Source organism: Pelophylax lessonae (genome assembly GCF_965119305.1).
Source record: "Pelophylax lessonae genome assembly, chromosome: 1".
Lineage (NCBI taxonomy): Eukaryota > Metazoa > Chordata > Amphibia > Anura > Ranidae > Pelophylax > Pelophylax lessonae.
In genome coordinates, this window is record NC_138768.1 from 628,456,240 (window position 1) to 628,528,328 (window position 72,089).

The window sequence follows — 72,089 nt, forward strand, 5'->3', positions numbered from 1 at the left end:
CACAAAGTTTAGGAGTGTGTCTATTGGAATGTTTGACCATTCTTCCAGAAGCGCATTTATGAGGTCAAGCACTGATGTGGACGAAAAGTCCTGGCTCGCAGTCTCCGCTCATATTCATCCCAAAGGTGTTCTATCAGGTTGAGATCAGGACTCTGTGCAGTTCAGTCAAGTTCCTCCACCTCAAACTCGCTCATCCATGTCTTTATGTACCTTGCTTTGTGCACTAGTGTGCAGTCATTTTGGAAAAGCAAGGGGCCATCCAGAAACTGTTTCAACAAAGTTGGGAGCAAGAAATAGTCCAAAATGTCATGAAATGCTGACGCCTTAACAGTTAACTTCATTGGAATTAAGGGGCCAGGCCCAACCCCTGAAAAGCACCCCACACCATAATCCCCCCTCTACCAATTGATTTGGTGGAGGGAGGAAAACTTAAAGCCTTTAAGTTTAATAAAAAACTTTACGGATTTACGCTATGAAAACCTTCCTTCCTTTTACTCTATTCCTTCCTTACCTCTATATTTGATTGGAACCCACATGTGAGAATCCACTGAGAGGGGATCTTATTTAGAGCCAGCACCTTGTAGTTACCGAATCCCCGTCCACATCGGGGTGATTTGACATGCGATTTGACATGTCAAATTGCTGCCTATTACCGACAACAGCACCGTCTGAATCAGAGCCGCACCGATATAGGCACCAATATATGATATCTGATATATGATATCACATTATCACTAGTATAGTAGATAATTATAACAGAGAATAGGACTGGATAGCGTCGCTCTACCTTTCCCGTTTCACATATCAATATAAGCCTTGCAGACCTACCTCGGCATGAGTCCCGGAGGTCCATACCTGCGGGTGAGTGCGCACCCTGGTGGGAGCTTTCACATTTGGACCTGCAGAGGCTTTTCACAAGCATGGAGCACTTTTAGTTTTAATATTTGATTAACTTTTTATCCACTATTTTAATGAACTTTTTTTGCACTACTTTAACTGGCAACATACTTACTTCTGTATTTTATGGGCTGGATTTAGCTTTTTAATTTCTATATACCGATGTGTTTTGTATACGTTACATAAATTGATGTACATGCTGATACATGTACAATTGATTGATACGGCACACCAGCACTTTGTTGTATATAATAGAAATTTAATAGGAAGCGCAACAAACACCAGTAGAGCGAAATCAGCGATAAAAAGTAAAAGTTACATACCTTATGCTCTGGCTTCCTGTAGATTCGCCAAGGAAATAGTGAAGTCACATCACCTACAGTACACAAAGTGTCTGGAAGCTGCAGAGAGAAGATTAAAAAAAAAGACCTTTGATTTGCCATGCGTGGATAGGTCACATGTTTACTTGCATATATATAGACATCATCGAGTCTGTCTGGAACTACATGAAGAGACAGAAGGATTTGAGGCAGCTTACATCCACAGAAGATCTGTGGTTAGTTCTCCCAAGATGTTTGGAACAACCTACCTGCCGAGCTCCTTCACAAACTGGGTTAAACTGTACGTAGAAGAAGTTATGCTGCTTTGAAGCCAAAGGGTGGCCACACTAAATATTGATTTTGTTTTTTTTTTTCTGTTCGCTCACTTTTCATTTCGTAAATTAATAAAAATAAACAATTAAACTATTTTAGTTAAATTTTTTATTAAAAGCGTTCTAACTTTACAGCATTTCTTCACACCTGCCAGAAACTTTTGCACAGTATTGTATATGTACTGTATATATAGAAAGAATCTGTGTGAATTGTCAACAGGAAGATGAGAGACACCAGACACAACAATGCAGATGAGCTGAAAGCCACTATTAAAGAAACCTGGGCTTCCATAACACCTCAGCAGTGCCGCAGGCTGATTTCCTCCATGCCACGCCACCTTAATGCAGTAATTCATGCAAAAGGAACCCCAACCATGTATTGAGTGCATACAATACTGTACATGGACATACATTTCAGTAAGCCAACATTTCTGTATTAAAAAAAGGTTTCCGTGTGATTAGGCTTGCTGGGGACCTACATTGAACGCCTTCTACCTGAGACCTACCATGCTTGAACTATATCACTCTTTGCGTAATGCATCTACATAAAATATACGAGTTTCACTTTTTGTATTGAATTAATGAAATAAATTAACTTTTTGATGATATTCTAATTTTATGGGATGCACCTGTGTATATACATACTGTGTGTATATATATATATATATATACATATATCACATATCATAGAAATTGGCCAGACTATAATGTTTCCCCAATGTTTTTTAGACCTTATGGCACGCTATGGCTTTGGTAAGGAGATTCATTAATTAAAGCATGCATGGCCAGTGTTGCTGCTTTTGCAGACTAATGCCCCATACACACGTGCAGATTATCTGCAGACTTTTGTCTTCAGATTTACCTTTTCTATGTAGTGCAAGGGCCTGCCGGATTGCATACAAATTGAAAGTGTTTAGGTTTGACCTCATATTATATGGTTTTGGTAAGTCTGCAGACAAAAGTCTGCAGATAATCTGCACGTGTGTATGGGGCATAAGTGTGACATTCCAGCTCCTGCAAGGATTGTCTGACCATTTAACAAAAGTAGACAGAAAACCATCTGATATATTCAGAATGACATGTAAGAGAACCACCAGCCCTCTTGGCAATCACATTCCTATTATGTCATGCTCAAATAAATTCTGACAGCTGTGAATTGTGTCCACTCCTATTTGGTTAGCCCATTATTTTGCCCTTCCCTTTACCTTAGGTATTTAAAGTTTTTTTTGCATCTTGTTTAAAACATGGCTGTGCAGCATTAAAATAAGATGCAAACCCCAACTGGATAGGTTTGCACATGGATGATGAAACAGTGGATTATGCAATGATCAATGAGTGTTGAACAGCCTTTTGTAGTTTTCTTTTGAAGCCCATGTGACAGAATGACAATGCAGAAAGACAATTAGGAGACAGGGACAGAGCACTGTCACCCTGTAACAAGAAGTGCCCGATAAGGACCTTCATGACAGGATCACTAGGTTTTATTTTGATGAAAGCTGCAGATTAAAATGTTGAAAATTACTTTTAAATTACTTTTTATATGTTTAGACTTATTTGAGAGTTTAGTGATTGGGTTTATATACAATATATTTAATTTATTTTAAATGTGAATACTTTCAGCATCTTTTAGATCACTCAAGGGCCTTAGAAACTCTAATAATAAAATAGATATAAAACTTAAAATCACTACTGGCTGACTAACTAATTAATATCAATGGATTAGGGTGGTGGAGTATTGGACTCCCAGCTTGGTGGAAGTTCCAAACGAATCAGATAATTGCTAACACGTGGCAGCTTTCTAATGCCCAGTGTAACTCGACAGGGTCACTATTATCTCGACTGAAAGCATTTAAGAGTGTCAGACAACCTGACTGAACAAGCTTTTAACTACAGCTTACCAAGAATCAAACCCAAGTATTAACCACTTTTCCAGATTCCTTCTGCACAATGCATATAAGCTCTGATGAAGGGGTCTTGTGTATGACCCCTAATATGCTCTGGTTGTCAAATTTTAATAGTCTATTGTATTGTGACTACATCCCTCCAGTCCCTACAGCGTGGCACTCTCATCCTTTTACTTCACTAAATATTATGACTGAACATATACTATTATGGCTGAAAATATACTTAATACCCATATGTCATATTACCATATAACAAAAATGAGTCTGTTGAAAATACTTCAGATTTATAGATTTATAGAAAAAAAAATTATGCCTCTTGGAATGACCTTAGAAAAGAGTTTTAAGCTCAGTGTAGTAGTCTGATTAGTATATAGGATATATTGTAAGAATTACTTTATTCTGTGCAGCAAAGCATATGACATGACTTGTATAATGAGACAGAAAAACATTAATGAACATCACCAGGGAAACAGAATTTACAATGACAGGATGTGCCACCGTTTCAACATTTTTTTAAATCCATTACTGTGTGTAGCACTGTAAAATATGCTCAGAGAAAAGAAAATCCACCTTTGCTGCTCTCCTGTCACTGCTACTTTACATATTATATGTGCGGCCCTGATAGCAACTGAACTAAAGCAGCAAGTAAATTACCATTAACGACTGGCCTATCAAATTGTAGGTTATATCATATATGAATATTAAAATCAAAATGTCCATTCAACGTTATAGTGAATTTATGCTTTTAAATTGCATGATTAGGATTATGAGATCATTTTTTCTGCTGTTTAAAGAACCACTCCAGTCAAAATTGTATAATGTTGTTATTATCTGTAATGATAGTATCCAGAATATGGATTTCTTATATTATTTCAAATGCCTTTGTTTATATTCTTCCACATTTAGTACCATATACTTGTGTTAAAAAGTCCTGTTCTCTTTGCATTGCTCTCTTTGTGTGAAATTATTGGTGATATTGCCAGTTCCCCTTAAATTCCTATTTCAAACTGATCACGATAGGCATCAGAGCACATATATCCCAACGTGGTCAGTTTTCTGGCTGTGCTGACATGCTCCCCTGCACAGCCATTTACGGGGAAGATCAGTGTGTCAGTGGGAGCAGCATGGTGCAGCAGCAATAACACACTTAGTCCAGGTGCAAATAATAAAACTTGTATAAGAGTAAAAGCAAACCAGTTCACAACAAGCCCAGTGGAAGGAAGCCCAGCCAGGAATACTCACGGATGCCAACGGTGTGTAGCGGAGCAGGTTTCAGCTGAACTAACAGTGTCTGTCTGGAGGGGTGGAATGTGGCCTAGCCTGTCCAACAGTGGCGGCCGGTGTGTTGGGGGCACAGGGGCGCCGCCCCCCCTATCCATGCGTCCGGTCCCCTAATCTACATGCATGGAGCTCAATGGGGCTTTTTTTTTCCATCACCTGATTAGAGCCAGAGGCTCTAATAGGGTGATGCAAAGGGTGGTCCCGGGGCGCAGTGCAGTGCACCCCGACCCCACCCATTGTGATCCTCCTCCTGGCCAATCAGGAAGCGCGTCCGATACGCGATTCCTGATTGTCCGAAAGGCAAACCCCATGCCATTGGCTGGGGAGGAGGTGGAGCCGGGAGGACTGAGGAGAAGCCACCACGCCGGGGAACTGAAGAAGCCGTGAGCCGCCGCTGGACACCAAGAGCTCACCCAGAGGCTGGCCACTGTCATCCCCCATGTCGGTAAGAAGAGCAGGGCGAGGAAGGAGACAGACACAGATGTGAGGTAAGTGCACTGGTCTCGCACGGGGGGGACACGCTTACGCTGGTCACTCTGCATTGAAAGGGGGCATGCTGGCATCTCTGCATTGAAAGGGGGCATGATGGCATCTCTGCATTGAAAGGGGGCATGCTGGCATCTCTGCATTGAAAGGGGGCATGATGGCATCTCTGCATTGAAAGGGGCATGCTGGCATCTCTGCATTGAAAGGGGGCATGGTGGCATCTCTGCATTGAAAGGGGGCATGCTGGCATCTCTGCATTGAAAGGGGGCATGATGGCATCTCTGCATTGAAAGGGGACATGCTGGCATCTCTGCATTGAAAGGGGGCATGCTGGCACCTCTGCATTGAAAGGGGGCATGATGGCATCTCTGCATTGAAAGGGGGCATGCTGGCATCTATGCATTGAAAGGGGGCACGCTGGCATCTCCGCATTGAAAGGGGGCACGCTCCTCCTCTTTATCATCCTCCTCCCATTCCCTTAGGTATTCTAGTGTTCTTATTCTCTCCTCTCTCTGAACCCAATCTCCTATAGTTGGTACTTCTTCTTTCTGCCAAAATAACGGGATTAATCCTTCATCAAGTGGGGTACCAGTGTAGCTCTGTATTGTCTTACGGACTTTTTTGTACCATGGAATAAACAGTACCAGGGTTCTTCCGGAATCTCCATTTCCGTGATTTTTTAATTTGTACTAGAATTTCTTTCCAGAACTTTTTAATTTTTTGGGGAATTCCACCATAAATGGGCCATTGTACCTATTTCTTTACATCCTCTCCAACAGTTTTTTGATTTCTCTTTTTGATAATTATGGGGGTGATATACCATCTTGCGATACATTTATAATTCATTTCAGCTGTGTTCGCGTCTACTGTGGAACTGTGTATTAATTTTAAACTTTTTTCTAAATGAAAATCCTTATTCTGTGTTCCCAATTCCCTTTCCCATTTTTCGATGAATGGCGGTATCGCCGATCCTGTCATATCGATCAATATTTATATATAGTTGAAACATTATTCTTGTATTTCTCAGAAGAGCAGATCCGCTCGAAAGGGAGCAAGTCGTCCTCTCTTCTTAATGGTTTTGACAATGAAGCCACAAAGTGCTTCAGCTGGCGGTAGCGCCATTCATCGATTCTAAAAATGTTTTTCTTTAATTCCTCTATTGTGCATATTTGCCCTTTTTCCATAATATCTCTCAAACGTGTGTCGTCATTACCTATCCATTTTCCCCCCATCTTTTCTTGGCCTGGTGGAAAAAAATTTGTGTCTTTTAAAGGGATTAATGGTTAATTGTATTGCCATTTATTTCTTTTATGTATTAAATCCCAAATTCAAAGTGCTTGATTTGTGATCATGTGCGTATTTGAATTCAACTTCCTATATTGTGCTGGTATCCATATGATTTTTCCTAAGTGAGTGCTACTCATAGTGGATTCTATTTTTATCCAACTCTTTTCGCTTTTTATTTTCCCCCATTCCATTACTCGTGAAAGTAGTGTTGCCTCGTAAAATTTTCTAAAATCTGGTACCGCTAAGCCCCCATGATTTTTGCTCTTTATTAGTACTGTATGTTGTATTCTATGTTTACTTTTTCTCCATATAAATTTAGATATCAAAGATTTTAAGATTTTGAAGTATACCTGGGGTTCGGGATAGGTAACATTTGAAATTTATAGGTTATTTTTGGTAGAATTGCCATTTTTATTATATTTATTCTCCCTGTCCATGATAACGGTCTGTATGATATCCTATTCAATTCTCTCTTAATTTCATTTAATAACGGGATATAGTTTTCTTTATATAATCTTTCGCATTTTACTGTCAAGATGATTCCTAGGTATTTTAGCCCTGGGTTTTTCCATGTAAAGGGGAATTCCAATTTTAATTTATCTTCTTCTTGTTTTTTTATGTTGATATTTAATATCTCTGATTTAGCAGGATTTATTTTTAGGTAAGATCGATCTCTATATTTTTTTCAAGCTTTCTATCACATTTGGGAGAGTTGTTCTAGGTCTAGAGATGTATAGCAGTACATTGTCCGCAAATGCGGCGATCTTGTGCTCCACATCCCCCACCTCTACTCCTCTTACATCTGGGTTTTCCCTGATTGTGGCTAGGAGAGGTTCCAATGAAAGGACGAACAGCAGCAGGGACAGTGGGCATCCTTGCCTTGTTCCATTGGACATCCCAAATGGCTCAGAGTGGACCCCATTTACTCTCACCCTAGCAGTGGGGTGGCTATACAATGTTTTTATCCATGCCATCATCTTCTCTCCAATTCCCAACTCCTCCAAGGTTTTTATCATGAAGTCCCAACTGACTCTTTCGAATGCTTTCTCAGCATCTATCGACAGTATTAAGCCATGTGATCCACTCTTAGCCATTTGCTGCATTAGCAGTATTGTTCTTACCCCGTTATCTCTGCACTGTCTCCCGGGTATAAAACCTACTTGGTCCTTGTGTACCCATTCCGTCATCAAATTTTTCATCCTGGTCGCTAACACTTTTGCAAAGAGTTTTGTATTAATATTTAAGAGTGAAATGGGTCTATAGCTTGAGCATACGGTCGCATCTTTTCCTTCTTTCAAGATTACTGTAATTGATGCTAAGAGGGCCTCTCTACTCAAGCCATATTCTTGCCCTATGCCATTAAAATAATCTTTTAACTTGGGTAAGAGCAGGTCTTTGTATCTTTTATAATAATTCACCGTAAACCCATCCGGTCCGGGACTCTTCCCTGAAGATGTAGTTTTGAGAGCTATACCTATTTCTTCCTCTGAGATTTGGGCTTCTAATTGATCTAATTTATCCTATTGTATTTTGGGTAATTTCGCCTCTCTCAAGTATTGTTTGATTTTTCCCGTTTTATCTAAGTCCCTCTCTCCTGCTGTTTTTTTGATATTATAGAGTTTCCCATAGTATTCCTGAAAGACTTTTGTTATATCGGTCGTTGAATATACCATTTCCCCTTTTGAATCTTTCATTTTCTCTATATAATTTATTGCTTTCTTTTTTTTTTCCAAATCTTCGCAAGTTTCTTCCCGATTTTATTATTCCGCTGATAGTTCTCTTTGGTGGTTCTCCTGATCCCCTGTCTAATTTCCTGTACTAATAGTTCTTTTAATTCTTCTCTTTTTATTACTATTTGATGTTGGGTTTCGAACTATCTGTTTATTTTTATGTTTTTGTTCTAACTCGTAGATCTCTTTTATCAATTTTTCTTTATATTCTACTCTCTCTTTTTTTCTCCTTGCCCGTTTAGAGATTAAGATCCCCCTCATGTAGGCTTTTTGTGCCTCCCAAAGTATATTTTTCGATGTTTCTTCATTTTCATTAGTGTGATAGTATAATTCTAGTTCTTTTCTAACTTCTTCTCCCCATTTTTTCTCTCTCACTAATTCCTCATTTAGCCTCCAGACATTTGTTTTAGTTTGTCCCCCTACTATTTTCAACATTATTTTAACTAGTGCATGGTCCGACCATGTCTTAATCCCTATTTTGGCCTCGGTTAATGATTCAATCCCCCTGTGGTCTATCAGAATATAATCAATCCTCGAGTATGTCTTGTGTACAGGGGAGTATAACGTGTAGTCTCCCTCTTTCAGGTGTAATCGTGTGTTGCTCTACCCCTCTGTAAAGCCGATGTACTATCCATCTCTGGGTCTAGGCAAAAATTGAGGTCTCCCGCCAATATCACCCACCCTTTTCTAAATTCTATTAATTTATCTAGGATTTTCCCAAGAAATTTCATGGGATTGTCATTTGGGCAATATACATTTGCCAGAGTTACCTCACTTATAAATAATTTCCCTTTCAGAAAAAGGAACCTTCCCTCATAATCTACCAACCTCTCTTCCAAAACAAAGTGGGCCCCTCTGGCAATCCCAATAGCCACCCCTTTTGATTTATTTGTTGTGGAATCAGCATAGTACCAAATGGGGTGTTCTTTTGAATATAGCCTAATATTAGAAGAATGTAGAATATGGGTTTCCTGTAGGAAAACTAAGTCAGCTCCCATGTTTTTAATTTCTTTCAACATTTTCTGTCTTTTCTCCGGGGCGATTAAACCTCTAATGTTATACGTTACATAATTAACTTCTGTCATTTACAGAATTTAGAGGGGATATTCCATTCTTCCCCGGAGAAAGGAAGAAAAATCAGCCTTATCCAACAAAAAAATTGAGTGTATACACTAGATTGTAGTTCCTCTTTCCCTCCCTAAAGTATGTGTCCTAAGTCTTCATGTAGGGTAACCATTTCCTTTTTAATAGACTGTTCTAGGTCTAGGTTTAGGAAGACTATATTTCTTTGTGCCTTTTGTAGGCTCTTCATTTCCTCTTTCAGTGTCTTCAGTTCTTTCCCTTGGAGATCTGTTTTTTCCTCTACTTCCTCTACTTGTTTTATAAAGTATGTGTCCTAAGTCTTCATGTAGGGTAACCATTTCCTTTTTATTAGACTGTTCTAGGTTTAAAAACATTTCCTTCATTTCGTCTTTTGTAGATAATTGATCTTTAACACTTTGCGCTGCCTCTATTCCTATATCCGGGTTTTTATCCATCTGTACACTGTCCGTTTGTATGCTATCTTTGGACTGATCATGGCACTTTTCTTCGCTTTTTTCTGTTATTTTACGGGTCTTTTTATTGCCTTCATTATTTTGTTTTGGTATTGCTGGGGATTGTCCTCCACTTCCCTCTGCTGTTACATCAGTGGTCATATATTTTTTAATTGATGCTGGGCTTGAGCTAAGTTTTGGTTGCTTTACACTTCCATCTTTTGCTGGTTTATTCTTCATTTTCAGTCTCCTTGGCCCCTTTTTAGGATTTGTGTGTAATAAAGATGTCGAAAAACTCTGGATATATTAGTGAGGACTTATTTATTTATTTGTTTGTTTATCTCCCAAGTCTCCCTTTTTTTTTTCTCCTCTATGGGGTTTGTTCTAAATCTAAATGGAGATGTTATTAAAGCTCGTCTCAAAGGTAATGGTAGTCTCTGGGTGTTTTCTGGGTATTTCAGGGATTGCCTTTTCTGTGGTCTGTTTAAATTCAGTCTGTATACTCACCCTTGTCTTAGACACAGTCCCGCATCAAGTTTCACATTTGCTCTATTGTAACCACCTAAAACTTTTACTCTTTTAAAAAAAGGGGGGGGGATAAATCCCCTCTCACCTCTCCCGGACGATTTCGGATTGTCAGAGAACTTCACCCCAGGTTCGCATCCACTTTGCGGCTTCCTCTCTATCTCCTTCCGCCACCAGGGGCCGTAGCCGGTGCCTTTCCCAGGACTCAGGTGGAGCCGTCCATCCAGTGGCTTCTATGCGCCGGGTGCCGGGCTCACACAGCCTCCCAGCGTCCCTTCGGCGCCTCCTCCCAGACTTCCTCCTCACTCCACAACGGACCGTTCCCAGCCTCTCTGCATCAGATCCTGGTTGGTGCTGAGGGATGGGTGAGCAACAAGGGTAAAAGTCTGCTGGATGGGGTGAAACCAGCGGGGCTCAGCGTGCGGGAGAGGGTGGGTGGGTGTTTGCTGCAGTCAGCATGTTGGATAGACGCTCTTAGGGATTCAGCCTTCTCTCCTGGCCGACGCCATTAGCAGGCCCCTCCCCGGATGTATCTTCTCTGAGCATTTTGATAATAGATGAACTCAGGTGAGTTTGGATCCCAGTCCGAACCCACTTGAGCTATCCCACAAGGAAGCTGTCAATGCACATTGCCAATCATAAGCGCCCAAGGCATTTCACTCCTTGCAGCTGTATTTATATATATATATATATATATATATATATATATATATATATATACAGCTGCAAGAAAAAGTATGTGAACCCTTTGGAATGATATGGATTTCTGCACAAATTGGTCATAAAATGTGATCTGATCATCATCTAAGTCACAATAATAGACAATCACAGTCTGCTTAAACTAATAACACACAAATAATGAAATGTTTCCATGTTTTTATTGAACACACCATGTAAACATTCACAGTGCAGGTGGAAAAAGTATGTGAACCCTTGTATTTACTAACTGGTTGAATCTCCTTTGGCAGCAATAACTTCAACCAAACGTTTCCTGTAGTTGCAGATCAGACGTGCACAACGGTCAGGAGTAATTCTTGACCATTACTCTTTACAGAACTGCAATATTCTTGGGATGTCTTGTGTGAATCGCTTTCTTGAGGTCATGCCACAGCATCTCAATTGGGTTGAGGTCAGGACTCTGACTGGGCCACTTCAGAATGCGTATTTTCTTCTGTTTAAGCCATTCTGTTGTTGATTTACCTCTGTGCTTTGGGTCATTGTCCTGTTGCAGCACCCATCTTCTGTTGAGCTTCAGCTGGTAGACAGATGGCCTTAAGTTCTCCTGCAAAATGTCTTGATACACTTGGTAATTCATTTTTCCTTCGATGATAGCAATCCGTCCAGGCCCTGACACAGCAAAGCAGCCCCAAACCATGAAATCCATTCTTGTTTAGTGTTTTACGTATTGTAGATTTGCTAACAGGGATGTTAGCATTTGCCAGTGACTTTTGTAAGTCTTTAGCTGACACTCTAGGATTCTTCTTCACCTCATTGAGGAGTCTGCGCTTTGCTCTTGCAGTCATCTTTACAGGACGGCCACTCCTAGGGAGAGTAGCAGCAGTGCTGAACTTTCTCCATTCATAGACATTTTGTCTTACCATGGACTGATGAACAGCAAGGCTTTTGGAGATACTTGTATAACCCTTTCCAGCTTTATGCAAGTCAACAATTCCTAATCGTAGGTCTTCTGAGAGCTCTTTTGTGCGAGGCATCATTCACATCAGGCAATGCTTTTTGTAAAAAGCAAACCCAGAACTGGTGTAGGAAAAGAATTAGCCGCACATCCAGGGATTCCAATAGGTTTCAAATACCTTTATTTCCAAAAAGTTGCAAGTGATGACACCAAAGACACCAGCATGAAGTCTTGTAGACGCGTTTCACACATACATCTTGTGCTTAATCATTATGATTAAGCACAAGATGTATGTGTGAAACGCGTCTACAAGACTTCATGCTGGTGTCTTTGGTGTCATCACTTGCAACTTTTTGGAAATAAAGGTATTTGAAACCTATTGGAATCCCTGGATGTGCGGCTAATTCTTTTCCTACAAGTGTTCCCACGGAGGCGGGCCGGGGCCAGCACTCTACTGGATATCCTATCTCCTGGCAATCACCACACACTATACACCTGGAGCAGCGTCTTTTCTTTCTTCAAACCCAGAACTGGTGTGTGTTTTTTTAAAGGGCAGGGCAGCTGTAACCAACTGGCTGACATCTCACTCCAATTAGCTCCTGGAGATCTCATTAGTCTAGGGGTTCACACTTTTTCCACCTGCACTGTGAATGTTTACATGGTGTGTTCAATAAAAACATGGCAACATTTCATTCTTTGTGTGTCATTAGTTTAAGCAGACTGTGATTGTCTATTGTTGTGACTTAGATGATGATCAGATCACATTTTATGACCAATTTGTGCAAAAATCCATATCATTCCAAAGGTTTCACATACTTTTTCTTGCAGCTGTATGCCCCTTGTGTAAATGCAGCTGGGGGTGGGGAATGCCTTGGTTGCTTATGATTGGAGATGTACAATGACAGCTTCTTAGCTTGATCTCCAAACTTAATTTCTCCTTATTTGTCCCGCCATTTTCCAAGCCTGTACATGTGGGGAGCAGGCACCATTTCTAAAAATGAGAGGTAAGTTTCCACCTCACTCGGCATTATACAATTGTGAAAATTACTGGAGACCTCTGATAAAAGTTATGGGGCCTTGTCACCTCTGCTCCCCTGAACTGTTCTGTTGCTTTCCAGGCTAGAATACTAGGTATCCGTCTCCCTTACTCAGCATTATCCACTGCTGGACTTCCTTGTTACAGGCACAATAGAGGAGCCTTTCTATACTGCAATAACAGGAAACAGCTCTTCCTTTTTGTTTCTGTAACTTCATTACCTTCTCTAGTGCAACATACCACTTTGGCAAAGAATTACTGCAATGTTTGAATGCCATAATCTCCCTGGGAGTCTTTTAAAGCTCGGTTTGGCCTGCAAGGTCAAAATAAGAGCTGCATTGTTATTCTTTTCCTACTGCAAGGAACATTTTTCTTATTCTTTTTTTTTTAAATTCTTTATTTAGAGGTATGCTATGAAAAATTAAGAACAACAACACTACAAACAAGCACTGATAGTAAAAGAAATGCAGTCTACGTAGTACAGGGAACAACCTTGTGTAAAACATACTATCACGAAGCAGTAACAGAAAATGTAACCTGGGTTCATATGTTGTCTTTTCGACCAATTTTATGCATTCATATGTAGTATTGCCGTAACCAATAGTGTGTGGAGGGCGGTCCAGGGCCACCCACCCGAGTGGGGGGGGGGACAGAAATCCCTGCCGGCATCTATCACATGGCCGGCAAGGGGGCCCACCCAAACTCCACCCCGAAGCGGGGACTTATTCTTTTTTGAAGCTAGAGTGTGTCTGCACTGAATCCTTGACCAATTTAAACCATTTAATCCTCAAAACAAAAATTGTCTGTTCTGTGTTCCCTAACTAGCAGGATACCAGATGGACTCAATTCTTCCACATCTCAACTTGCTTTGTGTGTTCAGTTTACCCTTATTTGTACCCCATTCTGAGGAATTACACATGGTTCAGAATTTAACAGAAGACAGGCAAACCAGCTGTTAGCTTGGCTAAGTGCCAGACCAACAAAATTACCACTTTGCCAGGAAGTGACCTACAAAGACTATCTTTGAAAAATCCAAGCTCCTCCTTTAATGATGCCACTGAAAAAGTACATTAAATTGACCCAGGAGATTAGGGATTTGAGCCCTTGGATCAATGATCTGGAAAACAAAATGCATGGCGCAATCTCTGTCATTGATTTTTATGAACCAGATATTGTTATAAATTAACTTTACCTGAATATCATAATAGAAGCGGAAACCTCAGTATACACAGTTTACCATTAAAGATCTAAACTCCACTGTCACTGCCCTATTGCAGAAATGTATCCCAGAGATCCCAGTAGAGAGATTGGACCACATCCTTACGACACTGTGCCTTAAAAAATGGTGGACCCCCACAAGATTTAATAGGGAAAACCCACCTACTATAAGCCCAAATAGACCAAGCAGCATGGTCAAAAAAGGACTCAATTTTCTACTTTCATAAATATCAAATTTAAAGTGGAAGGCAAGTCAAAACCTAACTAAGCATAAGGCTGTACTTCTCCTGTGGATCACATCAGTGCAGTTCATTCGGCTGACATCACAGAGCCAGTCCAGGCTGGGTAAAGGTTGTGACCATGTGGTCAGGATCCACCCAGAAGCCTGGATCGGCACCTGGCTCAGCCTCTCAGCAAGCCCTGACAGTCACCAGCTCTCTGCTCAATGAGCACATAGAAACGAGCATTCAGTGGTCTTTGATCGCTCAGTTCTCAGTCTTAGAGCTGGCGGGGGACAGATGCAGCATTAGATCGATGCGGCATCCGCCTAAGTAAGCTTTAAAATTAGTTAAAATAAAATAAAAAAACTTCTCTTTTAAATCTACTCCCATCAACATTCTAAGCCTATTCTACCGGTAAAAGGAAAGATGCCTATATTTACATATTCTGAAGTCACTCCGTTCTGACCACATGATCTCCCCAGTGTCGGCTTCAGTGTAGAGGAGAAATCAACAACAATGGCTGCACAGCTGATCCTTCTCTATACTGAAACCGGCGCTGGGACCCAGTCATGTGACTGGACAGGAGCAACCTCAGAATAGGTAAGTATAGGCATCTTTCCTTTTACAGGGTCGATAGAATAGGCTTAAAATGGGGCAGGGCTTTTTTTCAGCTGGAACTTGGTGGTTCGACCACCTTTGGCTCAAGCTCTCTGCTCCTTGCTCACCACTATCACTTGTAAACACAGAAGTCTGGCTTCTGTGATTACAATTGACAGCTTGTCTCCCAATGGCTTCCACAGATGTGATCTCCCGAGCTGCTCCTACGGGATGTGCAGGATAGGGACAACGTAGATTTAGGTGCCTGGGGTGCAGTGCAGATGCCAACATCCTCCCTGGATGATCTCCCTGCAAGTGAGAGAGGCGGAGCCACCTACAGTGAGCAGGTAGGTACTAGAGCCAGCTGGGTGCTTCAGCTTAATACAGCAACAAAAGTAAGACATGTGGAAGATGGTAGAACGTTTAAGGTGGGGGGATAAAATGGGTCCAGGGGTAGTGGATGGGGAGAGGGGGGTGCATGCAGAGGTCAGAACTAAAGAGGAGTGAAAGTGAGATGTGGATGGGGATGCAGGGGTAAGCAGCTGTGGAAGAAGGCTGAACTCTATGTACCTAGCGCACCCCTGAACTCTGCACGTAGTGCAGTCCTGAACACTGCACTCTGTACGTAATACACTCCAGGTATTTAATGCCCCTTTAAGACCGTCCCACTGAAATTTTACCACATTCACTTTCAAGGTGTATGTTTGGGGGGGGGGAGGGGTTTGGGGGAGAGGGGTTTGTGGGTCATGGTTAAGTTCCTGCACCTATTTTCTGAGAAAAAAGCCCTGGAATGGGATGGGAGTAGATTTCGGCTTAGTTACGTTTTGGCTTGGCTTAGTTAGGTTTGAAAACAAAGCTAAGTGAATAGGGACATTTAATATTATAAAGTAGGTGTTATCCCAATCACCAGATTTGGCTGCAAAAAGTGGAAATATGCTTTAAATTATTATTTTTATATTACAATCACTGGTACTCCCTTTGGCTCACCAGAAGAGCCACAAGAGGTCCTTAAAAATACCTTTAATTCACCTCTTTCCCTTAAACTGATTTTCACTATCTATTACTAGCTAAACCGTTTAACCCAAATTTCTGACCATGCTCATATTTCCAAATGAGCGAAAGATCTTCTGAGGAAAAGCGGCAACTATCACTTCATAAACATAGCTGAATGAGCAAATCAGCATTTAGGGTGTCACTCAGTTGTATATGGTTCTATTCAGATTGGCACAGCTCCATTCTTCACTTACTAATACATATTTTCGAGGCTGCAATGCAGTAGGAGATGTGTTGCGCATCTGGAGAACCTGTCATATTCTGAGCAGATTTTGGGCAAAAGTGTTTAAGCTTCTTCAAAACGTATTCAGTAGCCCCTTCCCAATACAGTAGATGCTTTGCTAGAGCATATTTATCTCAAACCTCCCTTTTTCATTAGGCCCTAATTTAGGTTAACCTTTAATGTTTTTTTTTAGTCTGGACCTTTTGCATGCTCACTCGCTGTATCCTGGGTTCACAAATGTTTCAGGACTGTTAATGCCATGTACATGAAGGAGGCCCTTTGTTAATCACCACTACCACCTTGATAACTGATTATCAAGTGTATAACTGAACATTTGCATTAAAAAAAATATTAAAAGGTAGAATTCCAATTAGGTGTCTCCTCTGGCGTGGTAATTTTAGTTAGGTTGCCCTCCACAAAAAACTTAACAATAAGTATGTCTCTTGTCTTAAAGGTTGGTAACCTCAGAAAGTAAATTTCTAAATGATAGTTTGTGTCTATAAGTTTTAATCCTACCTATATTTGTGCATTCGTAAACAAGCCAAAGAATTTCAAGCACCCCCCTTCATCAGGACCGAGAACAAAATGTACGGAAAAATTATAAAGCATTTGCTTATAGAAGCAAGAGAAGAGTTTTATTTTATTTTTTATGTCATAATATGAGAAAGGGGGCTAATATAAGCCCCCCTTTCTTATGGGATGGTGGAAGGGTGAGAGTAAGGTAGTTAGCATTAGTGAGGCCATTTTAATATGGGTTATACTGGTAAGCCATGTCAGGGGTTAGTGAACTTTTGACCTTGAGGCTTGTTTTCCTGGCTTTCCTGCTCAGGTTTTCCCGCCTCAGGTGTAGCTGGGCAAAACTAGTTGCAGTAACTAGGCAGTTTTTAGTTAGAGTAGTGGTTCCAGCGAATGAGCCCCTATCCACGCCCACACTCTCCCTCCTATGGGAGGAAGGTTACCTCAGAAGGGGGGCTATTTAATGGTCCGCCCGAGCCCTCACAGCTCAATCTCTTCAAAAATCCTCACCTGTTTTTCTTCTTCTTTTTGCGTGTGGTGGTCTTCGGGAGCATCTGGGCAGTTATGAGTCTCCTTAGGCAGCTTATCGAGAGGGCAGGAGAGGATGGAGGCGATGCCTGGATTCGTAGGTGCCTTGAGTTGCCGCGGGACCCGGGTTCCGGAGGTCCGGCTGCATCTACATCAGCAGCGGCGGCGGCGGAGGAAGTGATGCTGCCACCCGGGAGGTCAGAGGCTTCAGGCATAGGTCACGCTGCCGCGTCATGTCCGCCGGGAGACTCGTTCGGTCACCGGACCTCTGACGTCGGCCGTGACTCCGGAAGAGGAAGAAGTTCCGGGGCGGTCGGCCCCACGAAGAGGCGGAGAACACCGAGGAGAAGATTTTCCCCTTCAGCTGGACGGCGCTCGGCGGACGGAAGATTCGGAAGAGCGGAGGAGGATGGACCGGACGAGAATGCGGGCGTCAGGAGTCGGAGCTCGTCGGCGGGCTTCATGCCGCCCCCCTTGTCGGCATCGGGACCCCAGACTGGCGGATGGGCGCCGGCTGTTCAGCAGAGCGCAGCTTCTCCCCAGGTCGGAGGATGTCTTCCCAGCACGGTGATGCAGGAGCATCATGCAGCGGGACCAGAGCAGGAGGATCCCAGCCCCCTTGGCCATCAGCCCACGCAGGGTGGTGAGTCTATTGTACTGTCTGATTCTGTCATTTTTGAGCTGTTTAAAAAATGTGTACAAACTGTACAGGTTCAGAAGCCTGTTGAGGTTACTCCAGCCGTTTGTGATGTCTGGCTGCCACCTAGTGGCGCCTCTAGGGACAACAGTGTATTTTCGGTGGCTCAGACCCAGAACCTGCCCGAAAGTTTTCTGAAGGAATCAATGCCGTGTGAGGTCTCCCCTTTGGGTTTCCACCTACCTGATGCCTTAAAGGAAAAGATCTGGCAGGGTGTATACGTTGATCTTTTATCATTGCTACCCTCCTCTAGGGAGTTCATGACAAAAGTGGATAGGAAGGAAGAGGAGGACAGAAAGAGATTTGTGCCTAAAACCATATTTAATTGGTTGCAGGCATTCTGCATTTACTCCTCTGTCCTTTGTGAGAAGTTCCCTGCTAAAAGCGTTGGATTATTTCACCATATAGAAATAATCCTAGAGGCTTATAAAAGCTTTGGAGGAGTAGCGTGGTTTAACTACGACATGGCTTTCAGGCAGAAAATGGCAGTGCACCCTAGTCTTAAATGGGGTACTAAAGATGTGGGTTTGTGGCTTGATTTATTTGTGCCACAAAGGCCGCCCTTTCAGCCTAGGGTGCCTTCCGTCCCTCCCCAGCAGGTGGCAGGTACCCCAGCCTATAAGCGGGGGATATGTTTCAGTTTTAACGACTCGCAGTGTCGATGGCCGGGTACGTGTAAATACCGGCACGAGTGTGCATTTTGCGCTGGGGCACATCCAGTCGCAAAGTGCTTTAGGAGAATGGCCGGGGCCCAGCAAGGAAGTTTTCCTAAAGGCCCCAACGCCGGTGAAAGTGTCAGAACTGCTCCCGTGGTTACGGGTGTACCCAGACCGGTGGAAGGCGGAGCTACTAACTGACGGTTTCAAGTTTGGCTTTCGCCTTCCGCGTTTTTCTGGGTTAGGTTGTACAATTGTTCAGAATTTAAAGTCGGTTACTAACATGTCTGACGTTGTTCAGGAAAAGATAAATAAAGAAATCTCTGAAGGTCGGTTTGTGGGTCCTTTCTCTTACCCCCCCTTTAGGGATTTCAGAATTTCTCCCATTGGGATTGTCCAAAAGAAGGAGCCGAATTCCTTTAGACTAATACATCACCTCTCTTATCCCAGGGGTGCTTCCTTGAATGAGGAGATTGATGCTGATGTTGCGTCTGTTTCTTATGCAACATTTGAGGACGCGCTGGTGATTATTAAAACTTTAGGTAAAGGTGCATTGCTTGCAAAAGCGGACATTAAGTCAGCTTTTCGGCTGTTGCCCCTGCATCCATCCTGCTTTAATTCTTTTGGTATATTTTTTGAAGACAAATTTTATTTTGACAGGTGCCTGCCCATGGGCTGTTCCCTGTCATGCTACTACTTCGAGTGCTTTTCAACTTTTTTGGAATGGGTGCTACAACAGGTGACGGGGTCATCCAAGGTGATGCATTATCTGGATGATTTCCTGTTTATGGGGACGGTTGGTACATCCGACTGTGCATTTATTCTTAGAACCTTTTGCATGCTCTGCAAGTCGTTTGGGGTTCCTTTAGCGTCTGAAAAAACTGTTTGGCCATGCACATGTTTAGAATTTTTAGGAATCACCATCGATACGGTCCAGATGGAGTTCAGATTGCCGGCTGACAAGATACGAAAATTAAGAGGTATGTTAATTTTAGTCATCAGGAAAAAGAAAGTTTGCCTTAAAGAGATGCAGTCCTTATTGGGGTTGTTGGCCTTTGCCTCACGGGTAATCCCTGTGGGCAAGGCCTTCTCTAGAAGGTTGTATCTCGCTATTTCTGGTCTGAAGTCCCCCTCGGCCCATGTCAGAGTGTCACATGAGATGAGGGCGGACTTAATGGTTTGGCTTCAGTTTTTGCTACATTTCAATGGTAAAGCAGTTTGGCAATCAGATTTTGTCCTGGACAAGGATTTCCTTCTTTGCACTGACGCTGCGGGTTCAGTTGGTTTCGCTGCCATCTGGCGTACGCACTGGTGCGCGGAGCGTTGGTGCGAACGGTGGAAGCGTTTAAAACTTGTTAAAAATGTGGTATTACTGGAACTGTTTCCTATCGTGGTGGCCCTGGAGCTATGGGGGGAATTTTTTAGTAATCATCGGATTTTGGTAAGGACAGATAATAAGGGCGTTTTATACGCAATTAATTGTCTGACCTCGAGATCTCCGCCGGTCATTGCGTTGCTGAGGCATCTGGTTTTTAAATGCTTAACCTTTAATATCTGGATTAAGGCATCGTATGTCCCAGGTAAGGACAATGATCTGGCGGACTCTCTGTCTCGATTTCAGGTGCAAAAGTTTTTTCAGCTGCTCCCAGACGCGGACCTCGTGGGTACCCCATGCCCGGCTCACCTCTGGGACCTGGTCTAGAGTTGGTGTCGGAGTGTGTAGAGAAGTCCTTGGCGCATAGTTCTTGGTCGGGTTACCAATCAGCCTTTACTATGTGGCTAGATTTCCTGGATGCGGTGAACAGCCCTCATGCTGCTTTTTCTGAGGAGCTGGTTCTTCTTTTCCTAAATTCATTATTTAGAAAAAAGTATTCCTGGGCTCATATTGGAAAAATTTTAGCAGGAGTGTCGTTTTTTGTTAGGTTGCAGGGCCTCCCGGCCTGCTCCTCGTTCTTTTCGGTACGCCAGGCGATGAAGGGTTACAAGAAATCCAATTCATTTGCGGATCAGAGACGTCCTATCACCTTAGACATTTTAATCAAACTTTGCGATGTTTTGTCCGGGGTATGTTATTCAACCCACGAAGTCTCGTTATTCAAGGCGGCGTTTTCATTACTATTTTTTGCCGCCTTGCGAATATCTGAACTTGTACCGGTACCCGCTGTTCGAGGTTCTGGTTTAAGATTAGAGGACGTTCATTGCTATATTGACAGGTTGAGCATATTTTTGCGCAAATCAAAAACAGATCAAGCAGGCGTCGGGCATTGGTGTCATTTAAATAGGTTTCAAGGTTCCCCTGTGTGCCCAGTTTTCCTAGTCTCTCAATTTTTGAATATTAGACCTCCTCATACCGGTATGTTTCTAGTTCATGGGGATGGTAAAGTCCTTACTAAGTTTCAGTTCAATGCTGTGCTGCAAAAATGTTTGAATGTGCTTGGATGGGGTACATTAAAAATTTCCTCCCACTCTTTTAGAATTGGGGCAGCAACTGAGGCCTCCAGGTCGGGTTTAGAGGTTGGTCAGATTAAGGGATTGGGGAGATGGAAGTCTGACTGCTATACTTCTTATGTTCGCCATAATCTTGTTTTTGATCCTTCCAGGTAATCGGCTACGAGTTTGGATAGTGGGGCACTCCTTCGTGCACTGGGCTCACCTGCGAGCAAAGAGGAGGATTTACTCAGATCATCTTGGCCTGGATGGAAACAGATTTCAGTTATTTTGGTTTAGTAAGAGGGGTATGCGGTGGGCGGAGTTGTTGGCTACTTTAGATGGGTTACTTGTCAACCGCCCCCCCCCTGACATTTTGATAGTACATCTGGGTGGTAACGATGTGGGTAGTGTGAAGACTCTTAGTCTAATTTTTCAGATCCGGGATGACCTACTCCGGGTGCAGCAGACCTTGCCTGGTACGGTCATAGTTTTTTCAGAAATAATTCAAAGATTGGTGTGGTCTGCTGGTTACCTTAAGGTTTTAGGTAGAGTCAGAAAGAGGGTCAATAAAGCTTTGGAAAAATTTTTGCTTCAGGGAGATATTTTGTCATATAGGCACTCGGACTTGGAGGGTGGCATCCGGGGTCTTTACAGGGACGATGGGGTCCACCTTTCAAACATTGGGTTGGACATTTTCAACGCCAACCTTGGTACTATGATAGAACTGGCCGCGCTTCGGGGGTGTGGTGACAGGCGATGATGATCGCCTGTCTGGTGGATAATTGCTAAAATTAATGATAATTTTATTCTTGTACAACCCGAGTTGTTCATGACTGGGTTGGTTGTATTTGAATATGTTAAAGAAAATATTGTTGGTTGAGTATTTAAAGTTTGTACCAGCTAATAAAATAAGCCGCGGCCTTTTCCATCCAACGAAGTGTCCGAGTGCCTTAATTATTTATTTATTTATTTATTTATATATTTAAAAAAAAAAAAAAAAATTATTATTAAAAGGTAGTCATGTTTACAAACAAACTCCTTCCTGCCGTCCCATATGAGAAAGGGGGCTAATATAAGCCCCCCTTTCTTATGGGATGGTGGAAGGGTGAGAGTAAGGTAGTTAGCATTAGTGAGGCCATTTTAATATGGGTTATACTGGTAAGCCATGTCAGGGGTTAGTGAACTTTTGACCTTGAGGCTTGTTTTCCTGGCTTTCCTGCTCAGGTTTTCCCGCCTCAGGTGTAGCTGGGCAAAACTAGTTGCAGTAACTAGGCAGTTTTTAGTTAGAGTAGTGGTTCCAGCGAATGAGCCCCTATCCACGCCCACACTCTCCCTCCTATGGGAGGAAGGTTACCTCAGAAGGGGGGCTATTTAATGGTCCGCCCGAGCCCTCACAGCTCAATCTCTTCAAAAATCCTCACCTGTTTTTCCCCTCCCTCCCTCCCTTTAGGTTTGTCGCGGCTTACAATATTAGTCTGGTTGGGTCACCTCTGTATCAGAGGGGGACGTTTTTTGTTGTGTAAGTTATGTTTTTCTGAAATGGTGTTTTGGATAATTGCTAAAATTAATGATAATTTTATTCTTGTACAACCCGAGTTGTTCATGACTGGGTTGGTTGTATTTGAATATGTTAAAGAAAATATTGTTGGTTGAGTATTTAAAGTTTGTACCAGCTAATAAAATAAGCCGCGGCCTTTTCCATCCAACGAAGTGTCCGAGTGCCTTAATTATTTATTTATTTATTTATTTATATATTTAAAAAAAAAAAAAAAATTATTATTAAAAGGTAGTCATGTTTACAAACAAACTCCTTCCTGCCGTCCCATAGATTGTTCCGACTGGAACGATCTTCCAGGTCTGCAATTTTGGCCTGGAGGTTGGTTAAGGTATCCTGGTGGGCAGCATGGGAGTCCACGTGAGAGTTAAATGAGGTTGAGAAGTTGCACATCTGGCTTTCCACTTGGTGTACTCTATCTCCGATTTCATGGATTTCAGTCCTGCATTGCTGGATGCATGAAAGCATGTCAGCATGCAATGATGCCCTTAAAGAAAGTAGCATCTCTTTCACGGTAATGTCAGATAAGGCTTGGCCAGTGGTGGGAAAGAGAGCTATGGGGTTTCTGGATTGGCATAGGAGAGTTGCAGGAGGACGGAGGGTTAATTTCAATAGAGAAGTCTGAGGCCTCCTGTATGTTATGATCCATCCGAGGCCTGGATTTTACAGGGCTCCGTGATGTGGGAGAAGGAGGGCTGGAGTGATGAGGAGAATGGGGAGAATCACCAGCAAGGGGTATATGAGAGGCAGTGAGAGAGTCTTGTGGCGCTGAGGCAGGAGGAGTACTCACGCTGGCTGCAGGGCATGTTTTCCGGCCGCCATCTTTGCTGGCTGAGCGCTGCATTGTCGGGAAGAAGACCGACAGTTTTTGGACTAGCTGTGGGTCAGCGCGTCTTTTCCGCATACCTGGAGGAGCAGCGGGGAGTGTAGATGTCGGGCGGCTCGGCAGGTAGGGTCTGGTGGGGTTAGGAAGAGTGATGTGGTCCCAGGTTCCCTGGTGCAGAGCGGAGCTTAGAATCTATGCGCCATGCTGTTCGGCGGTCGCCACACCCCCTTTTATGTCATAATAAAGTGGGGGGGCTTGAAAGCCCCAAAATAGCTTTGATTTTTAATAAATACCAGAAAAAAAATAAGTAAATCTCACAAAACAGTAATTTTGCACCATTTTGAGTTTTTAAACAAAGGAGGAAGGACGATTCAAGATGACTATGTTTAAAACATACTAACTTTACAAATATACAGTATATTGACTTATTTTAAGCTGTAAGGTCCAACTATCTGGTGAGTTTTCAACCCAAGGTTATGGTGGCAGTTTGATTCATAGTGATCGTAAATCAAAAAATCATTTTGACACTTTCCTTCTAGTATTTCTTTTTTTTAAAAGGTTATACTATTTAGACTCTGAAGTGCCCCTAGGTCCCGCTTAGGACTTTAGGACCCTGTTATATCTCTTGTTACACCTTCAGCCGTTTGAAGGAATTTGGGGGCCCCAAGCAAAATGGACATGGAGGCCCCCCGACCCCCCGCACACACGCAAAGCCTACAGGAACCACAGCATAGCCATACAGTTTAAGTATCTATCTATCTATCTATCTATCTATCTATCTATCTATCTATCTATCTATCTATCTATCTATCTATCTATCTATCTATCTATCTACATATATGATAGATAGATAGATAGATAGATAGATAGATAGATAGATAGATAGATAGATAGATAGATAGATAGATAGATAGATAGATAGATAGATAGATAGATATAGACATAATAAAGAAAGGAGAGAGAGAGAGAGAGAGAGGAGACATAGGAAGACTAAGATTAGAAGGGAGATAGAAAAAAAAAAGAAAGAAAGACGTTTTCAGACCTGTCGGCACTCGGCAGATGTAGAAGCAGAGGGTCCTAGCAGCTACTCACCCTGATGCTATCTGCTCCTCACTCATCCACACTGGCTGCAGGAATTTTAATTGCATTTAGAGCCCTGCTATCTGTATACAGTAGGAGCTGTCAGTCTGCACTGTCCATGGGCTGGTCCATACTCTGCATAAAGTCTAGCTGGTAGGCCAGGGATCTCTCTTGTGTCTGCAGATCTTATCAGACTTTTTACAAACCTGTTGAGGCAGATAGGGGCCCCCTTGAGGGAGACCCCGATAACAGTGTCATTGCACTTTACTGCATTGACGATCAAAGGGGCGCTCACAGCCTTACACAGTGTCGTTGCATTTATTCTTAACCAGTCGTTGTCTTGGGGCCCCAGGCCAGCTCGGGGCCCCAAGCAATTGCTTGGTTTGCCTGCCTTGTAGCAACGGGCCTGCCTTCACCCAAATATCCCAATATTTACTCACTACAATATACCTGGCAGGAAATTAAATTAAATTAAATTTTTTGTTCAATAAATACACATTTATTTGTTGTATTACTGCCCCGCATGTTTGTAGACCTTATCGCAAAGCTGTTTTGGTCCCTTCCCATCACATCTACATGCTGTTCATAGCCCCTGTAATGGTTGATTAACATGACACCATGTTATTTCTGCAGTTTCTACTTATCATTATACAAAGAAAAGAAAGAAGCTAGAATTTGAAGTGATTGAAATATTGCGGCAATCACTTAGCAAAATATTAATTACCTTCAGTTGTCATTCAAAACACACACTGAGACAAGCATCAGACACTCACAGGTGCACAGCTGTGCTTGAAAAGACCAACCAGACAAAGTTTGCTCTGCTTATTTTCCCTTTTCATAAGCATGCTGTTTAAATACACTTTCTTACATGAATCAGCAACAGAATGGCATTGACGCGTGGCCCCTGTTGGGGCATGCGTGTCAGCTTGACTTGTTTACTGACATGGAGGGAATGGTAAATAAGGCTACTGGTTGGTGTCTGGTACCCAGCGTATAAGACATCAGCATGAAATATGCTGATAAACAAATCTGCATTTTCTTTTCTAAATAAATGTCTCCTCCACTCATTATATTGATGCCTTTAGCATGAATCTAATGAGCAGCAAATTGCTTTTAAAAAAGATTTGTGTTAGCCAGTTTACATTGCAGTGCTAAGCACAGAGAAAAGTGAAAGCATATTAGGTTCACATTAATTATATGTTTTAAAATCATTTGCACATTGCACATAAAAGCTAAATACATTTTTGGATTAAAGCAACCGATGACTTTATATAGTAGTGTGGCTGAACAACTATGAGTCCTGCTGACTGATCGGCTCAGAGTGGCACCCTACATTTCCAAACTACTGAGAAAATAAATTTGAAAACAGCTTTTATGAGAAATGCCACTTATATTGTCTCATATAATGATTCAATCGGCTATTCCCACGATTCACCCTTCCAGCAAACTTACCAGCATTTTAAACTTTCAAAAGGAAAAGTTTTGTACCACAAGGTCCCTGCTTTTACCTTTGTTAACCACTTTAAGACCGGAGGATATTCCTGCTTAATGACCATGCCACTTTTTTCAACTTGGCACTGCGGGAATTTAACTGACTTTACGCAGCCATGCAATGCTGTACCCAAACTAAATTAACATCCTTTTTTCCCACAAACAGAGCTTTCTTTTGGTGGTATTTGAACACCTCTGTGCTTTTCATTTTTTGCGATATTAATGAAAAAAGAGCGAACATTTTGCGAAAAATTTACATTTACATTCTACTTTGACAGTTAACAAATATCCAATATATTCAATTTTTGTCATGTATTTAGGCCAAAATGTATTTAGCTACATGTCTTTGACAAAAAAATTCTCAATGAGCGTATTTTTAACCACTTTAAAACCGGAAGATTGTACCCCATTCCTGACCAGGCCATATTTTGCGATTCGGCACTGCGTTACTATAACGGACAATTGCGCGGTCGTGCAACGCTGTACCCAAATTAAAATTATGTCCTTTTTTCCCCACAAATAGAGCTTTCTTTTGGTGGTATTTGATCACCTGTGCAATTTTTAATTTTTGAAAAAAAGAGCGACAATTTTGATTAAAAAAAACAATATTTTTCACATTCTGATATATAACATTCCCCCCAAAAAATTACAAATCAAAATTTTTTAACATTTTAGGCCAATTTGTTTTCTGCTACATATTTTTGGTAAAAAAAAATCACAATAAACGTACTTTTATTGGGTTGCGCAAAAGTTATCGCCTTTACTAACTACGGGAAAGATTTGTCATTTTTATTGTTTATTTTTTTTTTACTAGTAATGTCGGTGAGCTGCGATTTTTTGCGGTACTGCGACATTGCAGCGGACAGATCAGACCCCTAACTGACATTTTTCACACTTTTGGGGGGACCAGTGACATTACTACAGTAATCAGTGCTAAAAATATGCACTGTTACTGTAATAATGACACTGGCAGGGAAGGGGTTAACACTGTTGGTGATCAAGGGGTTAAATGTGTGCCTCAGGCTTACTGACGTGTGTGGGGGGCGGGGGTTGTGTGACACAGCTATGCTGAATCCTGTGATCTGTCCCTGCCTGTCACAGAGGAGATCCGCCCTCTTTGTTTATATAAAGGCGGGCGGATTTCCTCAGTCTTTCTCCGACAATCGGGGAAGAGCGGCGGTGTTCACCGCCTCTCCTCCCCTGGATCGACTCCCGCTTTGTTTAAACACAGCGGGAGTGAGCCTCCGAGGGAGGAATCTGGTGACGTAGGTCTATGTTGCCAGACCCAGGGCTGCCACCTTGCTGCAGTAGCAGCAAAGTGAGCAGTCTGGAAGTGGTTAAAGCATAACTCCACTTTTGTTGAGAAAAAAACATTCCTCTCTGGGTGATCAAGGTACATCGCAAGGATTCTAACAACCTTTGTTGCAGATTTCTACCTTCTTGTTTTTCTGACGAAGTCCCTGTTTGTTCCTCTGTGCCTCTGTGCTGAGAGGGTCTAATGGGAGTGGTTCCATAATTATCTATCAGGTGTGCAGCTGCAGAGCACTAATGAGGAAATCAGCTAGGCCTGCATCCCTTTAGATGTGTTTCTATTGCAAGTATCTCACCAAAAATGATATTTTTGTCGCAGGGGATGCCTGAAATGTGACTTGTATCTTAGGCAGACTTCTGGGAAAATTGGAGAGCCAATCACACAAGAAGGAAATTATGTTTCTGGGGTGTGGGCAATACACATTCTGTGTACAGAACAACTCCAGGTAGCAATATTGCATTGCATTTTCAGAAAATAACAATGGCTGCAGATTGAAAAGGAAAGGTAATTTTTAATAATATTTAATCACAATTTGACTTGTGTCGCAATTGTATACGCTATATTTTTTTTTTCTTTATTTGCTATTTTTTTGCCCACGAAAGTGGAGTTACCTTTTAAAGTGGAGTTCCACCCATTTTTGGAACTTTAGATCTTTGTAATCCCCTTTAAAATGGCTTTTACCAATGGAAACTTTTTTTTTTTTTTTTTGCTAGTAAATACCTTAATTTTGGCTTTATTCCTCCTCTCCTCACTTCCTGGTCCGATCGGCGATGACGTCATTCGGCGATCCGCAGTGTCTGCTGGGATGTATTCTACTTGCAGTAGCTGTATCTGTACTGAGCCGTGCCTGCCCCGCCTCCGCCCCGCCTCCTCTCATTGAATTGCATTGTATGAATGTATTAAGGCTGTTCTCTGCCCAGCCTCCGCCCCGCCTCCTCTCATTGAGTTGTATTGAGAGGAGGCGGGGCGGAGGCTGGGCAGAGAACAGCCTTAATACATTCATACAATGCAATTCAATGAGAGGAGGCGGGGCGGAGGCGGGGCAGGCACGGCTCAGTACAGATACAGCTACTGCAAGTAGAATACATCCCAGCAGACACTGCGGATCGCCGAATGACGTCATCGCCGATCGGACCAGGAAGTGAGGAGAGGAGGAATAAAGCCAAAATTAAGGTATTTACTAGCAAAAAAAAAAAAAAAGTTTCCATTGGTAAAAGCCATTTTAAAGGGGATTACATACAGCTATGTATTCCAACCTATTAAAAATGGGTGGAACTCCGCTTTAAGCAGAAAAGTTTCTTCTGAGTTCCCCACTGATTCTGTTCTCACGCTGTGTGACTAAAGATTCAATTGACATTACCTTTGTCCAGTTAGAGCAAACTTATTTTTGCTATCACTGGACAAGGGAATGGCAGGAAGGCATGATTTATATTCAGGGGTGGGATTGGCTCTATACAGTTGAAAATAAACTACTGTGTAGAAATTATTTATGTAGCATCTGAGTTGCTGCTTGACATTTATGAATGATAACAAGTTTGCGAGTTTCATGTTTTAGTGTTAGTTACCCTATTTAAACCATGATTCACAACAGAGAAATGCTTGTGACATATACTATATTACCAAAAGGTATTGGGGCGCCTGCCTTTACACTCACATGAACTTTAATGGCATCCCAGTCTTAGTCCCTAGGGTTCAATATTGAGTTGGCCCACCCCTTGCAGCTATACCAGATTCAACTCTTCTGGGAAGGCTGTCCACAAGGTTTAGGAGTGTGTCTATGGGAATGTTTGACCATTCTTCCAGAAGCACATTTGAGAGGCCAGGCACTGATGTGGACGAGAATGCCTGGTTTGCAGTCTCCTCTCTAATTCAACCCAAAGGTGTTCTATCGGGTTGTGGAGGCCAGTCAAGTTCCTCCACCCCAAACTCGCTCATCCATGCTGTGACAGGAGTCACTTTGGCTGGGGGGCTCGTGGAACCCAGATTCATTTAGAGAGGTCAGGAAACTCCTTGTCCAGCTTCCCTAGCCCCTCTTATGTGTAAGTCACCCTGTGTCTATTAGGGGCACAGGGTGACCAAGAATCCCAGTCGGGTCTGCACTAATCAGACTCGCTGTACAACCACACCGGACTAGGTCTACGTCGCTGGACCCAGGGGAGCCGACCTGCCATAGTAATATCACTGTAAACAGTCAGCTAGGGGTTAAGATACAAAAGCCTACAATAAACTTATCTCTTCAAATAAAAAAAGGAGCACCTGAAAAAACACACATTAAACACTTGTTATTCAAGAGTTTTTCAGGTTCTTCCATCAAATCTACACAATAAAAAGCTCATGTTATTTGTTTTGGGCTTCATGCGACAGGCGACAATTGACACAACACTCAAGTGTGATCAGGTCCACTGAAAATAATGGGATTCCTCATCTTGAGTGTTGTCGCGCTTCAGGAATCGTGCAACAACATGCTCAGTTGTAAATAGTGGCAAACAGTCAGCAAAATGTAAATACTAAACTGCATAGGAATTGTATGAAATTATATTTCCACTCTTTTTAGGTCTTGAAAAGACAAGCATTTTGCACAAATGTAAAGGATCAGCATGCAATACATGCAGGCCAATGTAACATTGTCACTTCACATTTTTGCCCATAGTGTCTTTGGTGTCAGTTCCTTACATAACAAAAAAATTCTGTTTTCCCTATATTACACTGATTAGGACACAGATTTAGATAATTTATGTTGAATATGGGGTTATTGAACTGTACATGATTCTATAAAACTAACTGTATACATTAGCTGTATACGAGTCAATGATTCATGACATTGTACCCATTGCATAGGTATTCATATAAAATGCAATTTTCTGCATCATGTGCACTGACTAAGTCAGATGACATTTTAATTCCACTCATTTATGAATTTACATGACAGATTCAAAGAGAGAGTAATAAAAAAAATAAAAATTGTTCCGGGCAACTTCAAAGCCTGTATCGTTACTAACTCTGCATTATGAAAGACCTGCCCTCATAACAGTCAAGCTGTTATTTCAGGAATATATAATACACAAGCCCTGCACTGTAAATGTAACCTGAACTGTAGCTGATGACTGCTGTGGAATGTCTTCCTTTGTTGCTGTTGTATGATCTTTCTGCTGTGTGGACTGGGTTAAACCAATATATTTATTAATGCAGAAGTGCAGCAGCCATCTTTAATAAGACCACTTTGCAATGCTTGTCTATGAATAGTGTTGCCAACGGTCTATAAATTAGCAGACAGTTCATAACAAACAGACACTTTTCTCCTGTCCGTAATGTCCGCAGACGGAGAAAAGGGCCTATTAAAATCTGCTTGCTGCTGCATGCAAAGTTCTGGAGCTGGCCGAATGGTAAATTGCCAAGCTCGGAAGCAGGGGGGTCTGTGTGCGCACCTGCATGGTAATATCATGGTGCACATCAGACGTGGGTTTTATTCACTCAACCGTGTTGCCCAATCGAAGGCTGAGCCCAGCAGTTTACCCTTTGGCTAGCACCGTAACTGCACATGCTCATTTCCTGCCAGCTGCCCACCCCACCAAGGTGAAGGTGTGTGTAAGGGGATACACTGACTGATGTAGGGGGCACATTGACTAATGTAAGGGGGCACTCTGGGGGCAAACTGACTGATGTAAGGGGGTACCCCGGGGGCACTTTGACTGATGTAAGAGAACACTCTGGGGGTACACTGACTGATATTTAGGGGCATCAGTCAGTGTAAGGGGGTACACTGACTGATGTAAGGAGGCACTCTGGGGGCACATTGATTAACTTGAGGGGGGCACACTGGAGGCACACTGACTGATATAAGGGGGCACTCTGGGGAAACACAGACTGATGTAAGGGGGCACTCTGCAGGTACATTGACTGATGTAATGGGGCACTCTGGGGGCACACTGACTGATGTAAGGGAGCACTCTTATTTTCCTTTTTGCAAAAATGTGTGCATTTTTTTTCCTTATACAGTAGCTGAATGTAAATATCGATTGTTTTCACTTATAATGAGGATTTCTGTCATGTATCATATTGTCAGTAAATTAAATGTGCTCCATGAGTAAAGTAATCTGGGATTGGCAATCCTGTCTATGGGGGTGTCTCCAGTGCAAGGGGCAGCTACTTTGGCTGGGCCTGGATTGATCCTGGAGGACTGTGATTAGCTGATGCAACAAAACAAGGAGGAGTGTTTCTGAATGAAGGCTTAGAGGAAAGGAGGATATAATAATGAAAAAAAGGCTAGCAGGGTGTTGGAAAAAGACGGAGCTGCTAAATGAATGAAAACCTGTCATAGTTGACCACAACCGAGTGGAACCTGAGAGAAGCAAATAGATTGGTCATTGTGCAGGATCTTGCCTCAGAAACGAGAAACTTTCTTTTGGGAGGTTGAAAGTGGTGAAATGGTGAAAGATGGTGAAAGGAAAAGGGGGACTGTCTTAGCAGAATTGATTGAGGGAATTCACAGCATCTCTTTTCCTGTCTGAGGCGTTAACCTGAACCAGAACATGTATCTGGACACCCAGAAGAGGGCGCCCTGGTTTCGGTAAGAGGCTAACATTGTATAAGTTCCTCTGTTGTCTGTTGGGAACTTTCTTGCTTCATGCTTTCCTTAGGGACCCCATTTTTACTGGCCGATGTTTTTTTCATCAATCACTAGCCAGTGGGATAAAACGTATATTAAGCTAGGATTGTCTTTATACAGTATACTCTTGCTGGGTAAATACAATTAAGATCTGTTTCTTACTTTAGTCAGGTGTATAACCATATCTAGTAATGTTACGGTCTTATGTATTGTTTGTAAGTTACACTTTCTAATCTTCTCTTCTTTTAGGCTATGTTTGGCCTGATAAACTTTTTGAAAATACCTCAAAGTGTGTCAGTAAGTGCTGGGTGAGCAAAGTGTGTCATCTTCAGGTTTTTAGAGAAATCACAAAACAATTCAGCTGCCCCCCTGGGAGCAGTGCTACACACTAGTGATCGACCAATATTTTTTTTTTTACTACCGATACCGATATTTTGGTCATCGGATATCAGTATCGTCCGATATCTGCCGATATTTTTGGACATTAAAATTTTTTTTTTTTTAATGTCTACAGTGGTACTGTGGTGGAGAGATCTTGGGGGTCTAAAATAGCCCAAACCCCTCCTCTGCACTTAAAGTATTCAAAACACCAAGTTTGGCTGTTTTGAATGCTGTAAGATTTTGAATTCGGCGTCGCCAGTACCCGGAAGTGATGTCATGACATGACACCACTTCCGGGTACTCGGCGGCGCCGAATTCAAAGAAATGGAGACTCTGTCAGACGGCGGCGGTGCAGATGGAGACCCGGTCAGATGGCGGTGGTGAAGGTAGGATGCCCGGGTCTCCCGGAGGGACAGGAGATCCGGGCGAGCCGCAGAAGGCGGCGGGAGTGGGGGGATGTCCCCTCCCGCTCCTTGGAATGACAGCCGAGCGGCTTCTCAGCTGCATCGGTTGTCATTACAAGACAGCCGACCGTCGGCTATGGACACCGGTACCAGGGTGATGCCTCTAGCTGCAGTCATCACCCTGGTACATGCACTTTCCTGAAATATCGACAATATCGGTAAATCAAAAGCCAATTCCGATATATCGGGGAAAGTCCATATCTGCCCTCGATATATCGGCTTTGATCCCTACTACAAACATAAAACATAATAATTTCCAACTCACACAAATGGTCTTTACTGTTGTAGTTTAAATCACATGCTCCATGGAAGAAAATATAATTTTGCATACAAATTTAGATTCTTGGCTGTCTCGTTCAACCAGAAATCCATCAATCTGCTCCATTTGGACCAAGGCTAATGGTATTTTGGGACATAAACTTCTGTATTAGGTATAACTTTATTACAAATATACATTTGTCTTAAGTAATGGCAGTTCTAAAGCTTCCTAAAATGACCTCTCTTACATTAAGTCATGCAGTAAGGTAAAAATAAAAATTACAGTTAAGGCCTCTTGTGCGGCATGAAAGTTGTGCCACTTTGTTGCAATTTTGCCACAATTTTTGGCTGCGATTTGATGCGATTTTTATGCGGCTTTGACTATGAACCTCAAGTCGGATCAAAGTTGGACCAAATTAGTGCAGGGACTGCGTTGAAGTCACTGTGACTTGAAGTCGCACAAAAATGAATGGTACGCATTGGAAATCATGGGGTACGACTTGCCATGCGACTTTGCAGTCTCAAGTCACAGGACAAGTTGCACAAGTGTGAAAGGGACCCTAGCCACATATGAACCTTAACTTTACTTTTAGAAAAATCAGCTTACATCTCCTGCACATTGCTTCCACATTAAATACAATTTGTATTTAGAATGTGTTAAAACAAACTAAAAAAAATGATTTCACAATACAAAACTCAAGCACTTCCCCATGCCCTTGGGACAATTTTTCACCACTCCAATCCTCAATATTTTTAATAGCAGTTGAAATACTATTTGCAAAGACTGTGAAGCTGGTAAGGGCCATTTGGGCCATTTAAACCAGCTGTGGGTTGGGTAAGTGAAAAGCAGGAGGTATTCTTCATAATGCCCTAACACTTTCCTTCGTTTGTATTAACCATAGTGACTGAAAAACATTTTTTTTTTTTTTAAAGTTATGCTTGTTGAAAAATTGTGAGTACGTCCATAGAGAAAGAGAGAAACATAAGGGCTGAGACTTCTGGATTCCTTCTAAAAATGCTGGTTGTCTGGTATGCCAAATTCTGACCTGAAATATTGACGAGTCCTTAGTTTAAGACAAGTTTGCCAATCAAGAGAGTCAGAAATTCTTATCTGAATTAATGTTCTGGCATAGTGACTTAAAATATTATATAGAAGCCAAAGGGCCAGCATATCAGCCAGGCATAAACAGCTGAAAAATAAAAAAGATATCGGCAATGGCAAAGGTTTCTTCCAACATATCGATTTCTCAGAGTGAATCATTATTTTCTTCTGCTTCCTACCAGAAAAATATAAGTACTGTACAAATGTATAAACAGATGCTTTATTTTATTTATTCATGTATTTTTGTTTATTTACCAAAAAAAAAAGGGGGGAGAAGAAAAGGGGGGATTTTGTCGGACTGTATTGGAGAGAAAGGAGCACACACCAGATAGAAATATATCACGTTTATTCCTTCACATATAGTGCATCTCCCTAAAACATACAATACAGAACTATATGAAAACATAGAGATCCAAGTAGTTGTGGTTACATAACAAGTATTACAGCGATGAGTCCTCAAAAGCCAATGTGTTTCGCTTATTGTTACTTCATCAGGGCTTAAGGAGCCAAAAAGTACTCATCTATAACAAGAAGAGTTATCATATACATATACAGTATACATATCAATACATTTCATATGTATGTCTATCAATATAAGTCAACATGTCTATAAAACGACTGTCATGCAACACATGTGTAAGACCCACCTCAGTACCACAACCACACAAGCGTAAAATCTCCCTCAGTGGGCGCTGAAGTATAGTAGGAGAGGTTGACATATTCTTCTCTACAGACATCCTACTTCATCACATAACTATTTAATTTGCATATGTTAAGGTACAACCGTCTAGGTTACAGCTGGATCAAATCTCCAGTACAATCAGGCTCCCCTTGGATAGAAGTCATGGCCAATTTACAGAGCGACTAGTGTTCCATCTGTCTATGCAGGTAGAATGCTGAAGCTGCTGGACACAAGAAACAAAAGCTAAAACAGGGCCGATCAGCTACACTGTTAGCAATCACAAATATCTTAGTCTGTGGGAAGAGTTACAGCAAGTTACCTGCATCGCTGTGAATACAGCCAATCTCTCCAGTCAACTGGCGGTGACAGCCACCATCAATCCATATATATACCCCTCTCCACCCTGAAGCCGCGGCCGGAGGGCACGTCATGCAGCGGCATCTCAGCCAAGACATCCGCCGCATAATCCATGTGTGCCGGCTCAATCAGCTCATGCGCACTGGGATTGGGTGGAGTGGGCCATGCCACTAGATGGTGCTGGTTTGCCAGAATATAGACTCCGCCAGACTCTGTGAAACCAAGTGTGTGGAGCCCGCCAGCGACGCAACGTCATCAGGTCCTATGGTCTCACCTGCATCCATAGGAGCCGGGGGAGACCACGATCGATAGAGGGAGACCCTGATGGCCCCAAACGCCCGCAATATGGGAAACACGACAAATGCGCGGTCATGCACGGCTGTCATTTTACACATATATGTGTCTTCCCAGACTGAAACTGCCCATGCCATAAAAGCGACAAGCTACATAGAAACTAGGGATCCACCGAAATGAAACTTCTGGGCCAAAACAGAAACCGAAAATTCAGGATGCCCTTGGCCGAAAACTGAAAAAGGAAATTACTTTTTCCCCCCAAATGATTTTAAAATAGTTACAGCCTGTATATAGATGCTCCTGGCACTATATACCTGTCCCATAGCTGTATTATACAGGTATAGTGCCAGGAGGAAGCTAAGTATAGCAAAACAATGATGCACATCATAACACATAATATGTTGTCACTCACTGCTCCCCACAGATAGCAGGTTGACACTGGTTCTGCTCCTGTCCATCCTATCCACAGCAGCCCTACAGTAGAAGATGGAGGGAGGAGGTGGGTGGAGCCAAAGAGTGTAATGTTCTGGTACCTTTGGGTACCCTAATTACTCTTTCATAAGTGTATGCGCCCCACCATTCTCTTTTGGTAAGGTGCGCATACACCTTTAAGACTGATGCTGTCATCACTGAGCGCCGGACTGGATGGCTATTTAGATCGCCGGCTCTAACTCACATGTGTTCGTTCAAACTGCTTTGTGCCTTGATGCTAACCTGTCTTGAAGCTCTCATGCTTGCAAGCATACCTCGCTGTCGGAACCACACTGCGCTGATCCCTGTATCCCGCTACCGGATCATCCGCTCTTGCCGAACCTCTCCTCTGCTACATTGCTATTAGTGATAAGTACCCCACAGGGGAAACCTCTATAACTTTCATACTAAAGCTTACACTATCTAGCTCTGCATACTAAGGACTATTACTACATCTGCATTATCTAAGATTGCTAGCTCTTGAGCCTACTACCACCTGTTCTTGCACTGGGTTGATCTCTCTTGTATGTCCACCTGCTACTCTGTCATCTGCTACCATACATGATTGCTAAACCTATCTGCATCCCATCTGCTACTATCTTACTTTCAAGAACATTTCCTTTCAAGTGTCTGTCATCTACTATCTCTACCCAACCTGTCTCTTCCGCCTATCATCACTGTGTTACTATATACATAAGTCACTCTAGGAAACATCTTATTGAGTGTGTGTATTTACTTGCTGAATTGAGATCATCCACACATGATGAGTCATTGAGAGTTGGGATTGATGTCTCAGCGTTTCTCTACATGACTACTGAAGTGGAATATTTCTGCAGCTGAAAATCCACATCATACATAAAACGCAGGAGCGTTACAGATTGAACGTACCACAAATGGATTCAGCAGAAATAACCACTCAGATGACACAATTAAAACAGCAAGTACCTGCGTTAATACACGCATTTGCTGAATTAAAAGAAGACAATCAGGCTCTGTCGCAGCAGGTAATTAGACTGACACAACTTACCACTGCTCAGTCCCCTGAACCCAAAATAAATCCTCCTTTGGTATTTACAGGCGATCGCAAAAAATTTAGCGAATTTAAAAACGCATGTGAGTTACTTTTCTTGCTAAAACCCCGTACCTACCTTACTGATCACATTAAGGTTTGTACTATTATTTCTTACCTAACAGGCGATCCTCGGGCCTGGGCAGACTCTCTTTTTGAGAAAAGCGACCAGCTTCTCAACTCCTATGCCTTGTTCCTAACAGAACTCACTAGCCTATATGATGATCCCAATAGGCAGAGTACTGCCGATCTTCAATTAAGATCCTTGAAACAAGGTGGGAGACCTGTAGAAGACTTTGTCGCAGAATTCAAGAGATGGACCCTTGATTCAGAATGGAATGATGCATCTCTGAAATCCCAATTTAGGCTTGGCCTATCAGAGGCCGTTAAAGACGAGCTCGCCCGAGCGGATCTGCCAAAAACCCTGGATGTATTGATACAACTCAGTATCACCATAGATAGAAGACTACGAGAAAGAAAGGCTAAAAAAAAAGGGAATGCCATTGTCCAGTTCTTCTCGGGTTTCGGCCGTTGACCCCGTTCCTATGGAGGTAGGAACCATACGCCCACCTCTATCAACTATGGAAAGAGCCAGAAGACGATCTGGTAATCTCTGCTTGTACTGTGCATCCCCGGATCACAAGATAAACGTCTGTCCCCTAGTCTACAAAAAGAAGGGTGAGTGTTCACATGTCCTCCTAGGGGGATTGACAACTTCAATCACTAACCCTTACCTTTCTGTTTGCTTAACATTACAGTGGGACCAGAACAGGATTACTACTAAGGCCATGATTGACACAGGATCTTGTGGAAATTATATTGACATACGTTTTGCTGCTTTAAATAAAGTTCCTATTATTTCTAAACTTAAACCTGTCTCAGTGAGTCTTATTAACGGTGTTCCTTTATCCTCTGGTCCGATCACTGATCAGACACAGGCACTCCTAGTCACTACTAACGGGTCTCATATGGAGACCACTACCTTCGATCTAATACCTTCACCCCACTTTCCCATTGTTTTGGGACTTCCCTGGTTGCACACACATCAACCAACCATAGATTGGAAGGAACGGACCCTGACCTTCCTCTCTTGCTATTGCGAGGGTACGTGTAACCTCCCGTCTTTCGGGAAGATCCTGTCTGTGGTGACAGATGAGATTGCACCACTATGTTATCAGGATCTCTCTGAGGTTTTTCTTGAGAAAAATGCTCAAGCACTACCTCCCCATCGAGACTATGATTGTAGCATTGATCTACTCCCAAATAGCAAATTGCCGTTCGGTCATGTTTATCCTCTTTCACAGGATGAACTTTCCCATCTCAAAGACTATTTGGATGAGAATTTGGAAAAAGGTTTTATTAGACCTTCCACTTCTTCCACAGCAGCAGGACTCTTTTTTTGTCCGCAATAAGGACTCAAGTCTCAGGCCTATCATCGACTATAGGCAATTGAATGCTATTACAATAAAAGATCGCTATCCTCTACCGCTTATCCCTGAGCTCATTGAGCAGGTGCGTGGAGCTACCTATTTTTCAAAATTGGACCTGAAAGGAGCATACAATCTCATTCGAATCCGTGATGGACACGAGTGGAAGACTGCATTCAGAACCAGATACGGATTGTTCGAATATCTTGTAATGCCATTCGGGCTATGCAACGCCCCTGCAGTTTTTCAACGATTTATAAACGATATTTTCAGAGACTTACTAGATGTCTGTGTTGTGGTATATCTGGACGATATACTTATATATTCACGATCCCTGTCTGAACACATAAGACATGTAAGACTAGTATTATCGAGATTGCTTGCACACAACCTTTATGTGAAACTGAAAAAATGCTTGTTTCATAAAGAAGAGGTACTGTTTCTAGGCTACATCATATCCAAAACAGGAATCGAGATGGACATGAGTAAGATATCCTGCATTCAGGATTGGCCTACACCAACCACACGCAAGGCGCTACAGCGATTCCTTGGATTTTCGAATTTCTACAGGAAGTTCATTAGAAACTTCTCTGCCATTGTGAGACCCCTCACACAGCTCACTAGCATTAAAAAACCATTCAAATGGTCAGATGAAGCAAATAAAGCTTTTCACCTGTTAAAGACAAGGTTTACTTCTGCTCCCATACTACGCCATCCAGACCCATCCCTCCAATACATTCTGGAAGTAGATGCGTCAAACATGGCAGTAGGAGCAATACTCTCCCAACGACCAACTCACACTTCACCACTTCATCCAGTCGCCTTTTTTTCTAAATCCCTAAGCAGTCCAGAGATAAATTACCCCTTGGGTGAAAAGGAACTGCTTGCTATAAAATTAGCTCTGGAGAATTGGCGACATCTACTCGAAGGCACCCAATTACCAATACTTATATACACGGACCATAAAAATCTCCAATATCTTCAGACTAACAAAACTCTCTCGCACCGACAGGTACGATGGTCACTATTCTTTCTAAGGTTTAACTTCCTAGTGACCTACACACCTGCAGATAAGAACAAAAAGGCGGATGCACTATCACGACTAACTGAAGAAAACTACTTCGAAATCCCTTCCGTTCCTATAATACCTCACAAACGCATTATTGGAGTTGTCCGTTCCTTGAAGGAAGAGGTTTTGCATGGTATAAGTTTGGATTCACCCCCACCACAACTAAATACTGATGCAGAAGGCTTCCTCTACTACAACGACAAACTTTATATACCACCTACCATACGCACCAAGATCTTGGAATTATCGCATGATGTGCCTATGGCAGGACATATGGGTATGACAAAGACTCTTAATCTGATTACCAGGCAATTCTGGTGGCCTGACATGAAAACATCTATACAAAAATTCGTCTCTTCATGCAATGTCTGTGCCAGGTCCAAAATTGACACTACGAGACCATCCGGTCTACTATGCAGTCTACCAATACCCCAAACTCCATGGGAAGTTGTGTCCTTGGACTTTATAGTGGAATTGCCTCCTTCCAAAGGATTTAATACCATCTTAGTGTCAGTGGACCATCTGACAAAAATGGCACATTTCATTGCTATTCGCAGACTACCTTCGTCCAAACAAACGGCAGAACTCCTGATGAAACATGTCTTTAAGTTACATGGTATCCCAAAAACTCTTCTGTCTGACCGTGGATCACAATTTATTTCCAAGTTCTGGCAAGAACTATGTCACATACTACGGATCGAGCGGAAGCTCACTTCTCCTTACCATCCGCAGACCAACGGACAGACTGAAAGAGTCAACCAATGCATCGAGCAATATTTACGTTGTTACACTTCTTACCAACAGGATGATTGGGTGGATCTTCTCCCTCTGGCAGAATTTGCCTACAACAACGCAACCCACAGTACGACCAAGCAGAGTCCGTTCTACTTGAACTATGGGTTTCATCCCTCTATTCTTCCACCACGCATCCTTCCTTCAAATAACCCAGTAGCTTCAGACTATCTTACCCAAATAAAGGACTCTCTGGGTTTGCTTAATACTACCATTGCACACGCTCATAGTCAACAAAAGAAGTACTATGATCTTCGCAGAAGACCTTCTCCTCAGTACGCTATCGGGGACCTCGTTTGGCTCTCAACAAAAAATTTAAGACTGAAAATCCCTAGCAAAAAGCTTGGACCTCTGTTCTTGGGACCTTTCCCAATCAAGAAACTTATTGGAAAAGCTGCAGTACAGCTTACATTGCCAATAGACCTCAAAATACATCCCATTTTCCATGTGTCGCTACTGAAGCCCCATGTTCCTGACCAAGGAATAAGGCCTACTATCCCACCTCCTCCTCCTGTACAAGTTGAAGGTGGAGAAGAATATGAGATAAAAGAGATTCTGGATTCTCGTATCCACAGAGGAAGACTTCAGTACTTGGTTCGATGGAAGAACTATGGGCCCCAAGACGACACCTGGCTAAACACCTCTGACATACATGCCCCTAGATTAATCCGCAATTTTCATGCGAAGTACCCAGACAAACCAGCTCCAGAGGCCTTCAGGAGCTTGCCTTAAGGGGGGGGTACTGTAATGTTCTGGTACCTTTGGGTACCCTAATTACTCTTTCATAAGTGTATGCGCCCCACCATTCTCTTTTGGTAAGGTGCTCATACACCTTTAAGACTGATGCTGTCATCACTGAGCGCCGGACTGGATGGCTATTTAGATCGCCGGCTCTCACTCACATGTGTTCGTTCAAACTGCTTTGTGCCTTGATGCTAACCTGTCTTGAAGCTCTCATGCTTGCAAGCATACCTCGCTGTCGGAACCACGCTGCGCTGATCCCTGTATCCCGCTACCGGATCATCCGCTCTTGCCGAACCTCTCCTCTGCTACATTGCTATTAGTGATAAGTACCCCACAGGGGAAACCTCTATATATTTCATACTAAAGCTTACACTATCTAGCTCTGCATACTAAGGACTATTACTACATCTGCATTATCTAAGATTGCTAGCTCTTGAGCCTACTACCACCTGTTCTTGCACTGGGTTGATCTCTCTTGTATGTCCACCTGCTACTCTGTCATCTGCTACCATACATGATTGCTAAACCTATCTGCATCCCATCTGCTACTATCTTACTTTCAAGAACATTTCCTTTCAAGTGTCTGTCATCTACCATCTCTACCCAACCTGTCTCAGCCTATTATCACTGTGTTACTATATACATAAGTCACTCTAGGAAACATCTTATTGAGTGTGTGTATTTACTTGCTGAATTGAGATCATCCACACATGATGAGTCATTTAGAGTTGGGATTGGTGTCTCAGCGTTTCTCTACATGACTACTGAAGTGGAATATTTCTGCAGCTGAAAATCCACATCATACATAAAACGCAGGAGCGTTACAAAGAGTCAGTAATAGGCGCAGAGGAGGATGAGGAAGATCCTCCACCGCTCTGCATGCTGGGTCCTCTTCTCTGCCTCACTTTCCTCTCGGGACCATGACGTCACTGGTTGTTAGACGCCAGGCGGCTGGCGATTCTAGTAGCCAGTCTAGCACAGGGCGGGTGAGGAGGTAAAAACGGCGGGTTTCAGGAGCCAGCTGCAGCCGGTCTCGCACCATATAAGTTAAAGTGAAAGCTGCTGCTGCGGCGGCCATTAATTTTCGGCATATATGACCCGTTTTCGGCCGAAATAGGATAGGCCCATTTTCAGCCGAAAATTCTGGTTGCCGAAATTTCAGTGCACCACTAATAGAACCAACAAAATATACAAAACAGTAACATATATAAATATATATGACTAATATGTTTTTGATGTGATAGTAAAAACCAAGTCATATACAGTATCTCACAAAAGTGAGTACACCCCTCACATTTTTATTTATTGTTAATCTGCTTTCCGGAAGGATGAAGATATGAGCATACCAGAAGCTGCAGGAGAAAAGTGCTATCTTGGACAATAGGGAGTCATTTATAACTGCCATGGACTCGCAGTGTCTTACCTCCCAGAAAGCTACTTCCATGCCTGCTCCAGGTTCCCGCAGACCCCGGGTACCTAGAGAAAAAGGAAACTCATACGAATACAATGACTCTATCTGGTTACGGTACAAGCTCAACTTCAACAGCCGGCCTAGTCACCCTGACACTACCCCAATATGCCTTGATTCTTGAGGTTAACCATAGAGATCAGTGCCGTGCGCACTAGGCTGTCTTCCAAAGAAAGAGACCGTAGGAGAAACTGTGGCCTTTGTTTCTATTGTGGAGAGAGGGGGCATTTTATCACTTTTTGCCCAACTCATCCTAAGGCTCTCCCAGTGGATACCATGCAGATCCATCCTGTCTTCCCAGAAGCCCAGCTTGGAAACTGCCAAGGTTGCTGCCAGCCCTGTCCCTGTTCTGTGACTGAAAAGGGCATCCAGACTATGGCAATCTTTGAAACCAGTACCCTTGTGGAAGTTCCTCCTCCAGCTCCAGGCACATCTGTACCTCTTCCCGAAGAAACTTCTATTCTAGCAAGCACCTTCATTTCTTCCTGCTTTGGCGATGAAGTTCTTCCACCTTACTTCACATTTGCTTCTAATGGCACTATGGTGCATAAGCAGGATCTGAAGATGTTGGAAGAAGCATTAAAAGCTGTGAATGCCTCCCCTGAAAAAGACCTCTGCAAAGAACCTGTTCTCGCCCGGAGGATGTCCTTAAAGGGGGGGTACTGTCACGACTCTCGTCGTGCCATACAGATGGCCAGGTGTGGTCGCCATTAAGTACCTACCAGGGGATTTGAACCTGGGTACTTCGATGTTCTGGGCCTGTTATCCTGCCTCTGAGCCACACTTCAGCTCATATGGACCCAGTTTTGTTTATCTGGCATTGCCTGCAGCACTAGGGGGCTGGACTTTACCTGAGTATGCTCCTGTCTCTCATTGTCCACCTGAAGCTAATTGCTCTTTTAAGCAAGGTATAAAACACTGCCTTTCCCTGAGAGCAGTGTCAGTTCATTGTTCCTGGTTGACAGATGTTTGTTCCTTTGTTCTTGTCTCCTGAGCTTGTTTTCCAGACTGACTCCGGCTTTAGACCTTACCTCCGCTCCGTGTAAATCCTGACAAGTGGCATCCATTGACTACGGTTATTCCTGGACTATCCTTCCTTCTATATTCCTGCCGGTACTGCTAATTGGAGCACTTTTCCTGCCAAGCCCCCGTGCACAGATTCACAGCCCAGGTGGCTTCCTTACCTGGTCACCTTGGACTGTGGATATCTGCAAGGGTGAGCGTACATCTCTGCGCTACAGACTCCAACCAAGGTAAACCCTGACATAAATGCCTTACGTAGTGTGGTTTTTGTGTAGCCTCTAGTCAATAGCTGATCACGTAATTTATTTGCTTCACTTTTAAATATGTCCTCTGTAGAACAGTTATGTCTTAGTTTCAAATATTAAGAATAAGGAATGCTGTTGATAAGGGGTCGTGGGTGGGCACTATTGGCATGTAAAATTGTATTACCAGCCGTGGGCTTTCTATATAAGGTAGTGCCAATTGATCCAATCTAGTTGATTGATTATTGTCGTGTCAAGGAAATTAATTTGATCCTTACTATAGGACATGGTAAACTTAAGATTATACATATTGTCTTCCAGTCTTATAAATAGTTCCTGAAAGTCATGAATCAAGCCAGACCATAAAATGAGATGTCATCGATGTACTTGAACCACCCAAGAATGTGGTCCAGGTACATCACAAGGCCATCATTTGCAAAAAGTTCATGTTCCCATCCCCTCAGGTGAAGATTGGTGTAGGAAAGGGCACAGTAGGTGCCCATAGCTACCCCCTGCATCTGGAAGATATTTTATTATCTGATGTGTGCTCCTTTCTGGCCTTTACAGTCTAACAAAATCCCCCCTTTTCTTCTCCCCCCTTTTTTTGTATACATCACGGATGACGGCCTTATGATTGGCCACAGATTTACATCTTTTTTTTTATTTATTTGATTATTCTCTTTACTACGGGATTTTTTTGTCTGAATTTTGTTCTCTCTGCACATGCCACCAAGACCATATAAAATTGCATCAACATAATTATATAAGGGATTCAAATATTAAAAAGCAAAAGGACTTCTGCCTCTTCCTCCCTCAGGTTGAGGACTGTTTTTTTGTTGTTGTTTTTTTGCATCAGACTTTATGGGTCCTCGCCGGTTGTGAGGGCCAAGGTTTGCAACCTGCCTGTCATTCTGGAATGCTGCTATTCACCACTCACCTGTGGCCGTTTTTTTTCTTATGAGTACTTCATTTCACCTGGTGACTAATAACAGGTCTCACTATACCTCCAGAGGGGGCACTGTGACTATTATATTCATATATGTATATATTTTTTTTGTCTTTTTTACCTTGTGGCCTACTATTATTTTGTCTTATATAGTATTTGGACCTCCTGCAAATGATATATTTACTGTTTACTATGGCTGGCTCCTGTACTTTTGTCTCCTGGAATGTTAAGGGGCTGAATGATGGAGTGAAACGGTGGCACTTTTTTCCACTTTGAAAAAGCTCAACCCTGCAATAGTGTGTCTGCAGGAAACGCATTTGCAACCTACAACAACATCCATGCTTAGACACAGAAGTTATCACACTCAGTTTCACTCCACCCACTCAGCTTACTTTAGAGGAGTTAGTGTATTAATCTCAAACAATGTGCCTTTTCAGCTATTGTCCTCTCGTGTAGATGATCAGGGACAACATATTTTTCTGTAATGCAGGCTGGCTGGAATGCTTTGTATTTTATATGTACCTCCACCATTCTCTTCTGCTAGTTTAAACAACCTAACACAATTCATAGGCCCGTATTCTAACATCCCTATCTGGGCACTGGGGGATTTTAATAATTTTTTAGAAAAAAACTTGATAGATTCTCAGAGTAGTACCCCTCTGGCTGCTCCTGGCAATCCAACTCCCTTTGCCCTCTTAATTACTGAAATTGGTCTGAGTGATGTGTGGAGGGACAAACACCCTAATTTGCAATGCTTCTCCTGCTACTCAGCTGCTTATAAAGGTTTATCTTGCATTGATCTATGTTTGGGAAATGGTGCTGCAAATCTATGGTATCCGCTGTAACCTATGCACTGTAAAACATTTCAGATCATTCCTCTATGATTGTACAGCTTAACATTTCCAATACCTCTCAGGGTAAATTATGAAAGGTTTAATCCCTTCTGGTATACTCTGTTCCCGAGCCCTGACCCTATATTGCAGGCACTACAAGAGTACTTGCGGTATAATCAGGGTACGTCGTCACCGTCGGTGGTCTGGGACACTTTAAAAGCTCATCTCAGAGGTCCTATTATCAGACAAAGAACAGCCATCAAAACAAAATCAAAGGAGTGGGAAAACCTAGTACTTAATGCAGCGGGCAGAGCAGAAGAGGCTTACATTGTTAACCCTACAGGGGACTCTGAGTGTAGATGATTGGAGGCTCAGGATTTTTAACAGAAAGTTTCCATAACGGCTGCTGAGAATAGAAGATTTTTTGTCCAGCAATGTTATTTTGATGAAGGAGAAAATACAGGCATGCACCACTCTGTGACATCAGGGGGTGGGGGGCAACTGGTGACATCACCGGCATAGCCCTGCTTATTCCCTATATAAGAACTGTCAAACCGAGAATATGCAGTCCACGGGAAGTGCTTGCCGAAAGCGGAGCTCTTCTTTTTCTTTTCTTTATTCGAGTCCACGGTTGCAGCGGGCGGTGTGATTGGTGATGGATTTTCTTCGGGGGACACTATTTTTTATTTTCGAATAAAGGACTTGTCAAAAACTGTCTGGTGTGTTTTTTTTTTTGTACACTCTTTTGGTGGATGGGTAGGGTACGATGTACCCAATACCCATTCACATGGGGGGGGGGGTGCAGGGATTGTTTAAAGGGGCTTCCAGATTACGATAGGCTCCCCACCCGCAGACCCCAACAACCACAGCCCAGGGTTGTCTGGAAGAGGCCCTTGTTGCCATCAACAGGGGGACAGGGAGCTCTGGAGTGGGGATGCAGAGCCCCCCCTTCCCTAGAGCACTTCCCCTCATGTTGAGGGCATGTGGCCTGGTATGGTTCAGGAGGGGGGCACTCGCTCATCCCCCCCCCTTTCCTGACCTGCCAGGCTGCATGCTCGGATAAGGGTCTGCTATGAGTTTTCGGGGACCCTATGCCATTTTTTTTTTTTTTTTATTTTGGCATGGGGTTTCTCTTAAAATCCATATCAGACCGAAGGGCCTGGTATGGACGGGGGGGGAACCCTATGCCATTTTTTTAATTTTTGTTATTTGTATTGCCGGGAGCCGACAATACATTGTGCCCCCCAGGCACTATATTTGTTTGAAGGAAATTTTCATTTTTATTGTTTCACTTTAAGCATTATTAAAATCACTGCTCCTTTAACCACTTCCCTCCCGCCATATAGCAGAATGATGGCCGTAAAGTGGTTAGGTTATCCTAACTGGGCGTCATATGACATCCAGCAGGATAAGCTGCTCGCGCGCACCTGCGAGGGTACGCAGAGCGGCGATCGGTGGTGTGGTGTCACTCTGACACACCGCAACTCCAATCCCGGTAAAGAGCCTATGACCTAGGCTCTTTACCATGTGGTCAGCTGTGACCTATCACAGCTGGTCACATCGTAACCAGGAAGTGCCTTTGATCAGCTTTCCTGCATTTGCTCTGACAAGGCGCGAGTAGAGGAGAGCCGATCGGGGGCTCTTTTGACAGGGGGGTCTGCACTGATAATCAGTACATTGATTATCTGTGCAGACCCACCAGGGATGCCCACTAGAGCCCACCAGGGATGCCCACTAGAGCCCACCAGGGATGCCAATCAGTGCTAATTAAAATGCCAATCAGTAGCCATTAGTAATGCCTATCAGTGCCTCATCAGTGCTGCCTATTAGTGCCATCTAGCAGTGCCCATCAGTGCCACCCATCAGTGCCAATCGGTGTCACCTTTAAGTGCCCATCAGTGCCGCCTATCACTGCCTATCAGTGCCACGAACAGTGCCCATTAGTGCTGCCCATGAGTGCCCATCAATGTCGCCTATCAGTGCCCATCAATGTTGCATATCGGTGCCACCTATCAGTGCTGAATATCAGTGCTGCCTATCAGTGCCGCCTACCAGTGCCCATCAGTGTTACATATTAGTGCCTCATCAGTGCCACCTCATCAGTGACTATCAGTGCCACCTCATCAGTGCCCCTCAGTGCAGCCTCATCAGTGCTCGTCAGTGCAGGAGAAAACCTACTTATTTTCAAAATGTTTAACATAAACAACTAAAAACTTTTTTTCCCCAAAATTTTTGGTCTTTTTTTATTTGTTTAGCAAAAAAGAAAAAACCCAGAGGTGATCAAATACCACCAAAAGAAAGCTATATTTGTGCGTTGCAATTATTACAATTATCATTCAAAGCGTGACAGCGCTAAAAGCTGAAAATTGGTCTGGGCAGGAAGGGGGTGAAGGTACCCTGTATTTTTTTCATATGCTATGGACCAACACCACCGCTGCCACTAATCCCACCCCCCTCACTGCCACTGCTGCCACCCCCCTCACCACCACCGCTGTCACTGATCCCACCCCCTTCACCACCACCGCTGATACTGATCCCACCCCCTTCACCACCACCACCGCTGCCACTGATCCCACCCCCCACTACCACTGCTGCCACTGATCCCACTCCCTTCGCCACCACTGTTGATACTGATCCCACCCCTTTCACCACCACCACCGCTGCCACTAATCACCCCCCTCACCACCATCATCCCTGCCACTGATCCCTTCCCCCCTCCCCACCACTGATCCCACTCCCTTCACCACCACCGCTGCCACTGATCCCACCCCCCTCGCCACCGCCGCTGCCATGAATCACCTCCCTCACCACCACCACCGCTGCTACTAACCCCCCCCTTCACCACCACCACGGCTGACACTAATCACCCTCCTCACCACTGCCACTGATCCCAACCCGCTCCCCACTACCGCTGCCACTGATCCCACTCCGTTCACCACCACTGATACTGATCCCACCCCCTTCACTACTACCGCTGCCACTGATCCCACCCCCTCACCACCACCACCGCTGCCAAGGATCCTACCCCCCTTACCCACCACCACCACTGCCACCGATCCCACTCCCTTCACCACCACTGCTGCCACTGATCCCACCCCCTCACCACCACCACCGCTGGGTCGCCCTGGAGGTCAGGGGGCCCTTCATGGTTTCTTGCACCAGGGCCCTGAAGGTTCTAGTTATGCCTCTGTTCCTATCTGTATGAAGGGTGTTAGCACACCAAGTAAGCTGAAATCTTATGTATGGGGACATAGACAGCAATATAAATAAGTATTCTAGTAGAGGGATAAAGGTGTAGAACTTCTATCAAGATTTGATTGCTGGCTGTTTCCATGATGGCAATTTCTTCTCAATTCCTGTCCAAGTGGCAAGTGTCAGGCAGAAACAGAACCCCTCCCCATGGGGAGAAATAACAACTTTTCTTGTAGCTTGAGGAAGGTTTGAAAGCTGTGTAACTTTTTTATTTTATTTTTTGACAGCCAGGGGGCATTTAGTCCTATTCCTCTGAGTTTAGGTTGCTATGGGACCCATGGGACTGTGTAATTTTTATGGGCTATGGACTGAACATAGTGTTACTGCACAGCATCGTGTACACACATCATTATGTGAGCGTCACTTGGTGCAGCAATAGGAAACTGCTGACTGCCAAGAGAAAACAGGAAGAACAGTTTGGACTATACATACAAATTCAGTCAGTGCAAATCAAACTTATTATCTTAATATAGCGGTTACTAGCAAATAAACTACAAAAGTGCTCAAATTTCAGATTAGGTAGAAAAAGGTTTTGTTGAAAACAGCTACTTGTAACACATTAGGAGCTGTTTGCAAGAATATTTCTGAAAAATGTTTAACTCTTTCAGACTTATTTTAGACCATGCTCAATCAGATGTTCCACCTGCAAGAATCTGTAGGAAAAATAAATGAACAATAACAACAGGGGCCTTTAAAAACCTGTAGTTGCTGCGAAATTAATTGAAGACTGATAAGGTTCTTTTATAGATATAATTTTTCTTAATGAAAGCTCTAAAGAAGCCTAAGAAGCAGAAATACATACTGCAGTATAAATAGCAATTTATCTCTTGAGAAAGACCTGAAAGTGTTGTCTCATTTTCACATCTGAATCATATTTAAATATGATGAAAGCTATTTAAAACACAAATGCTGTGTCAAACATTAGCTCTCAAACAGATATTAACAGGCATGAGTCTTGATTACCAAGTTTTAGGGCCTATCGTATCTGGGTGTTTATCTTATGTGTGTTGCATGATTTTTCCTGCAAAAAAGGGAGAATATAAATTTGTGAAAATATTTTTTTTTGCTGTTAAATGCATTAAAGAGGTTGTAAACCTCAATTTTTTTTTTTTTTTTTAAACGAACACCTGAAAGACAAACACATAATGAGCTAGTATGCATCGCATACTAGCCCATTATGAAATACTTACCTTAGAACAAAGTGCCGACCGCTCACCTCTCTCATGAGTGACATGTTGTGTCGCCCTTCTTCCGGGTTTGCGGCATCCGGCCATCTGATTGGCTGGAGCCGCGATGACGTCACTCCCGCACATGCCCACGGGAGCCGACGGTCATGGCACGGGGCTCTGAAGGAACGGCACGTGCGGTCGTTCCTTTAGAGCGCATGCGCCAGTGATGTCAAATGGTGCATGTTTAGGAGATATGTACAGTACCTATAGGTAGGCCTTAATATAGACTTACCTATAGGTACAAGTTGCAGAGGAGGGTTTACTTCCTCTTTAAGAGGTTTATAGAAATGAATAGTACTGATTAATATTAAAGGTTACCTCCAGGGTAACACTGAGATTAAACTAAGTAAGTATGCTGATGATACCCTTCTTTTCCTCTGTGAGCCCTCAATCTCAATACAGAACCTGCTGCAACCACTAGAAAGATTTGCAGAAGCCTTTATATAACCAGCACCAAGACTACTCTCATCCCTTCCTATGTCTAAAAACTACTAGAATTCTCCAATCATTTCTATTGGTCTACACATTTTCTAACCCCACTTGGAGATTATTCTTACTTCTATATTTCCTCCCCTCTTTAATGTTAATTGCCCTTTAAAAAAAAACAAAAAACAAAAATTGGACTGGATTCTACAAATTCTTACAAATACAAAATATCCATTGGCTGAGCAGAGTCATGGCTGTTTAAATGGTAATATTGATCCAATGACTATTTTTATTTTGAGCCCTACCCCTATACACTGTGGTCATTATACAAACACAGATTTACCCTGAAATCTCGATCCTCTCCTTTTATAGCCTTTCTGGAAAACCAGAGATTCCCACAAGCCCTAAAAAATGCTAAAGCGTTTCAATGGTGGTCTGACAACCCATATCCATATCTACTCTAAGAATCTGTTAACCACTTGACGACCGCCTCCTGTATATTTACTGTGGCAGGCTGGCTCCTACAGGCAAATGAATGTAAATCTACGTCGCTCATCTGGGAGGAGCTAGGAGCCGATGCCTGTGTCAGGCGGCTCTGATTGCCGCCTGACACTCTTGATCGTTGCCGGCTGAGAGAGAAGGACGGTCAGCTGTTGTAAACACAGCCGACCATCCTTCTCCCTGAAATGATCACAGAGCTCATGTGATCCTGCTATATAGGATCGCATGTCTCTGTGATCATTTCACAAGTCCAACCCCCATACAGTTAGAATCACTCCCCTAGGGTCACATTTAACCCCTTGATCCCCTATACTGTTAACCCCTTCCCTGCCAGTGTCATTATTACAGTAACAGTGCATATTTATAGCACTGATTACTGTAGTAATGTCACTGGTACCCCCAAAAATGTAAAAAATGTCAGTCCGGGGTCCGATCTGTCCGCCGCAATGTTGCAGTCCCGCAAAAAAAATCGCAGATCAACGCTATTACTAGTAAAAATAAAAAACATTAAAAATTACATAAATCTTTCCGGTAGTTAGTAGACGCGATAACTTTTGCGCAAACCAATCAAAATACGCTTATTGCTATTTTTTTTTACCAAAAATATGTAGCAGAAAACAAATTGGCCTAAAATGTTAAAAAATTTTGATTTTTAATTTTGTCATATAGCAGAATGTGAAAAATGTTTTTTTTTTTTTTTTTTTTTTCAAAATTGTCAGTTTTTTTTGTTTATAGCAAGAAATAAAAATTTGCACAGGTGATCAAATACCACCAAAAGAAAGCTCTGTTTGTGGGGAAAAAAGGACGTCAATTTTATTTGGGTACGGCATCGCACGACCGCGCAATTGTCCGTTAAAGTAACGCAGTGCCGAATCGCAAAAGAGGGCCTGGTCATTAACCACCTCAATACTGGGCACTTAAACCCCCTTCCTTCCCAGACCAATTTTAAGCTTTTAGCGCTGTTGCAATTTGAATGACAATTGCGCGGTCATGCAACGCTGTACCTAAACCAAATTTGTGTCATTTTTTCCCCACAAATAGAGCTTTCTTTTGGTGGTATTTGATCACGTCAGGTTTTTTCTTTTTTGGTGCACAAATAAAAAAATACTGAAAAGTTTGAGAAAAAAAAAAAGTTATTTTGTTTAGGTTATAAAATTTTGTAAATAGATATATTTTTTCCTGCACTGATGAGCACTGATGATGCCGCACTGACAGGCACTGATGAGGAGACACTAATGGGGTGGCACTGATGGGGTGGCACTGATGGGGTGGCACTGATATGCAGCACTGATGGGCACTGATAGATAGCACTGATATGCAGCATTGGTGGGCACTGATAGGCAGCGCTGATGGGCACTGATAGGCAGCACTGATGGGCACTGATTGGCGGCACTGATGGGCACTGATGGGCACTGATAGGTGGCACTGTTGGGCGGCAATGATCGGCACTGATCGGCACTGATGGGCGGCACTGATCGGCACTGATGGGGGGCACTGATGGGCACTGATAGGCAGCACTGGTGGGCAATAATGGGCACTGGTGGGTGGCACTGATAGATGGCAATAACAGCACTGGTGGGCAGCACTGATAGATGGCATTGGTGGGCAACACTGATAGGGAGGGCACTGGGGGGCTCTCTGAGCCCTGTTTGCCATCCCTGGTGGCCATAGTGGGCACCCCTGGTGGTCATGGGTGGGCATCCCTGGTGGATCTAGTGGCACCCCCTCCCCCCAGGGCTGCACTGGTAATCAATCATCTGATTACCAGCACAGACCCCCCCTGTGATCAGTGAATAATTAGAAATACTCACTGATCACCCCGGCTGCAGAACCGATCCTCTGATCTTCTCCTCACTGACAGGATCTGTCAGGAGGAGAAGAGATCGAAGCCGTTACAACGGCTCTATTTACATTACATGATGGCTGTGATTGTCATGGGATCAGGAGGGCCAATCACAGGGCCCTCCTGCCGAATGGCCGAGGGACACAGGGACACAGGCACATCGAGATCGCGCCGCTGCGCGTGCCCGCGGCAGCGCGATCTCTCTCCTTCTGAAGGACGTTCCGGAACGTCCATTCAGAAGGACGAGACTCCTGCCCGGCCGTATATGTACTATGGCCCGGGTGGGAGGTAGTTAAGGGGGCAAATCCTTCCGGTCTTAAAGTGGTTAAGATCCATTGACTTTGTATCATTTGAATAAAGCTGGCCATAAATTATACAATTTTCTTATTCAATATCCTTTAGATTTACCTACAACTGTGTAGTACAAGGGCCTGCCTGATTGCAGACAAGTTGAAAGTGTTTAGATTTGACCTCGTATTATATGGTTTTGGTAAATCTAAAGGAAAAACCTTCAAGACAATTGTATAATGTGTGGCCAGTCTCATTCAAAACCAATGAGTCTATCCTAGACTCCACTATCTGTAAACTAAACATTTCTTTAGTATGACCATTTGCTCTAAGTCAGCTAAGGGCAGAGGCAATATAACATCCATCCAGTGGCGTAGCGTGGGGGGTGCAGGGGGGGCCACTGGCAACGGGCGCAACATTTAGGGGGGCGCATCCCACGCCCGCAATCAGCGGAATCAAAGTGTCCCTTTATTCTGAAGTTGCCCGTCCCCCCGCACTCCACCTCTTGGCTCAGTGACCGCCGCTTTGTGCAAGACGAGCGGCGGACCGCTGAAGGTGTCATGCGGCCAGGGGGCGGGGCTGGTCGTGGATGAAGATGCCAGTCTGTGGCTCGGTGCATGTGCAGCACCGCTTCCGGAGTCTCCCCCTGCTGTCCGGCCGGCCACCGACATGCTGTCTCTCCCCTCCTCGAGTCGCCAGTGTATTGGCACAGAACAAGGTAAGTGATGTCTTGCCTGCCCCCAGGGCCCAGGGAAGTGGGGGGGGTGTCAGTGTAGGGGGGTCAGCATAGGTGTCAGTGTAGGGGAAGTAGACATGGGAGGGAGGGGGGGGGGGGTCAGTGAAGGGGGTGTCAGTGTAGGTGTCAGTGTATGGGGGGGTGTCAGTGTAAAGGTGGGTGTGTCAGTGTAGGGGGGTCAGCATAGGTGTCAGTGTAGGGGTCAGTGTAGGTGTCAGTGTAGGGGGGGGGGTCAGTGTATATGGAAATGTAGGGGGGTCAGTATAGGTGTCAGTGTATGGGGGAGGTCAGTGTAGGGGGGGGTCAGTATAGGTGGGTCAGTAAAGGTGTCAGTGTATGGGGGGGTCAGTATAGCTATTAGTGTAGGGGTCAGTGTAGTAGGGGTCAGTGTATGTGGAAATGTAGGGGGGAGTCAGTGTAGGGGTCAGTGTATGGGGGGGGTCAGTGTATGTGGGAATGTAAGGGGGTCAGTATAGGTGTCAGTGTAGCTGTCAGTGTACGGGGGGTCAGTGTAGGTGTCAGTGTATGGGGGGGGGGTCAGTGTAGAGGAGGGTGTGTCAGTGTAGGGGGGTCAGCATAGGTGTCAGTGTAGGTGTCAGTGTATAGGGGGGGATCAGTTTAGGGGGGGTCAGTGTATGTGAAAATGTAGGGGGTCAGTATAGGCGTCAGTGTATGTGGCGGTCAGTGTAGGGGGGTCAGTATAGGTGTCAGTGTATGGGGGAGGTCAGTATAGGTGGGTCAGTATAGGTGTCAGTGTATGGGGGGTCAGTATAGCTATTAGTGTAGGGGTCAGTGTAGTGGGGGTCAGTGTATGTGGAAATGTAGGGGGGGGGGGTCAGTGTATGTGGAAATGTAGGGGGGAGTCAGTGTAGGGGTCAGTGTATGGGGGGGTCAGTGTATGTGGGAATGTAAGGGGGTCAGTATAGGTGTCAGTGTAGCTGTCAGTGTACAGGGGGGGGTCAGTGTAGAGGAGGGTGTGTCAGTGTAGGGGGGTCAGCATAGGTGTCAGTGTATGGGGGGATCAGTGTAGGGGGGGTCAGTGTATGTGGAAATGTAGGGGGGTCAGTATAGGTGTCAGTGTATGTGACGGTCAGTGTAGGGGGGTCAGTATAGGTGTCAGTGTATGGGGGAGGTCAGTGTAGGGGAGTCGGTATAGCTATTAGTGTAGGGGTCAGTGTAGGGGGTCAGTGTATGTGGAAATGTAGGGGGGTGTCAGTGTAGGGGGTCAGTGTTTGGGGGTCAGTGTATGTGGGAATGTAAGGGGGTCAGTATAGGTGTCAGTGTAGCTGTCAGTGTATGGGGGGGTCAGTGTAGGGGGTGTCAGTATAGGTGTTAGTGTAGGGGGGTCTGTATAGGTGTCAGTGTAGGGGGTGTTAGTGTATGGGGGGGTCAGTGTATAGAAATGTAAGGGGGAGTCAGTGTAGGGGTCAGTGTATGGGGGGGGTCAGTGTATGTGTCAGTGTAGTGGGGGTAAGTGAAGGGGGGTCAGTGTAGGTGTCAGTGTATGGGGGGGGGGTAGGTCTGTGTAGTGGTCTAGTAGGTTTGTGTAGGGGGCGCAAATTACTTGCCTTGCCCCGGGTGCTGACAACCCACGCTACGCCACTGCATCCATCTACAATCATCTTAACTTTTTATACACCAGAAGACAGCCTATATTTTGGCTTTGAGAAATTGCAATTACGTTTCCACTATAGATCAATAAAGGTATGCAGAACACCATGAAAAATCCTTTCCTCTATTTCAAAGAGCAATGCAGCTTTACACAAGATGGTATATGACACCACAAAAAATTCACACTATTTTTTTCAAAATCCTTACTATGCTGTTTCTGAGGTTTTCAAGTAACAGGTTCCCTGAAGCAAGTATTTTGGAAAAAAAGGCATTCTCAGTCCCGCTGGCAGATAGTGGCAGTTTTGATTTAAAAAGATGATGGATTTTACAGTCCACCTCAGATGTAAAAGCTGCCTAATATTTGCCTCCGACCCCAAATTTCCCAACATATATTAGTGCAGCACTACTCCCAAGAGTGTGGGTCCCCCTGGGTTACCGCTAGCAACAACAGTACCTTTAAGCATGGTTTAAAGTGTGAGCACCTCAGACAAGAACCAGTCCAGTTTCTTTGTTTTTTAGGATTTATTTGAGAACTTGGATGGGAGAAGGGAGAAGTGGGATACTCCAACAACTGAACTATGCACAATTAGGCAGGGACACTGAAAAATGCTGCTTGGGGCTGGTTAGCGCTTGACTGGCGCTGCCTAACGCTTCACTGACACTGGTTAACACTGACTGATGCTGGCCTCAGCTAGGCCAGTTACTAGAACTTCACCTCTGACTGTGGAAAAGTCCTTTAAGCTCACTAAGGTACTCTTTCCTGAGGTAGCTGACTTGTAGTGCAGACTGTACTGCTGAACACTTCAGGGCCCTTCCTGGCGCCCCCTTTTACTTCCCAAACTTCAGGGCTTTAATACTTGGCACCCCCTTTACTGTGCACTCCTGGTTAGCTGGCTCCCGGATCCCCTTTGACCTCTCTGGAGTGGTCCCTTCTCCTAGGCAGACCCCTTGGCAGATCTTGAGTACTCACAATACTGTTTTTCCTATGGATCTCTGCCCAGCAGCTCCACTTGGTCAGCAACTCTGGATCCCTTGCAGCCCAGCTTAACCTCCGGTCTCTAGGCGGACTGCCTGGACCATCTTCTCACAGTTACAGGAGGAGAGACAGCCGTCACCTCCTCCTGGGACTGATGCTCCCGCCAAAAGATACTCTGTCACATGCTCCCCACATATTTATTTTTAATCCCAGGGTGAATTGCGGCACACCCCGCCCACTGGGACAGTCATAAACCCTGGTGTGCTATTGGCTAGGTTTCCTCCACTGTCCTACAAAATCCCTCATTGGATACAGTGGAGAGACTCCCCAGACTCAACAGGCCACACCTGGAGGCATGTGACAGCATAGCTAACAGATCCAGCCCCCCTGATAAGCAGACAGGGCCATTATTATATGCTTTTCCCTAGCACCTACCTAGGAGGGTGCTACATTAGATAGATCTTTACCCAATTTGGAACAGTCTATTGGGTAATAGTCTCAAGTTGGCATACTCATTCAGTTCCATTCAACCAAATAATCTACAGAGTGGAATCTGTGTTTCTCATGGAGAGGATCCTTCATACCATTGAAGGTGCAACCCTTAAATCTAAGTGGAACAGATTGCTCTCATGTCTTAATCGCCCCATGGTTAATATACCTTTTTTTTTTTTACCATAAATTGTCTATTCCACTCATGCTACCAATCAATACCCATAACATTATGTTCCTGTTATTCCAGACAAGTTATTGTTTCTTTTTATCATTATTACCTTTTTAATACTGTGTCGTTGTCAGTGGATTGCATTTTACTATATTTCTTTGTGAGCTATTGAAAAGTTAATAAAAGGGAGTAAACAGAAATTATTAGCATCGAATAAAATACATTTGATGCCCAATTTTGTTTGCATTAACATCAGTTGTCCTACATAAAATCAATCATATAAACAATCAAAGTATGTGAAGTATTGTGTATTCAAAGAAAGTTTCTGAATTAGCTGTTAACATTGAATATGTGATAAACACATGAAGCCCTTCTTGCTGCGATGGATCAAGCAGCATTATTACATATTGTAACAGATGATAATGACAGTTTAAATGGCACCTAACGCAAGTGTTATTGCTCTTTAACATATTAGGACCCTGTTGTCAAAAGGAGAGATAGGCAGTGGGATAGGAATGTATTTATCCTGTCTTTCTTGAAAAGCTGTTGATTTACTGTTTAGGTAAAAATGTGGGTTTATAAGATACCCTCAAAAAATGTAATCTAAAGACCTTACTCCTACTTCATACATTCAAGGATCGCTGTTGCCCCACACTTTCTCTACTTGGTGATTGCTGGGTCTCATTCTGTGTCTCAAAGACACTGACAGTAACTCCCACATGAACAATGCTCGGCAACTGCAGGATGGTTCAAAATTAGATCAATTGCACTTGATCCCCTGAGGGATTTAACAACTTAAGGACAGGCCTATTTCTGACACTTGTTGTTTACAAGGTAAAATTAGTATTTTTTGCTAGAAAGATTTTTTTTAGCAGAGACCCTAGAGAATAAAATGGAGATCGTTGCAATACTTTATGTCACACCCTTTTTTTTGTTGTAAAAAATACTTTTTTTTAACCACTTGCTTATCCCCCTTTTGTTTATAATGCAAAAACTAAAAATTGCACAGGTGATCAAATAACACCAAAAGAAAGCTCTATTTGTGGGGAAAAAAAGGACATCAATTTTATTTAGGTATAGCATTGCATGACCGTGCAATTGTCTGTTAAATTAACACAGTGTCAAATGGCAAAAACTGGCCTGGTCATTAAGGGAGCAAATCCTTCCGGTCCAGAAGAGGTTAATTAAAAAATAGCAAAACAGTAAAGTTAGCCCAATTTCTTTCTATAATGTTAATGTTATGCCGAGTAAATTGATACCTAGCATGTCATGCTTCAAAACTGTGCACGCTGCTGGAATGGCAACAAACTTTGGTACTTAAAAATCTCCATAGGCCACTACTTAAAAATAGCAAAATTAGCTCATTGGATTGATATATTAAATCCTAAGGTACCTCATCCCTAATCAGAATAGAGAGAGTATCGAACATTGGGGCATAGGTTGGGGTTTTAAGGGGTACCGTTTTACAACCAATATAACACAAAAATGTGTAATATGAAATTTGTCTAAAAAGTTTTGCTTTATTGTTCACATGGATTTCCCAACAACGGGACAGAAAAAAATAAACAATAATGTTACAGAACAATATGAAAACATGACCATAATAGCAAACATATATTGATAAAATATCATAAGGTCAAATCCTTGAATATGTGGGCGGACTCATCAGAGGTCACGGCCAGCTTGGGTGTACCAGAGCCAGTGTGTATCTCTCTAATGGATCCAAGCTCCACTACCCGACATGTTTCGCGGTGTGTACCGCTTCCTCAGGGGCACAAGGGATAGAGCTTAATGATAAGCAACTAAAAAGATGACAAGAAAAGTACAGAGTTATTATACTTAAATATCACAATTACACTTTATCTTCATGCCATTTTATTATTTCGAATATCAGTGTGTGTCAAGTATGGAGCGTTCGGCCGCGGCCCCTCCAACTTGTGACACTTATACGTCATGTATTCGATCACAATTTCAACAAGGTTACTTACATGAATAAAAAAAGAGAAATTCATCTACATTGGCATACAGGCCGATACATATGTGGGTGCTCCCAGTAATGAGATTGATGGATCAAAGCATCCAGAGTATAGGTGCTGGATGCCAACTAACGTCCCCCTGTCGGGCATGGACGACCACAAGGCAGAGAAGGTATGGCCTAGATGGTAGAGGATACATATAGTACTGATAAAAAATGTACTCAACTTTTCTAAATGCTGTGTAATATTCCACAGACCATGCATGGCACATCGTTGTCTATTGTTAAATTGTTAAATACTCATATCAGACATTATTTAATTCTGTACATAGATATTTATATGTATTTTTAAGCCGCTATTGCTAGCTCTGGTATAATTATTGAGGGTGATATAGGAGTAGTTACCTACCAAAGTGTATGCCAGAGCTTGCATATTGGTCAGACAATGGAAAACGACACCTGGAACATGGGGGCAAGTATGATACCACCGGAGGGGTGAAAAACCAGATTCAAATCTCAGGGTCGACTTGTAAGTCTCTGTAAGGTATACATATGAAAAAAGAGACACCATGAGCAAAAGGAAGGGGCCCCATAAGTCCCTATGAACATGGGCCACCAGGCCGATATATAAACACATATATATATGTGTATATTGGACTCAGCTTCATCCCCTTGGTGGCAGTGCAAGTATTGCATTGCCACCCATAGGCACGTAAGCATAGGGGGAGTCCATAGAATATAACAGAGTACCAAGGGTCAAGGAACAACAAGTGCTCAGCGTTTATAGCGCTCTTACCTTCACCGGTCCATGTGTCAAGCCTCCATCGTCTGCACAAAAGTGGCGTGCTGTACCTGCCTTTATGTGTGTCGTCAACCCCGCTGTCATCCGTAGGCGACGAGCGCCATGGTGACATCACGGAGTCCGATGTACAACTGCGCATGCGCGTCGGTAGACGCGATGCGCAGCTGTCGATGACACAGGGGACCGCCCTTCTTGCGGTTGCTGAGCAACCTAATGACGCCGGAAAACAGCAGCAAGGCTGTAGATGGAGACGGCGCTAATAAAAGAGGATCCATCCGTGTAGACAAAGGGACGTGGTGCAGATTGTACAGCACGAACCTCTGTACATCGCATGCCCGCCTGTGGGACCTCACAGGCAATCCTATGCACAGAGCCCCCGATTGGTCTCTACTTACAATGGGATGCTGGCCATGCCTATTAATCGGACTGTATGCCAAGGTTTACATCTCTGCGGATATAAAGAAAATAACATAAATACAATTGCCATAATTCTACCATTTATATTGCAATATTGTGTAGCCAACCACAATATAATGATAAAGAGAATATATTAATTTTAGAAGCCAAAGAACCGCCCGTATATAGAGTGTACTCGCAACGGGACCATTGGTCATGGCTTGAGATGATTCCCTAGAAAATCCCTGTACATAAAAAGGGGAGAGAAAAAGGGGGGAAGGGGGAAGGGGGGAGGGGGGGCCGGGGGGAAAGACCAAGAGAAGGAGGGGAGGGGAAAGAGGGGAAGACAACAAAGAACAAAGGTTAATATAAACAAAAAGATAAAGAGTACCATCACCAGGATCCATCGAGCGAGTGTGTCATCAATAACAAATCTATGTCTATACATTAGTTCGTCGTTATAGAAATGCTTTAAAGGTGTGCATCTCATTGAGTCCTGGAGGGTCGAGAGCATTCAGTCTCTCGATCCATAAGGTCTCAGCTTGTAAGATCCGTCTGTCCCAGTCACCACCTCTTGGATCAGGGGGTAAAACTTAAAGGACTTGAAATGAAACTACAGTATTATTGAATTTGTGGTGTAGGCCAATGTGTCTAGTCACCGGCGTTAGGATTTTGCCATTGCCCGAATAGTAAATGTGATCTCGTATCCGAAGGCCAAATTCACGGATCGTCTTGCCTACGTAGAAGGCTTTACATTTGCACGTCATTAAGTAGATAATCCCCTGAGTAGTACAGTCAACATATGTCCGTACTCTATGTATATCCCCATTAGGGAGAATAGTGGTAGGGCCCTCCTGAACCCAGTTCAGTTTATTGTTTATTTTTGTCTGTCCGTTGTTGGGAAATCCATGTGAACAATAAAGCAAAACTTTTTAGACAAATTTCATATTACACATTTTTGTGTTATATTGGTTGTAAAACGGTACCCCTTAAAATCCCAACCTATGCCCCACTACTTAAAAATGTCTACAGGTTACCAGTTTAGAGTTACAGAGGAGTTCTAGAGCTAGAATTATTGCTCTTGCACAGCGATGCCTCACATGTGTGGTTTGAACACTGTGTCCACATGCTTCTGCTTGCAACTCGGAGGGTGGGGTGCTTTCAAATTTTTATTGTTTTCTTATTTATTTCACTTTTTATTTTTTATTTTTTTACTGTCCTCTTAAAAAAAAAATGTTTTGATTACTTTTATTCCTATTACAAGGAATGCAAACATCCCTTGTAATAGAAATAAGCAGGACAGGTCCTATTTAATGTGAGATCTGGGGTTAAAAAGACCTCTCACATCTACACTTCAAAACAACAATAAAAAAAATTATGTAAAAAAAAATAATTTGGCTCTTTAAAGCCGTTGGGTGGAAGCGACATCTGGCGTCGCTCTGGTCGCTCTGGTCCTCCAAGGGCATAGAGTCAAGTGGGGGCCATCTTGCCCTCACTCGACTTCCTGCCCAGCAACACAGGGAATTGGAACTTTTTCCCGCTACTGGCGGTAAGCAGAGAAAACGTCTGGGAAGCAGCACCCATAAAAGTGATCCTGTAGCAAACCCTCTGCTGGGACCACTTTTACGTGAAAGAGGACTGCCGGCCTTGTAAGAGCTATCTGCTGCCAAAACTTCAGTATTTAGTGTCAAAGTAGCGATGTAAATACACGGCGGGAGCGGTCTGGAAGTGGTTAAGATAGATTGAAAATATGCAGTGATACTTTTTTGTTTAACCATTTGCTGCCTGCTCACCATCAAATGAAGGCGGAGCGGTGCCATCATCATATGACGTCGACCTATTCAAGCGGGGCATGCGCACAATTGAGTGCACTCAGCCTTGCACTGTGGGTGGTGGCGTGTCCTCGAGACACAGCTCGTCACTGACAGGGGGTAAACAGCCAATGAGTACGGCTGTTTACCACGTGATTGGCTGTGATCCATTCACAGCCGATCACATGGCTCTGCCCCCTGGGTAGACTGCGCATGCACACAGCACAGTCATGTTGGTGGCGGTGTGTTCCCAGGAACACGTTCGTCACCGACAGTGGTAAACAGCCAATGACAATGATCAATTCACAGCCGATCACAAATGTAAACACAGAGCAGTAACTGGCAGACAGGTTTTCTTTATTGTGTGCTTGTGCAGTACACTGATAAATACACAAATGCATAAATCCATTTCCAGTGTGAGGAGAGAAGAGCCAGGAGCAGAGAGTTATGGATTTGTGTAATTATCAGTGTATTGCACAAGCACACAATAAAGAGAACCTGTCCCCATACAGTCTTCAGCCCCCCCCCCCCCCCCATTGCACCTGTCACCTAACAGTCACCACATCAGTTATCCTGTCACCTTTAGAGACTGCCATCAGTACCGTCATCGGTGCACCTGTCACCCATCAGTGACCATCACCTGTCACCCATCAGTGACCGTCGTCAGTCACCCATCAATCACCCATTAGTGACCATCACCTGTCACCCATCAGTGACCGTCACCTGTCATCCATCAGTGAGCGTCACCTGTCACCCATCAGTGTTCCTCACCTGTCACCCATCAGTGTCCGTCACCTGTCACTCATCAGTGACCGTCACTTGTCACCCATCAGCCACCCATCAGTGACCGTCACCTGTCATCTATCAGTCACCCATCAGTGCCCGTCACCTGTCACCTATCAGTCATCGTCACCTGCCACCCATCAGTGACCGTCAGCAGTCATCTGTCACCCGTCGCACAGCCTATCACCAAAGTACCCATTGGACAGCCCATCACCAAAGTACCCACCACACAGCTACCATTAGCAGCATGTCCAAAAAAATGTACAGCAGTGAGGAGGCGTTTCAGATCCTTTCCATGACTGAGTTCTCATCAGATTCCAATTCCGATTCCGAATCCAATTCAGAATTTGAACCAATTGATAGCAGTGGATCAGCGACGGAATCGGAGGAAGAATGGGTCCCTCCTAAAAGGGCACGGCACTCTGGAAACCAGGCAGCCGCCAGCAATAGACCCCAGGATAAAATTCCTAGGCCTAGTACCAGCACTGTCACCAGCGATTGACCCCAGGATCAAATGCCCAGGCCCAGTATCAGCACTGCCACCAGTGATACAACCCAGGATCAAATGCCCAGGCCCAGCACCAGTGCTGCAGTATCACCCCCAAGTACCAGCACAGGAATTTCAAATCATTCTGCCGTAATGTCCAGGTCCCAATAAGAGATGATTATGCGCTTCCTTCACTTCAGCAACAACACCCAGTGCCCTCCCCGAAACCATCCAAATTTTGACAAGTTATGTAAAATTCACCCACTCATAAATTTTTTTTCCCAAAGATTTGCACAACTTTATTTGCCTGATCAGAACATATGTGTGGATGAGTCCCTGGTACACCTTACAAGCCAGCTAAGAATAAAACAATATATTCCTAGCAAAAGGGCAAAATACGGGGTCAAAATTTACAAATTATGTGAAAGAGCCACAGGATATCTGTAAGCATTCCGCATATATGAAGGAAGAGATTCCCAGATCCAGCCCCCCGAGTCCCCAGACTACATGGGTACAACCGGAAAAATTTTATGGGACCCTACTGCTGAACAAAGGTTATCATATATACCTGGATAACTACTATACCAGCCTGCCCCTTTTCAAGCACCTACACATTGCAAAAACCCTGGCCTGCGGAACCACCAGAAAGAGCAGGAAGAGCTTTCCACAATCTTTGGTCAACAAAAAAATGCAAAGGGGGGAAAAGCAGCTTTGAGAAGCAACGAAGTGCTGGCCTTGAGGTGGAAAGACAGCAGGAATGTATATATGATGTCCACCATTCATAATGACACTACAGTTGAGGTTCAAAGAAGAAGAGGTCCTATTCAAAGACCAGCATGCGTCCAAGAATATAATCTTTACATGGTGGGATGGATTTAAGTGACCAAATGCTTCAGCCACATTTGGCAACAAGGAGGTCTCATTTCTGGTACAAGAAAGTAGCGATTTATTTAATTCATTTGGCCATTTACAATGCATATGTTATCTCAGGGATTTTTTCCTCCATAACTAGGTGCAGGAACTCCTCCTTTCCCAATCACCCCTTGTCACCACTCCTTCCCACCTCTGAGCACTGTTCCTTGGTTCCACTCCTTACCCTCCTCCCAGGACCATTCCTTTTAGAGAATACAGAATCATGTGGCATTTGAGGGACTAAGTATTTTGTATGGAACACGTCAATAACAAGAGAGCAGTAAAATAAATCCCCTGCAGCCAACAACGATAGATACCCCCAGCAACAATGGACCACCTGCAACAAAATACCCCACCCCCCAGCAACAATATTCCCCTTGCCTCAACAACCAATCACCCCACAGCCAACATCAATAGACCCCTCCCTAAACAGTAGATCCCTCCCTGCAACAACTGCCCCCCTAGCAACATAAGACTCACCCTCATCAACAATAGTCCTGCCACCAGCAACAGAAGACGCCCCCTCCTGCAAAAACAGATCCCCTCCAGCAACAATAGATCCCACAGCGGCCAGCATAAACCGACCCTGCAGCACACCCCAGCACCCCTTGCCATTACATACATTCAGTGCTGGAGGTGCCAGAACTGAGTTCCCCCATGTTCCCCCTGAAAAAAGCGCTGTGTTATCTACACCAAATCCACGGAAAGCCCCACTCCCTTCCTAAAATGTATCGAAGAAAGTGTCACATCTCTCCTCTATCAACAAAGACCCCGCTCGGATGCCATTAGCTGACTTCATGAGCACCACTTCCCGAAGCAGGTCGAACGCATCAAAAAAGATGTTGCGTATGCAGCAAAAGAGGATTTTGAAGAAATACCAGCTAGCATTGTACCCAGTGTCCCTCCCAACCCGGCTTGTGCATTGGAGAATGCTTCTGACTTTATCACACATCCCTAAAAATCATATATTAACTGCTTCTACGTGAACGAACCCTCCCCTGTTTTATCAACTATGCTTCTGCCTACCACTTGGACTGCTTGCATGTGAACGGACCCTGGCCTGTTTTATCGACTATGCTTCTGCCTACCACTTGGACTGACCTGTTTTCCTGCTACTGTAGTACACAGGGGTCTCACATATGTGAGGGGCTCCAGAATTGTTTTTCCGGATGGAGAAAACACATTTTTTGTCTCTCTCCAGCTTTTTCATAATTTCCGGATTAGGGTCTGGAGTCCCGAGGCATCAAAGAAATTCGGGTGGGAGAAGCCTCTACCCCTGTCAGCCTGCTGCTGACATACTGCCATCATGCCTCTGCCTGCCGCATGAACTGACCACACCTCTGCCTGCTACCTGTACTATGGGAATAATTAGCTGTAGCAAGAGGCACTATGTTTATGAAGGGCTGGAGAGTGGTACAATAATGAGTGTTTTCCGGGAACAGTGTACCAGGACCAGTTTTATGGCTGTGCTGACCATGTCTCTGCCTGGACAATTTCTTTGGACAAATGCTTTGGCTGTGCTGACTACATCCCAGTACTGACTATAGACAATATTCCTGCCTGCTGTCTGGATAATAACTATTGTTGTAACTAAGCATGTCCCTGCCTGCTGCCTGGACCAATGCTCTCCTCTGTGGACATCTGCACTTCTAAAACCACAAGTAATACTTTTTTTTTTTTTACCCTTTCCTCAATGGAATGTATTTTGGAGTTTAATTATTGGTATGTACATGCTCTGTGTTAGAAATATGAAGGGCTTTTTTTTTTTCACCTTTTGCAAAAACTTCAAAAGTGCGATAGGTTGTCAGGAAATTATATGTGTAATTTGAGCTCCTAGAACTCCTGACAGTGCTACTTAGATGTTGGGCCTCTGTATAAGGCTAGGCTGTGTAGAAGTCTCACACATGTGGTATTGCCATACTCTGGAGGAGTAGCAGAATGTATTCTTGGGTGCAATTTTGGCTATGTACATGCTATGTGTTAGCAATAATGTATACAGTATCTCACAAACATGAGTACACCCCTCATATTTTTGTAAATATTTAAACACAAAGTAAAGTAGTGAGTGTACAGCTTGTAAAACAGTGTAGGTTTGCTGTCCCCTCAAAATAACCCAACACACAGCCATTAACCACTTTAAGACCGCTCACTGTGCTGCTACTGCGGCTCCCCTGGGTCCAGCGGCGATGGCCGCCTCTCTTCCCCAATTGTCAGGGAAAGTGTGAGAAGATCCTCCCGCTTGTGTAAACAAAGCAGGCGGATCTTCTCTGTGACAGACAGGGAGATATCACAGGATTCAGCATAACTGACCCTGCGATCTCTGTGTCTGCACAGAACCCCCCCACACACGTCAGTAAGCATGGGGCATACATTTAACCCCTTGATCACCAACAGTGTTAACCCCTTCCCTGCCAGTGTCATTATTACAGTAACAGTGCATATTTATAGCACTGATTACTATGGTAATGTCACTGGTCCCCCCAAAAGTGTCAAAAATGTCAGTTAGGGGTCCGAACTGTCCGCTGCAATGCCACAGTCCCGCAAAAAATTGCAGATCGCCACCATTACTAGTAAAAAAAAACAACAACAAAAATGACATAAATCTTTTCTGTAGTCAGTAAACGCGATAATTTTTGATTTTTACATTTTTTTTGGGGAATGTTATATATCAGAATGTGAAAAATATTGTTTTTTTTTTTCAAAATTGTCGCTCTTTTTTTCAAAATTGAAAATCATACATATGATCAAATACCACCAAAAGAAAGCTCTATTTGTGGGAAAAAAAGGAAGTAAATTTAATTTGGGTACAGTGTCGTATGACCGCGAAATTGTCTGTTAAAGTAACGCAGTGACGAATCGCAAAATATGGCCTGGTCCGGAAGGGGGTAAAATCTTCCCGTCTTAAAGTGGATAAAAATTTGCTCATTGAGAATTTTGTTGTCAAAGATATGTAGCTAAATACATTTTGGCCTAAATATATGACAAAAATTGAATATATTGGATATTTTTTAACAGTCAAAGTAGAAAATGTCAATTTTTCGCAAAATTTTCGCTCTTTTTTTATTCAAAATAAAAAGCGAAGAGTTGATTAAATACCACCAAAAGAAAGCTCTGTTTGTGGGGAAAAAAAGGACATACATTTCATTTGGGTACAGCATTGCATGACTGTGCAATTGTCAGTTAAAGTCGCGCAGTGCCAAGTTGAAAAAAGTGGCCTGGTCATTGAGCAGCAAAATCTTCTGGGGCTAAAGTGGTTAATGTCTAATCCACTGACAACTAAAGCGAGTACAGCCCTAAGTGAAAATGTCCAAATCTGGCCCAATTAGCCATTTTTCCTCCCCGGTGTCATGTGGCTCGTTAGTGTTACAAAGTCTTAAGAGTGAATAGGGAGCAGGTGTGTTAAATTTGGTGTTATCGCTCTCACTCTCTCATACTGGTCACTGGAAGTTATACATGGCAGCTCATGACAAAGAACTCTCTGAGGACCTGAAAAAAAGAATTGTTGCTCTACATAAAGATGGCCTAGGCTATAAGAAGATTGCCAAGACCCGGAAACTGAGCTGCAGCATGGTGGCCAAGACCATACAGAGGTTTAACAGGACAGGTTCCATTCAGAACAGGCCTTGCAATGGTTGACCAAAGAAGTTAGGTGCATGTGCTCAGCGTCATATCCAGGGGTTGTTTTTGGGAAATAGACGTTTGGGTGCTGCCAGCATTGCTGCAGAGGTTGAAGGGGTGGGGGGGTCAGCCTGTCAGTGCTGAGACCATATGCCGCACACTGCATCAAATTGGTCTGCATGGCTGTCATCCCAGAAGGAAGCCTCTTCTAAAGATGATGCACAAGAAAGCCCGCAAACAGTTTACTGAAGACAAGCAGACTAAGGACATGGATTACTGGAACCATGGTCTGATGAGACCAAGATAAACTTATTTGGTTCAGAAGGTGTCAAGCGTGTGTGGCGGCAACCAGGTGAGGAGTACAAAGATAAGTGTGTCCTGCCTACAGTCAAGCATGGTGGTGGGACTCTCATGATCTGGGGCTTCATGAGTGCTGCCAGCACTGGGGAGCTACAGTTCATTGAGGGAAAAATGAATGCCAACATGTACTATGACTTACCAAAGCAGAGCATGATCCCCTCCCTTCAGAGACGAGGCTGCAGGGCAGTATTCCAACATGATAACGACCCGAAACACACCTCCAAGACGACCACTGCCTTGCTAAAGTAGCTGAGGGTAAAGGTGATGGACTGGCCAAGGACGTCTCCAGACCTAAACCCTTTTGAGCATCTGTGGGGCATCCTCAAATGGAAGGTGGAGGAGCGCAAGGTCTCTAACATCCACCAGCTCCGTGATGTTGCCATGGAGGAGTAGAAGAGGACTCCAGTGGAAACCTGTGAATATCTGGGGAACTCCATGCCCAAGATGGTTAAGACAGCACTGGAAAATAATAGTGGCCACAAAAAATATTGACATTTTGGGCCCAATTTGAACGTTTTCACTTAGAGGTGTACTCATTTTTGTTGAGAGTGGTTTAGACATTAATGGCTGTGTATTTAATTATTTTGAGGGGACAGCAAATATACACTGCTATACAAGCTGTACACTCACTACTTTACATTGTAGCAAAGTGTAATTTCTTCAGTGTTGTCACATAAAATGATATAATCAAATATATACCAAAAATGTAAGGGGTGTACTCACCTTTGTGAGATACTGTAAATGGACAACTTTGTGTAAAAAAATGCATTTTCATTTTCTTTCCACATTTTCCAAAAAAAATGACATGTTTAAAAGACTCATTATGCCTCAAAGATTATACGTTGGGTTGTTTGCTTTCCAAAATGGGGTCATTTTGTGAGAGTTTCCATTGTCCTGGTGCTCCAGGGCTTTCAAAAATGCAGTAGGTTGTCATGACATTGGATGTGCAATTTATGTCCCTAGAACACCTAACGGTGCTCCCTGCTTGTTGGGCCTCTGTATGTGGCTAGGCTGTGAAAAATTCTCTCACACGTGGTATCGCCATACTCAGGAGGAGTAGCAGAATGTGTTTTGGGGTGTAGTTGCAAGTATGCATATGCTGTGTGAGAGAAATATCCTGTTAATACGACAACTTTGTAAAAAAATAAATAAATAAATAAATCTTAATTTTGCAAGAATTGTGGGAAAAAAATACAACTTAAAAAAACTCACCATGCAACTTACTAAATACCTTGAAATGTCTTCTTTTGAAAAAAAGGTGTCATTTGGGGGGTATTTGTACTTTCCTGGCTTGTTAGAGTGTCAAGAAATGAGATAGGCCATCAGTAGATCAGGTGTGATCAGGTGTAATCAATTTTCAGTGATTGGCACCATAGCTTGTAGACTCTATAACTTTCACAAAAAACAAATAATATACACTTATTTGGGTTATTTTTATCAAAGATATGTAGCAGTATACATTTTGGCCAAAATGTATGAAGAAAAATTACTAATTTGCAAAATTTTATGACGGAAACAAAGAAAAAGACGTTTTTTCACAAAATTTCCAGTCATATCTTATTTATAGCACAAAAAATAGAAAGCCCAGTAGTGATTAAATACCACCAAAAGAAAGCTCTATTTGTGTGAAAAAAAGGGCACACATTTTATATGGGTACAGTGTTGCATGACTGAGTAATTGTCATTCAAAGTGTGAGAGCACTGAAAGCACTGAAAGCTGAAAATTGATCTGGGCAAGAAGGGGGTAAAAGTGCCCTGAATTTAAGTGGTTAAAGTCAATATGTTGCTCAAACAGACTTGCTGAAAATAAAAAGTACATGCAAAAAAAGTGAGTAAGGATTTTTTCCAATAGTTTTCCAATTTCCGATCTGCTCATGCATCCTTAGAGTGGGAACAGTCCATTCTGTGGAGGAAGTAATGATTTTATGTATATGTTTTTTGTATATGCACATGAAATGTGTTCGCGTATGTGCAGGTGTGTGCCTGCATGCGCATATGTCAGCACATTGGATAGAGGTTTTTACATTTTACTATGGTCTTTTTTCTTTCTTTATTTCACATTTATTTTTTCCAACATTTTTTTCCAATAGTTTTATTGGTATTTTTATACAATTTTCTATGTGATTGTTGGTCCATGTCTTTGTGTGTATGGGTGAGTCCACGATATACACAAATAATTTGGACCTTTAGTTTGATTTTGTATTCTAATCACTATTCAGATGCTCTTTGGGGCTGAAGTTTGGTGATTAATTGAGCTGTGCACAACCGCCCCCGGAACACCTACAATCATTGGGGCGATCTATTTAAAATCTATAGTCGGTTATTATCATTGTAATGATTAAGCACAAGATGTATGTGTGAAACCCGTCTACGTGACTTCATGTTGGTGTCTTTGGTGTCATCACTTGTAACATTTTGGAATTAAAAGAAATCTAAAGGCAACTGGAATTCCTGGATGTGCGGCTATTTCTTTTTCTACAAGTTTTCTACGAAGGCGGGCCGGGGCCAGCACTCTATGGGATACTCCATCTCCTAGCTCTCCACACACCTGGAGCAGCGTTCTCTCTCTTCAGTATAAGGACTTTTTCCAATGCAGATCACCACTGTTGCAAAAATCCCAGAACAAAATTTCTTCAGAAATCAAGGAGTGTTCAGTGGTTTCTCCCACCAAATCCCAGGTCGCTACTGTATCTTATAGTGGGTTGCAAGGGGGCATCATCGAGAGCAACAAGGAACACATAAGATTCATTTTACAGGTTTCTGAAGAATTTTTCTACTGCTATTTCAGCAACTCATTGATATTTTGTTGTTTGGTGTGGGCAACAAGAGAGGTAAGAATTCACTTTCTTCTTTGTAGTACTTTTTCAGCAAGTTCACTGAAGCAACAGATTTGAGTTTCATTAGAAAGTACTGTTTCCTATGTAATCCTATATTAATCCTTAGTAAAGGCTTTTAGTCCTAATTAACTCTAAATTTGTGTTACTCTTTTTTGTATACTCTTCTGTTCTCATTCATCATGCTTGCTAGTCGTTGTAGTACCACATTACCAAAATATACCACATTTAAAAAAGGTTTTTTAATTTATTTGTAATATGCAATGTTTTGTGTCAGAAACAACATATCAGTATCACTAATCAAACAAAAACTAGCAGATTCTATCTATTAATTGTATTATAGTAGACTAGTTATTTGACCACAGGTCAAATTGCATGTATGTTTGTGTGGTAGTTGTTTTACTTACTTTTGTTATTTTTTGTTTGTTTTTTGGGACTTCTTTACACAAGAGAGAAAACCTCAAAAAGAAAAACCCTTTTTGTACCACAAAATGATATATGTGTAAGTTTGGTATTTGTAATGACAATGTTATTGTCAAATCATTAGACCCGTAACTACAATGTGAAATGTCCATATTGGTTATAAAAGTGTGGGAGTTCCAGTAGTTAATGTAGACCTATAGTCAGGTTAACCTAAAGAGACAATGTCACCAGGTCAAACTTCTTTATTAGAACCCTTTATTCAAAACTGAAAAAATCCTACATACAGACGCCCTCTGACGAAGTGATGATGAAATGCGTTAGGTCATGACCACGTGGCTTCTACGGAGTTGTGCACGCTGACTCCCCCCCCGCCTGACAAGCTCCACTAGATGGACTATAGGTGAGAGGTAGACGCTGCACGCTCTGCTGTTTGATTTCCACTTATGCTGATTTGATGTTCATTTACATGTGAGTGCAATGTAAGGGGGGGGTTGTTTTTTTAATAAAGACTGTATTACGCTATGAGCTTTCCCTCTTCCTTGATTTCGTGGACACTGTACATGTGAGT